Here is a 60,948-nt window from a genome sequence, read left to right as displayed (position 1 = left end):
CAATGATGACAAAAAATATAATAAAAGAATACTTATCTCAAACCGCTCAAATATGCTGCTATAACATTACAACAACTATGCAACAACATTACAACATTACAGCATTACAACATAATAGTTGTGCATCACAAGTTCCGCCACTGCCTCCTTAAATGCATAGCTATGTCTACGTATTTCACTATATAGCTCCTACTGTAATCGTATACAATTACACTGAGCACCGCTTTCGTGCATCGCAATGTTTTGATCACAGGCTCTATTAATGCCAAACATGAAACAGGCTACCACCTTTGGGAGTCGACGCTGCCTTGTTCCAAGACGTTGTAGCATGTGTGAGCCCCATTGACCAGCATTAGACCGATAAAACGAGTGCCGCGATACATTTGGGTTGTAGGTCGGCAGTCGCATTAGCATCGTTCGCATACGTGCTACGATTGTAAACGGTCAACAAAGCAAGCGCGATTGCCTGTCGAAAGCACACGATAATGTGATTGGTGGCATGCTATATCAAGGGTACTACCAAGCGTTACAGGTCCCAAGAGACAGTATTTTACACAATAACTGGCGTGATTATAGACGCAGTTACAGTTAACGATGTTGTCAGACGCTAGCTACTGGAATTAACTATACGACTAACGCGTTATGATTTGGGGAAATCTTTCGAACAATGCCACCTTCGGATCGGAGCCACAAATAAGGTACAGTCCACAGCAGAAGTAATGTGTGGTTTTAGTCATGGGTATGTTCTGCTTCTGAAGCCTAGGAACGATTAGCCAGACTGCAACGAAACTTTAAATGTAGCTTACATGTATCTTCACCCTTGCAGCTACAACTTTATCTATTGACGTCTTCTTTTCAATCAATCCGCATTTAAAAATCGTCGGTCAAAGCCATCCGTTGAGATTGGTAAAACCACACATTACTTTAGCGGTGGGCTATACCTTAGGGATATAGGAAAATGCAATGGCCCAAAGTCATGTAACATGACGTTCTTTATACATTTCATAACACACATTTTAAAGCACACTTGATTACATAGATAGACATGAATATTTTTGCAACTTATGTACATTGATTACCATTTGTGTACTGTCCACTGACGAACGGTCTGCAGATATCAAAACAAACGTATATACATGTTCGTTAACGGGCTAGCGCCGGACAGCGGCGAGACGGTCCTCCGAACAGCCGCGCCGCCGCCCGGGGCGGCCCCGCCGGCGGCGCGGCCCTCTCGGACGGGACGGGAGGGGACGGGAGACGCTTCCCCAGTGCGTGGGCGCTCGGTGCGCGCGGCGGAGGTGCGCTCCCGCGCGCCGAGAGGAGCGTCCGTCGGGTTCGATTTTTTCTTTCTTTTTCAGCTCGTCGACCGTCCCTCTCACATCGCGTAAGGAATGGAGGAATGGACATAACGTGAGAGGGACGGCCGGCCGATCATCAGCCAATGTAACGTTCGAGCAGAGTCTGTGCGGCGCTATAGTTAACGGAAGATAACGTTGTTATCAATCATTAATTCGAACACCGACGTCGAAAAAGACCATGTGTTCATTCCGGCACCCTGCTGTTCGTTCCAATAACTCGACCACTACCAACGCCCCCATTGACAAAGCTGACTGGTGCACGGGCCAGCCTCCTCTCCGCCCGGCCCCGCTCTGCCGTGGGGCCGGTACCGACCGCGTTTTGACGGCAGTATTCATCAGGGCTCAGTGGGCGCAGTCGGCGCCGCTAGTCATTTGAATACAATACACTGCATCGGGCGGGCGCCGTGCCGGGAGGCAATTTTGTCGCTGTCCTGCCGCGCAACGCGACCGATCGGAATATTTAGGGTAATCTCGGCAGCCTCATCTGATGGATGGCGGGCCAATAAGCCGCTGGGGGTGGGGGGGGGGGGTTGGCGTGCCCCCCTCGTCTCGCGGGTGGCCGGTGATGGCCGGATGGGTACCGTCACCGCCTTATCTGCTCGGCGGCTGCTGCTCGTCAGTGGCCGCCGGTGGCGCGGCCGGCCGGCGCTCAGCGGCTTCAGCCGTCCCCGTCCAGCACTCTGTTTGTCCAACGCGATAAACTCCGGCTCAAATCAGCGCCAATAAAGAAACGGAGCCGGGGCGGGCGGCGCGACAGCGCGTGCTGCCCGGCGCCACCGGTCGACAGGCCATTTTTCGCCGCTTTAATCGACGGCGCTAGTCTGACCGGCCTGTTGGGTTATTTCTCTCCAACTACCAATTACTGGCGCCCGAGGGAAGCCGAGCCGTCGCCGACAGTCACGCCAGGCCCCGCCCACGACCGCGTGTGACGGCTGGTCGTGTGACGCTGCGACACACCGCCTCGTGTCGTGACGCTACGACACCTCATGCAGCCGCCCGTGTGACAATGGCAGCGGCACATCGCTAATCACGCCTGCTAATCCGACCGGTTACCAGACCGACCATTCGTCCCGGCAGCCTGCACCGCGCCGCCCGACAATTACTACATCAGCGGGCTCCGTCGCAACCGACGGCCGTCGGCGCCGACACGACGCGCGCGGCCGTCGACTCGCGGCCGGCACGCGACGGCGCTGCACGGGAGGCTAATGAAGCGATTAGCGCCGCTCCCACGGTCCCCCTGTCATGATTGACACCTGGTTCGCACGGCAAACTCCCCGTGGACGTTAACGTTTGTCCCGCTCGACACCCCCGGGCCGTCAGAGGTATTATGTTGTGCGAAAGCTGTTAATCGAATGTTATCGCTTATGGAGATTTTGCACGAAGCGCTAGTTCGCTGAGATTTTGATTAGGTTTGCTAATTGGAATGATTATAGATGACGCGAGCATATGACATACAAAAGCAAACAAGCAGCAAACAGCAGAGACCAATAACAGTGCGTATTTATTTACGCTGGCAAGACTCTCCAATTTGTGAGAGCACGAGCTTTGAAGCATCTTTCTGCACTGCGCTGAAGTCAGCCTTGAACGGCTGCCCGGGGCGGTAGCGGCTGTAGCGGCGGTGGCGGTAGTGGCGGCGGTAGTGGCGGCGGTGTTTCGCTGCAGGGCGGCACGAGGCACGGTCCGACTCCAGCCTCCGGTCACCCTCCTCTCCTCTGCAGCCGTGCCGCCCTGCAGCCGGCAAGCAATTCATTCTGCCGTCATGTTCGCTCACTCGGCTGGGTGTCGAGCTCGCCCCTGCGGCAGCCGGGAGTGAGGTGTACCTACCGACGGGGCCCCATCATGGCTCTATTACGGCCCCGCCGCCGGCCGGCTGCATACCCCGCGCCGCCGTAAACACAGTCAGAAAATACCGGTCAAACGCTGAGTTACGGCCGCTCCATCACCGCCCACGTTATTGGCCGCTGTCATGTGATGGTGTAATTTTCACAAATTTACTGCGACATCAAAACACGTCTAAAGTAACGGCGGCAGTTCACGCAATATCATGTTTCAAACCAGATGCCCAATTGAAAATTAATATTACTTAATTAAACCGTAACCTGAACAAACGGCTCTCGGGCGTTCCTTAATTCGTCCTAATTGCAGAAAATTAAACGCTCCGGCGGCGTCGGCGTCGGCCTTGTGTGTTTTCCATCCCACGGCGGCGGCCGCGGACGGCGCGATCAAATGCAGCACCGTGCCGGCACCGCCACCTAAAGCATGTCCAGCGGTGGCTTCACTGCAGCCGCGCCGCCCACTAATTGCACGCCCCCCGGCCGCGGGCCACCGCTGGCCACAGGAAGGCGTCACCGCCCAACCACCCCCGGCCCGCTGGCCACAGGAAGGCGTCGCAGCCCAGCCGCCCCGGCCCGCTACCCCTACAGCCCATAAGAGTCTGTATCGCAGGCCAGCGGCCTTCCAGCCAATACTGCTGCACCCAGTACAGAGCCCTGAATGACCCCGGTGTAGGTGATATGTGTATTCACCATCGACTGCAGTGCGAGGTCTGGAGGTATTGGAACATACATTGCAAACATACACGTAAGTGGCAAAATTCAGCCCCTTGAAACCGATGACCTGAAAAAGCGGCCACATTATTTTGGAATTCGATGTAAGGGCTAATTGCAGATTCAGCCTCCATCAGTATGAGGCACGAGTGTTGGAATTAAAGTATCACATCCTGGCTGGCGATGCATGCGTCGAAACTTGCCATGAATATATTTTGGTTCAAGGCAGAGGAGGAGGACACATATTTGTGTCACCTTTGAGATACGAGATTTGCAGTCAAGTGTCCACATGCATCAAAACACTCGTTGCCTGTCGTGCTCGTTCGAAATCAATGAACGAAAATTATCCCTCGAATATGTATATGTTGCGACACGAATGTGACCAGAGTAAATAATGCTAAGAATGCTTATGTAACGATGGTGCAAATTACATATCCTGTATCATGTAGTCACATGACCATTCTATCCATGAAAATGTTGCGCACCGATACCAGCAGACCACACAAACACAGCAATAACATTAATCACAACCGCAGTGCCCATCCATCAGTATCCAGTTTAACGTCAGGCACATGTGCTTCTGCATACTTGCGCATTTTGCATGCACCTAAAGATAAGTTGATTCGACAGAAAAATATTATGTAACGGTGTGATCCTTACAATTTTGAAGAGAATGAAAATCAAACAAACATTATGATTTGTTCTGCCCTCGGTAATCCATATCTTTATTGCGCGAGTTATTATCATCATTGAAATCAGACATGTGCATGGATTCGAGTGATGGATCTATATGATCTCAGTGGATCTCGGAGGAAATTGCAGGTTAGGATCCATGATCCCGCCGGATCCGGAGTGAAAAATTATCCTGGATCTATGATCTTATAGAATCTGACGATAAACCAAGAACGTGGATCTATGATCGAGTGGATCCCGCCATGCACATCATTTGAAGCCAGGTTTCCAAGTGTTTCTAAGTCAATAAGTGCCACAAAGTGACAAAACTATACATTATGACGTGCAATCACATAAATCATATAAAAACAATCACATAAAAACAGAACTTTGTGAGGTGCAAGTTGCAACGAGTGATTTTTGGGGATTTCTGTGTTGACAAAAAATAAATGAGGATCTATGTCTCAATGGATCTCAAGCAAAAGAAAAAAATAATAAGACTCGCATATACATATGATCTCTACGGATCTCTCGATAAATTAAAGAGCTAGATCTATGATCTCGTCGGATCCGAGACCAGGATCCGTGGGATCAGATTCGAGATCCATTTTGTATGTAGGTATGTATGTATTACAATCATGGACAATCCACACGCGGCGTGGCGATTACAGTCCAGAGTCTGAGTCGGGTTACTCGGATCCATGCACATGTCTGATTAAAATAGTAATTTTCATCGCCATTGTATCAATAAACATGCTTAAACGTTTCTAGTACTAGAAATTTTAATTTTAGTACCTACTAGAAATTCATTACTTATTACTTAATGAATATGTATTATACATGCACACTGGTCCTACATTGGCATTCGTGTGCCTACAATTTACCATCCATGAAGCTTTATGTTGCACAGGTCCTGGGAGACAACTGAGAAGGCTCTTGCCTCTTCGACAGTTCCCGAGGGCAGCCGTTTGTGATTGGTTCGCCGCAGCGAGCAGCTCTGATACCCACCGCGTTCAACCGTTGACCAATCATCACAGAGCACACCTGTGGGCGGGCCAGGGGCGCCCACACCGCGAGCCCTCCATTGTGCAACTGTCCAGTTCCACCAGTCATCAGACACTGAACGACGGCCCTTTGTGTGGCCAACCGGTGATCAGGGTACATAACCGTCACTGGCCGCTCAGCCGGCCCGATTGCTTTGTTGAATGTCACTCTCTGCTCAGTAGCACATTAGGAGTGTTGGGCAAACAGAGGTTAATCACAGCTGAGCTACGCCCACAACTGTCAAATTAAACTACAATATTGCACTATAACAGGTATGAGATAGGAGAACGACAAAGAAATATCAACATTCACCAGCGCTCGTAAAGTGGTGCCGACGATCTCATTAGGCGCAATGTGAGTGGTCTCATTTTTTAAATGGCCAAAAAGGGATTAATTAGGTGCTTAGAAAGATTGCTTATTACGGACTTCAGGAAGCATGCTCCTAGTTACCTATAATCGACATCAAACTATCATATTGTGCATAAAATATGCCAGTTAATGGGTTTGGCTTATGCCTGAAATGGACCCGTTTTGCATTGCTTAAAATAACCAGCGTTGGAGATAGGATAACACAAAACATACACGGTACATGACGGAATACATCAGCTTTAATGCATTGTATGTAGAAACGGGAGTCATTGGATGTTTGTTGAACGGTCTCGACTTCGATATCCACACTAATATTAGTCGCATCAGCATCAGCAGCAGCGCCACAAGGCTCGACCTATTCTGAGAACCGTGACCCTAGGTCCAGATGCCAAGACGTAATCCATTCCTGCTTGAGCCTCATGTGAGGATCAGATGGCGTATGAAGAGGCAAACCTGATCCCCGAGTATGCTTTAATATCCTCAGGCGCTAGATATCAGAGAAATGCGCCGCCGACTTTCACAATTGACCGATTTATCAAATAATCGTCTATTCATTAGCGTCATTTTCATGTTTTGGTGTGGGTAATTTGGGCTATGTATCCGGCGCCCGGGGCGGGCCGGCCGGGCCGTGAACGGTATAATAACGGCCGTCCGACCGTCCGGCGGCTTGTGATTGATCTGAAACGAATGAACTCCCGCTCTTTATAACTAATAATTGAATGATAGCCGTGAAAAATATTCTGAATCGCTAAGGATTTAATGACGGGATGGCTGTACCAGCTTCGCTGCGCTGTGGACGGAATGAAAAATGACTCGTCCGGCGGGCGGGGCGAGCCGAGGTGGGACGGACGGCCGTCGGCCCGCCGACACCAGCGCTATTATTGCGCCGTGCACCGCTCTGACGGTGGTATTGTGTCCAGTAATGACCGTCGGCCATCGGCCATTAGCGCAGTCCGGCGCCATCACCCAGCTGCTGATGAAGGGCCGCCGTGAGCGCTGACCTGACCCCGAGCCGGCCTCCCACAGCTGAGCAAACACCATCCATTGCGCCGCGTGTCACAACGCCGGCCGGTGTAATGGGCTGAGACGCTGTCGACCGGAGACAGGCAGGCATCCTGAGACTGAGGACAAACCTCCTGGGAGTGAGGGCTGATCGGACTCCTGAGGGCCTCTAGACACCCTAAGGGTCGCCGGGCCTCTGAGCGTGAGGACCGACCGACGACCAATATTCTGCGGCTTGGCGGGCCTCGCAAGAATCGTGGGGCCTCCTGAGGGTATCTGGGCCTCCGAAGGATCGCTGAGATACACTAGGGTCGCCAGGCCTCCTGATTCCTAGCGGTCGCCGGCCCTTTGATGATCGCTGCAGGCCTTCTGGTGGTTGGAGGGCAGGGTCACCGGGCCTCCTGAGGGTTGCCGGACCCTCTGATGGTCAAAAGGCCTACTAAGGGTCGCTGGGCCTCCAGAGGGTCAATGAGCACCCTGACGGTCACTGATATGATCGCCAAATCAAACTGGCAACCAGCGAGACGCGAACTAGGCACTAGGCAGTGCTGGTCTGCAGCGCCGTGCGCTGTTGTATTGTCAGAGAGAACTTCACTTCCTTTCTCATATAAGAGCCGGTCATGACCCATTATCAACAAGGTCAGCCTGCGTCATCATGCTTCTATAGCGGGCCTACGTATCGCAATAAAAGATATTACGCCAACGCTATTTGGTGCTGCACGTTTTGATCGCATGCTTTGCGGTTCACAACCGCTGTTCAATGCTTGGGTTGCCCATCCTGCATCTATCCAATGAATATGCTAGCCTTATACTGATAAGTTGATTGCCATAAATTCACCGATAATTAAAGTCACTTCGCAGGATGATTGTTTGATGACTTCTAATACCATTTCATTGTCGGTTATCTATGCACACTTGTATGATATCAACAGTCGAGTGGTACTTGGATCTGTTTACTGGCACTATTACAGTCTTCAAGTAGTGAGCTACCGTAATGAATAAATCACACCGACTTTTAAACAAGCATCGGCAATAAATTAACCGTTTATTTTCGTATATAAATTATATAACATCAACTCGCCACACCGCAGTATGTACAGCATGTCTTCAGAAGAGACTAACGACCGATGAAGGCCCGCGTTCGGTCACACACGCGGCACGCGTAACGAATTCGACGGGCACCTCCTCAGGGCCGTCGACGCCGATGATGTAAGCACGCAGAACCACACGACGGTCGGGTGATCGCGGGGCGGATTCCGGAAATCAGAGGCGCAGCAGTAACGACGGGGTGGCGACGGCAGAAATGTTCGTATAGCAGCAACAGCGGTGGTAGTAGCCCTCGCAACGACGGCGGCGGCGGTGGTGGCAACAAATAACAGACAGTCGGCCAAACCGGCAAATGTCCCCGCACTATCAGAACCCTGGGCACACGGTGGCCTAATGCAGAGTTCAACGAAGGATCATGAACCTCATGATACCCGAGGAACTTTTCATAGGCCCAAAGAGTTCATGCAGACAAGGCGGCATGTGATGACTAGAAACTAGTGTGGCCAGACCCAGCCGGACGCCGGAGGTGGCCGTGGGGTCAGCCCTCCGCGGCCCGAAGCAGGTCAGCTCCAGGTCAGGTCACCGAGGGTTAGCTCAGCGGGAGGCATCTTCAAACACGCAGTCAAACCGGCGGCGAACAGCGAACTCTGCGAAAGAAAGAACGTTGTGTCAACGAGAGGTAACAGAGTGCATATTTTCGCCGTCAATCGGCAAACCCAAGTCATACTCGTCAGCACACACAGCTGGATGAAGGATTCTTATGAAATTATGTACTTCATCTGAAACGGACAGCCACAGTTCTCATTGCATTGTCAGCAGTACAGCACTATAGTCATCCGTTACCACCAGAACACCCAGGGGTCTAGTCACCACCCTCAAACACCCCAGAGCTCTGTTCGTCCGGACCCGTCTGCCAGTCAGCTCCCGTCGTGAACACGCTCTGCGTCAGCATAAAACAATCTCCAAACAATAGACGATCCAATCACGATATGCCAGTCATTAAATCACGCCCCGCGCCAGCCTGGTTATCAATGATCGCCTGTCCCGGTAGCTGAATAGATGACGTCACACCGGCGGCGCGATGACGTCACAGGGGTGACTCTCAGGGCTGTTTGTCAGGGAGGCGCGGCGGACCGGACTGCCGACCACTACCGTGAGAGTTCCTCCGCGATCGCAGGGTTATCGGCCCTGAGAGCGACTGTAGAGGGCCGACATTCCCATCAAACTGCCCAGTTGGTAGTTTGAAAGTAATTGGCTAGCGCCACAAGCGCGATAATATAGCCATTTGCTTGTTGGGAGCGACCTTGACTTGCATGATCAAATTCTCCCAGACCCTACAGGCCTACAACGCCAGCCTTCCAGTCACAACCACAGCGACCAATGGCAGCCTCCCGTACAAATCGTCAGCAGCTGTCAGCAGCACCTCATGAACAGACCACGTCCGCCGGCAGCGCCTGGCCTTCGTGCATCGAGCTCCCTCACAGCTACAGGCCAGCAAATTGATTAAAATGCCCCAGAAATTAACAGCAAATTACCGGCGTGGCATTTAGTGCCTAGCGCCGGTGTCCATCATGATAAGGTGTCTGGAATGCGGCGCTGAAATACGGGCCCATTACGAGGCTATGGCCGGCCGACACGCCACGTAGCACTGAGGCAGCTCGACAGAGAGTGGAGAGTGTGGTGGGGCCGTACCTGCCGATATCGGATGGCCGAGGAAGAAAGGATGGGAGAGGGTAGCCGAGACGACGACAGTGTCAGGGCCGGAAGGGGTAGAAGAGGACAACAGAGGACTACAGAAGACGGTAGACGATGTCAAGAGACGGCAGAAGGCGGTAGAGGACGACAAAAGACGGAGAAGATGTTGGAAATGATAGTGTGTGTCAGCGGACAGGCATGTGAGCGGCACAGGATATAAAACGTGAGTTGTTTAGATTAGAAGTGAGATATTTCGTTCTAGTCTTAGGCATCAATAAAAGAGTCTGAAAAGTTCATTTTTTATAAGGATTTTTTAAGACCATTGGATTTTTGAGTTCCTTCGGTACTGTCAACGCTCATGGAGCATGCATGTAAGAAAACAAACTACCACGTTTTAAGGCTGAAACAGACTCTTTCCGCGTTCAGGAAATCGCAGGCGAGAGCCTATTCAAATACATTATAATTTTCCCGCATCAATCGCATCCGGGAGGTGCGTGCGATTGATGTGAGCGTGCTTCCATGTATTTGAATAGGCTCTCGCATGCGATTTCCTGACTGGGAAAGAGTCTGTTTCAGGCATTAATCTGTAGGATTAAAATAGCGGTAAGTAACAGACACATGTAGAAACACTTAATCCCCCCCAAAAAACGCATGCGTAGCTTTGGGTTTAGGACTTATTGTTGGATTGTAACCGGCTGTTAAAGTAATTCAAATGCTATTTATGGCTGGCTGGCAATAAATCACATTCAGCCTTTATGTCTCTATGTTCAGCGTGCCTGGCATGCGGCCCGTCCCGCCCCGCTCGGTACCGGCAGCCCCGCTCCATCGATCTGCCCCGTTACCGCCGGAGACCGTGCACGCGAATACTCACTAACCGTGAGGCGCGGCCCGAGAATGACTTAGTTACGGCGTGTTAAATAACGGTAACAGCCGGACGGAGTGCAGAGGGCAGGCGCCAATTCATTGGTGTCAAGATTGGCTGACTGGACGCTGATGGAGCCGGGTCACACGACGGGCCCGCGTCATAAACGGTCACGACGAATGGCGACGGTTGAAATCGGTCCAACGGAGCAGGAAAGATAAATGCTATAAGTTTTGGTAATGTTGGCATTCAGAAGCTTGTCAGGGAATTCAGAAAATAGCTTATGGGTTATAAAAAGACTTAAGCTGATGCAATTATACACGATCATTTTATGATCAAGCTTAAAAATCTACGCCCCAGCCGGCGTAATTTAGTGTGTGAGCCCCCTCTCCCCCTCTACTTCAGGCAATTGTTCAACAAAGGTGTGCAATGTGCATGCCAGGAAGCTTAAATCGTCAAACAGCCGGGCTCTGAGGAGCGAACACATACTCAGGGTGATTGATCTGAGTTGGATGATGTATTGCAGCGTCAATACGCGCCTGAAACATGCAGCTAAGTTTTAGTAGAGCATGGAGCCTCTCAGGAAATAGGCTCAGGGATAGAGCCGTCAGGACACCTCAACGCCGTTTAGTTATATTTGAATGTCATTCGGAAAATTACCTGCATATTTTGTTGTCGTATGAATGAGTTATTCATCACAAGCAAGGTGACGTAGAATGACATAGGTTAGGTACCTTTGGCAAATAGTATATTGGATTCACGATTTGAGCCGTGAGAGGTTAAGCATTACCACATTTTTGGACAAAGCTGGTGATACAGCCTAGCCTTTGATGGCACCTGTTCTGACAGCCACCCCCTGCTGTTTCTAAACGATGTCTCTGACAAAATGTGAGCCCTTTTTATGACGTCGGACCTCCATCGGCAGGCCAATTGGAATCTAGTTTAAAAACGCTGATGGATCAGATAGGTCCGATATTAATTAAAACATAGCGTTACATAGATCGAGATTTAGTTACCGACGAGCATTATAACTGACAGGAATGCCTTAAATTATTTGTTTTTCTGAGTCCCAGCTATTCGAATCATGTCTATTTGGACGTTTGTCTAAATTGATGCCGCAGTTTTGAAATGAAGACGTCTGAGCGAGCCGCAACGATCGGCAGCTGGCGGTTCCACCCTCCCATCTCAGGGACCTATGTACTTCAAACTATGTAGTCACGGCTAATGGAGGTGATCATTCACGACCCAGGTAACTGGATTGGATTTGAAAAAAAAAAACGTTGGGTAGGTGGCCCGTAAGGATGACCACTGACCACCCGTGCTGTGTTGGTGAAAGATAAAACGGTTCTTCGGCCCTTGATCCCCACGATTCAGGAATCACTGATCAACTTAGCTCGAGCTTCACTGTTTGCAACGACTTAGAACCGTCCGGAGACCTTTGGTCGTTAGCTGGACTCGCCCATCCACTCACCATGCCCGTCCAGGTAGGTCAGCGATCGGCCGGTCAGCGATCGGTCGGTCTGCCGATCGGCCGGTCGGCCGGCCTGGACAGAGCGATGCCGTCGATACGGCCGTGTCAAACAAATTGTGGCCGGCGTGTCAGGCGTCGGCGGCCGATACGAGAGATAGCCGGCCACTGGAGGCGGACCACAGCGGCGCACTGCCCGCTGCGCCTGCCGGGATGCTGCTCACAGCTCGCCTTAATTGGTGGTCGCCCCGCCACAGGACTCTCAGATAGGAGCGTCATCGCCTCCCGCCGACCAGCGACGGAGACCGAGCTCTCAGCGGGCCGACCGCCGGCGAAAATAATGAAGAAAAATGGGACGGAAACGCGGCGAGCATGAACGATTATGTTAACGAGGGTTTGCCTGTGTGCATACCCGGGTGGTGGTGTGCGCGCTGTGGTAATTGGTTCGTTACGTGGCCGGCGTGACTGGGCCGGGAGCTGGAGGCTGTAACTATTAATAACCGCTGCTGAGGCGATGACGGATCGGCCCTCCACGACGACCCAGCGCCGCTCTGTCGACGGCGGAGGCAGCGCGGCCACGGGCATTTGTCTCCCGACATCAGATAGCAGCTGATGTCGAACAGCGTCACCCCGTCACCGTCCGGCGCCGGGCGTATCGAGCCGGCGGCGCTGACATCGCCTCTCCGTTACAGCTCGAATGAACACCGCAATCATTTGTTTGAGCAATGGCCACTCACGTATCCATGAATAATAATTTTAGGGGTCATGGCCCGCAGAGCTCTCAAATCGGCGCTCAACAGTGAAACTTTAACCTGATTCGCTTTTTTAGCGAAGGACTACTTACCGTTTGATCAAACGCCTAACCTAATTCAACACCGTCAAGTGCTTGAAATTGGAGGCTCTTTTGGACCTGCCTGCCCTGCAATGCGATCCATATGTTTACAGTAGTTACAAATGGCTTCGTCTTCCTGTGTAGATCCGCAGTTGATAGCGAACTGATGACAGAATAATTGATAAACACAGCAAAAACCGACATCTGACCACCCATGTCGCTCGTCAGATTGATCACATAAATTCAACTTCCATATCGAACCATCTAGGCTGTCAACGTATGTGTTGATTTACAAGATGACTTTCTAGCCTCCATCAAATGGGCGCATTTTTCTTACCCTCACTCACTCGCCATGAATCAAATCGACATCCAAAATTGATTAAAACTTCCTCTGATATTAACGCTACTTCAAACTAATCGGTGTAGAAAGCTAGCATTGCGGTGCTTAAGAGAAAAAATTGTTTTGTATCCACCCTAAATACTGCAAAAAACACATTTGAGTTTCGATATCACCTCATTCTATCACAGATGCCAACATGGTATGGCGAGTGGCACAAAAACCGTACCGGCGGCCCATTCGACTGGACAGCGGGGTGTCCATGGAGCCCAGCCCGGGACGACCGACATCAGTCCACCTAATGACCAGATTATCGGCCTAATTTATGCACGATTGTCATGCACGGCTCGGTGCCTTGATAACAGAGAAAGGCAGCCTGACGAGGCATGATCTGAGTTGAACCGTCGCCCATTATGCCCGGCAAACAGTGGCGCCGCTGTTCAGTACCCCAATGACGTCATCAAAACGGCTTCGGACGGCGCCCATCGCGGCGGCTGGAGCATTCATCGCGCAAATTTGCAACGTGGAATAATGATAATAGATGCCATTAGAGAAGTTTGTGAGGAGGCAAATGGTGTACCACCAGTGAGACCAGAGGAAAATGGTGTACCTACTGCTGCATGAATTATGGTCAAATTTAGGGAGACTGTATCCATAGCAACTGAGATAATGTAAGTTCTGGGAGACGATTTACAAACTAAACCTCAGCCAGGAAAAACATCGGCTAAATTCAATAATAGGTGCTAGTGATAAACAAATCTCGCGAATAAATTCACGACCTCAGAATAACTCTATGACACCTTTTTGAACTTTCGACTATTTCAGCATTATTTTCAGAAAATCTTACATGACATCGCTATCATACCTTCCTGCGAGGTTCCCTTGTGTTCTCACAAGCCGTGAAATATCACAGATGTCTATCTGTTCAACCATGCGCCTACCGCTATGGCCGACCGCCCACCCTCTGCCCCCCTCCCCCCTCCCAGGGCCAGCCGCGATGTCTTCATAATGAGCTCCTAATAGGCGGCGGCGCCGTATAATTGTTTTACGGCAGTACCGCCTGGCGTGGCTGGCATGCAACCGAGCAGCGCGCCTGTTTTGTTAATCATGCCGCCATATCCGAGCTAAGGAATCACCGTCATTGTGGCCACAGCGTGGTGGGCGGAAGACGGGCGGACGGGGCGGAAGACGGGCGGAGGAGGCGGGACAGGAACGGCAGCACGCCTGACTAGACACGCGACTAGCCGCCGGCACCGACGGAGAGAGAGAGAGAGAGAGAGAGAGAGAGAGAGAGAGAGAGAGAGAGAGAGAGAGAGAGAGAGAGAGAGAGAGAGAGAGAGAGAGAGAGAGAGAGAGAGAGAGAGAGAGAGAGAGAGAGAAAGAGAGAGAAAGAGAGATAGAGACCCCATTCTCCCTGCCGCGACCGCCACCGCCTCAAACACATCGACAAAGACACTCAGAGACAGTCGTCGTTCAAGAAAAGACGCTTCTCTTCAGCGGATTCAGGTGTTGCCTAAACTGCGCAAATACGACGGCCATAACATTATCTGCGAGTCATGAGAAATGGTTGATGGGTATCTTTAGAGGCTTCCACTGCTAAGGACGATTTTCACAAGCCGGCTAACCAATTTATCACCAGTTGCTGCCTGTATCTATCGCCGCTCGCTTGCTTGTTCCAATCAGCACTAAGCACCGGTAGCTAACGGTAAGGAAGGCTATCGTTCATTACGTCACTACGGTCATCACAAGATGGCGTGCGAACGATGCTGCGAAAACAACACCGTCGATTTGTTACCAGGGCTTATAAGACAAAGGATGAAGTGATGACGGCGTTGGGGTTCAGCCTTGATTCTAAAAGTATTGGAATGTGTTACTTTTGCTCACTGGTAATGGTATGGCAAGCTCAAGGATTATTTGCCCAGCGATACGAGTAAGTGGCCAGCTGTACGAACACTGACCTGTTCACTAGCTCAGTAGCAGCCGTGGTTGCAATTACATTGGCTAGCAGAAGTGACTGCCGTTGAGACATGACTAGACGGTAGATCTCAACCAGGTCAAGTCTCAACGCCAAAGTTTATACCATTGCAATGTTTTGCGTTGCAGGTGGCGACTAGTCTGTCTCTGTACCGAAGCCCATGATTGCAGTATGTACTGTTATGGATCGAAATAAAGACAAGTACCTAACCCGCAACGAGCGAAGCTTCGGAGTCGCTTCATGGCAAACTTACCTGTAACAAATAAGGCCATGAGGCCTTAAACAGCTGAAAATTTAACGGAATAAGCTGCGGAAGATCAGGGCATTTGAGAGACAAAATAATAGCCATCCGAAGTATGACTGACGGGTCAAACTATGAAGACTAAGAAAGACTAGCCGGCAAGTCAGCTGTTCGGCGAGACCCACCCTGAGCATCGGAACGCCATGCGAACGCCGTTCCGCCGCGCGCCGCTTTCCTCACCATATCAGCGCTATCAATCTAATTCAGTGGCGGCAGCCGTGATCCATCGGCCGCCGCCAAACTATTTGATTGGTCTCAATTGGCGCAGCTCACCGTAATCACCTTTCTGTGGGTCCGCGTCGACCACCGTCGACCGCCGGCTGACCTCGGCTGACCTGGGCTGACCTCCGGGCTCGTCGGCGGCTGGCCTGCGCGTCGGGCGGCTATCACAGAGACGGGGTGATGGTGAGGACCAGCCGGCCGGCTAGCTGGACGGGGGCGGCTGAGCCTGCGAGTACGCCGAGGACAGCAGGAACGGCATCGGCCTCTGGAACGACGGCACTCCCAGACCCGCCGCCGCCGCCGAGAACATGCTGGCTCCGGTCGGCAGCATGCCAAACGTGGGCAGCAGCGGTCGAGACGCCATCCGCAGCTTCTCCAGCTCGGCCTCCTGCAGCCGCTTTGACTTGGCGCGCCGGTTCTGGAACCAGATCTTCACCTGGGTCTCGGTGAGGCTCAGCTGGGCCGAAAACTCGGCCCGCTCCGCGATCGAGAGGTACTGTTTCTGTCGGAACTTCTTTTCCAACGAGAGTAGCTGCTGGGTGGTGAAGGGCGTGCGCGGCTTGCGGTTCGGCTTGTGCTTCCGCAGGTGCATGGTGCCCGTGATCTTGGGCGGCTCTGGAGGCTCTGAAATGAAGAATACAGATTTGTTAGGGTAGCTACTGTTACGTCATACTGAGTTTGCTTTAGTTGTGTGTAACGAGCAACAGGATCGGAGGCTATTGCTTGATGCTCTGCCTGCGTCCTACCTCTAAGAGGACAACGAACTTGTTGCCTATTTTGGCTTCCTGACCTGATGAGGATTTTCATCGACCTTCTGTTACCTGCAATTTCATAAGCTTTGCTCAGTGTTGAAATGAGCTGTCCCTCTGCACCACATCTCACGCAGTTTTAATTAATGTTAAAAGATAAGCAAGTAATAGCCTTTGGCTCATTGTATAATAGACACAATAAATGGAAAAGAATATATGTGCGATATTTCGTGTTCGACACTTTTTCATGCACTGATGTTTAAAAAATATTTTTGTTGACAAGCAAACACACAAAACGAGCACAGTTGAATATCCCTCCTCTGATAACGAAACATTGGATTACATAATAATTTCAGAACTGTCGACAAAATCATTCAAAGTCCAACAAGTACAGAGTTATACGGGCATAAATGATACCTCATGCCCAGCATGCCCACCACAAAACACACATATCCCCTAAAACATTCCCTAAATACATTGCATGAGTGAGGCAGGCCAAAATATTTTCTACACACATTGCGCGAGTGAGAGAGGCAGAAAGAAAAGTAAGGCAGGCAGGAAGGAGGCGGCGTTGGAGAACGGCGGGCACCAGACCGGTCTGCATCAGCTTCAAGTGTAAAAAACAACGTTGGACAGGACTGCAAGAAGGTGAATAAAATGACACACAAAAAGGGTAGACAGGGTAGGCAAGACTTTTACTGGTGGGTCTGTCCTGGATGAGACGTGCTCTATCTTGTCATTGAGTTATACTGTATTTGCATGGGAGCAATCAGTTTCCAGGATGTGGCATTTTTATTTATTGATGGTTTACGGTTTCTGATCTCTAAAGACTCTGTGATTTTCATCTGTGCTGCATCCTTTAAGTTTGTGTGCAGTAGTTTGAGTTTGAGCATGTCGTTTGTTATCTCAGTGTCTGGGTGAGCATCTCTCATGTGTTCCCCGAAATGTGTGCCAGGTCGTTTGTGTCTAGCGTCCCCTAAATGTTCCATAAATCTGGTTCTGATACGTCTTCGTGTTTCTCCAATGTAGATGGCTGAACATAATGTGCATGTGATGTGGTATACTACGTTTTTAAGGTGACATTTCCCAACTGCACCTGCTTGACAAGCGTGACAGGTTGTACGATTTCCCCTTGGGCATGGTGGTTGATCCAATCCTGATCTAATGAGCGTGTTGGCTAGTGTTTTGCCCCCCTTCCATGCTATTTTGACATTTAGTTCAGATTTCTTTGTTATGTTGTTGATTTTTCTCGATAGGTCTTCGTCAATGTATGGAAGGGATATGTAATTTACTTTCGGTTTGGTCCGTGGGTGCTGTGTTTGGTTTCGAGTTTTCCTTTGGATGTTAGTGATCATTTTCTCTGGATATCCATTCGAGAGGAAAATATCTTTTATTTTCTTGATGCCTCTGTTCTTTGCTGACGTGTTTGAACCCAAACGTAGGGCTCGAATGGTTTGTGAGTGGATAACTGCGCGTTTAGTTTGCATGGGATGTGCTGACTTGAAGTGAACGATAATAGGAGCGGCCATGGGCTTGACATAAAGCTCTGTTGTGAAGTTCCCAGCTCCGTCTAAGGTAAGTAGCGTATCCAGAAAAGGAATGTGTTGCTCTGGTGATTGATCAGATCTTTCAATGCTGAATTTCAGGGAGGGGTGAAAATCGTTGATGAATTCAAAATAATCGTCAAGAGCCTTTGGTCCGTGAGTCCATATGCCTAATATATCATCTATATAACGCATGTACATGACTGGCTGTGGTCTGTTTACTGATAACATTGCAGTTTCTACTGAATGCATAAATAATATAGCTAAGGGTGGAGCCATTCTATTGCCCATGGCTATGCCTGGATACGCTACTTACCTTAGACGGAGCTGGGAACTTCACAACAGAGCTTTATGTCAAGCCCATGGCCGCTCCTATTATCGTTCACTTCAAGTCAGCACATCCCATGCAAACTAAACGCGCAGTTATCCACTCACAAACCATTCGAGCCCTACGTTTGGGTTCAAACACGTCAGCAAAGAACAGAGGCATCAAGAAAATAAAAGATATTTTCCTCTCGAATGGATATCCAGAGAAAATGATCACTAACATCCAAAGGAAAACTCGAAACCAAACACAGCACCCACGGACCAAACCGAAAGTAAATTACATATCCCTTCCATACATTGACGAAGACCTATCGAGAAAAATCAACAACATAACAAAGAAATCTGAACTAAATGTCAAAATAGCATGGAAGGGGGGCAAAACACTAGCCAACACGCTCATTAGATCAGGATTGGATCAACCACCATGCCCAAGGGGAAATCGTACAACCTGTCACGCTTGTCAAGCAGGTGCAGTTGGGAAATGTCACCTTAAAAACGTAGTATACCACATCACATGCACATTATGTTCAGCCATCTACATTGGAGAAACACGAAGACGTATCAGAACCAGATTTATGGAACATTTAGGGGACGCTAGACACAAACGACCTGGCACACATTTCGGGGAACACATGAGAGATGCTCACCCAGACACTGAGATAACAAACGACATGCTCAAACTCAAACTACTGCACACAAACTTAAAGGATGCAGCACAGATGAAAATCACAGAGTCTTTAGAGATCAGAAACCGTAAACCATCAATAAATAAAAATGCCACATCCTGGAAACTGATTGCTCCCATGCAAATACAGTATAACTCAATGACAAGATAGAGCACGTCTCATCCAGGACAGACCCACCAGTAAAAGTCTTGCCTACCCTGTCTACCCTTTTTGTGTGTCATTTTATTCACCTTCTTGCAGTCCTGTCCAACGTTGTTTTTTACACTTGAAGCTGATGCAGACCGGTCTGGTGCCCGCCGTTCTCCAACGCCGCCTCCTTCCTGCCTGCCTTACTTTTCTTTCTGCCTCTCTCACTCGCGCAATGTGTGTAGAAAATATTTTGGCCTGCCTCACTCATGCAATGTATTTAGGGAATGTTTTAGGGGATATGTGTGTTTTGTGGTGGGCATGCTGGGCATGAGGTATCATTTATGCCCGTATAACTCTGTACTTGTTGGACTTTGAATGATTTTGTCGACATTTCTGAAATTATTATGTAATCCAATGTTTCGTTATCAGAGGAGGGATATTCAACTGTGCTCGTTTTGTGTGTTTGCTTGTCAACAAAAATATTTTTTAAACATCAGTGCATGAAAAAGTGTCGAACACGAAATATCGCACATATATTCTTTTCCATTTATTGTGTCTATTATACAATGAGCCAAAGGCTATTACTTGCTTATCTTTTAATAATAATGGGGCTCATTTTCAAAGAAACCCTCAACATCATTCAACGTTTTAATTAATGAGTCCCATTCATCAAACGCCGATAAATTCGGCGTTCATCTGCGCACGACGCTCAATTGAACACCATCGCATACTTTCCACGTCATTTAGCCACCAGGTCAGCAGTTTTCCGAGCCCCCCATCTGCTCTATTGTATTACGTCACCACCGCCGCTCTGCGATTGGCTGATTCTGCCCCCACGCTCAGCCGACAGGGAAGCGAACAGCGACGGTGACGGTGCAGAAGAGCCCGCGGTACCACTCGGCGGCCACTGCCAGTTGGCACACTCGACGACCAGAGCAAACACACGCTCTTGTCGCCGCCGCTGATTTGCCAGTAATGCTAATTAGATGTTTCTTCGGAACCTGACCCGACCGACGTCTCCGTCGATAAGCCCGGCGAAGACGGGAAGAGATGTCGAGAGGCGCAGTTACTGTGGCTTGTTACGTACTGGTGATGGGATAGCTCCAATAGCCAAATCGCTATATCGATAACAGATAAACGAAAAGCATAAAAAATCAAGTTAAGATACAATTCTTCTTTTTTCGGTGGATACATTGTATGATGGTATCGCATAAAATACGAGCGAAAACATGATGCAAACTGCAATTAAAACGTCCATGTGATACTGCTGCGTATTTAAGTTGGTTTGAAAAAAAAGCTTTTGAACAGTGCATTAGTGACCAGTATTCAGAAGTCGCAGTGGCAATTCCAGTAACATATTTGATTTATATCCTCCTCCATGGCATTCGATTAATTCTATTTCATCATGCAAGTAAGTCAATCAGGTGAATTCAAAGCCACATTAACATGGCACGAACTTGCAGATCGTATTCAGAAACGGATACATGACCATTGACCAAATGTCAAAGCTTTACATGGCTTTACGCTATCATCATATCGAACAATTTTCGGAAAAGTCTTCGTTGTAAATTTGCTGTTCCTTCCCCTAATCTGAGAAAGAGAGAGAGAGAGAGAGAGAGAGAGAGAGAGAGAGAGATAGAGAGAGAGAGAGAGAGAGAGAGAGAGAGAGAGAGATTTGGTATAAAGAGAAAGGGAGGAAATAGGACTGAGATATAGAGATACAGACTACAGAGACACGGGGAGAGGAGAGAGTAACTGCAAAGAGGTCAAGACCAAGAACCCGTAAAAGAAAAGATACTGGTGGATCCAGAAAAGCATCGGGGATTACTTTTGCTCATGCAGTGTCATATCCACATGAAAATATGACGCTTTGCTTGCAGCAAATATAAAAAATACCTAAAAGAATAAACAGTTTTCTTTAAAATACTATGCAACACACAAGGAAGCGACATTAATGAGCAGCTAGAATTTAGTAACACGCTTCGGAGAGCATGCTTCCCACAACGTCTATTGCATCATGTGTGGACTCACCAATTAAATTTAATTAAAATAAGATATTTACAACGACTAGAGGTACAGGTTTACGCGATAAGTGTATGTTTTGATATGTATGATCAACGGATGCATTAGTTTGGGTGTAGAAACTTGCATTTTTATTGGTACCTATTATTTGTTTAGAACTGGGTAACTGCTTTTAATTGAACTGTAAAGAATGATGGTGATGCATGCGAGTTTTTCGAGCCCTTTGTAACTTAGGATGTTACTCAATTCAACCCTACCCTACCCTACCCTACCCTACCCTACCCTATCCTACCCCTACCCTACCCTACCATACCCTACCCTACTCTACCCTACCCTACCCTACCCTTCCCTACCCTACCCTACCCTACTCTACTACCCTAACCTACCCTACTACCCTACCCTACCCTACCCTACCCTACCTAACTCTACCCTACCCTACCCTACCATACCCTACTACCCTACCCTAACCTACCTTACCCTACCCTACCCTACCCTACCCTACTACCCTACCCTACCCTACCCTACCCTACCCTACCCTTACCCTACCCTACCCTACCCTTACCCTACCCTACCCTACCCTACCCTACCCTACCCTACCCTACCTTACCCTACCCTACCCTACCCTACCCTACCATACCCTAACCTACCCTACTACCCTACCCTACCCTACCTAACTCTACCCTACCTAACTCTACCCTACCCTACCATACCCTACTACCCTACCCTAACCTACCTTACCCTACCCTACCCTACCCTAGTCCCTACCCTACCCTACCCTACTACCCTACCCTACCCTACCCTACCTTACCCTACCCTACCCTACCCTACCCTACCCTTACACTACCCTACCCTACCCTACCCTACCTTACCCTACCCTAACCTACCCTACCCTACCCTACCATACCCTACCCTACTCCTACACTACCCTATCCTATACCCTATAACCCTACCCCTACACTACCCTATCCTATACCCTATAACTCTACCCCTACACTACCCTACCCTACCTTACCCTACCCTACCCTACCCTACCCTACCCAACCCTACACTACACTACCACCGACAGTCCAAGTTTCAGCTAAATCGGCCCAGAAACGGCCGAGATATTGCAAAAACAAATTAATTGTATTTACTGGCGAATCCCCTTGGCGAGCGGTGCCCTGTGTCGGCCTTCGTTGTCAAAGGTCAATGACCTGCCGGCTCTGATGCTTTTCACTCAGTTTTTTAAGCGAACAACTGAGCCTAAAGCACGTGCCCTCTGCTCGGCGCCGGTCGCGATTCTAATGCTAACCCTATGGCGCAGATGAGCACGCGCCACGGGCGCACCCCCGGCCGAATCGAGCCCAAAATTTAATACGACCTGTTGAATTACGTGACTCACGAGTCGTGAAAATTTCACCCCCCTGCGTCAATCGACGGCTTTGCAATAGCCGTTTTTGGGAGTAACGCCGACTGCGTAACCCCGACGGCGGCGGACTTTTTAAGATTTATAATAGTAGATGGGGTCAATTTCCGACAGCAAATTAGCGAACAATTAGGCGCCTAAACTTAAAACATGCAAATTGTGGGAGAAGTGATGCATGCATACAGTTATATTTTCTTCAGCATGTGCAAAATTAATTAGCAGTGCACCAACTGTATGGATATTGTAAGCAGAAAGAACGCACAAATGAGTACACACATTATCATCGCCAGTCCCCAAGGGAATATTTTCGCTATTCGATAACAACGAATCGCTGGGTAAGCTAAATTGATCGTAGTTATCTCTATGTAGATGAATCTTAGTTCCTAACTATCGCAACATGGCAGATTAATTTGATATTTTATCAGATCGCAGAACACTGGCATGGATTAAGGCCATTGGGCACAATCCTGCATATCAGGATGCATCCGTTTGATACAAGTTTGCCCCCTCTGTTAGCTGTAGCATTTACGTCTTGTTCTCAAATGAATTATGGGAGGATGGTGACGGGCAAGGGGCAAGTGACGGAATGAAGATTGATAATCATTTATGAAACCTGCGACACATTTACCAAAAGTACCTACATTAAGTCACCTCTTAAAACCACAGTTGAGAAGAAGGAAATAGAAAGAAGACGGAAAAGGAGGACAAACGGAAAGAAAATCATAACTGCCGATGTTTATAAGCGATACCTAATTCTAACAAACTAGCGTTTTACGTTAATAAATCCGAGAAAACGTCGAGATCAGCGAGTACAGTTCACTCGGCGGGGGTAGGTCGCCCTGCTGGCTGCTATCATAGGCGAAATGAAGGAGACTGTTTCACCCTTTATTACGTTTAAGCTTATTCATAAGGTGTTTGACCCCAAAAAAGGTGGTTTGAAGTTGGTTGAACATTCTTTTGATTTCCCATGTATGTAATTTGAATTAAAGGGACTATCCCACCTTCTAAAATGTTGTTAAAACCAGTTAAATTGTGCCCGACTTTATAGATTGGATGACCAGGAACACGGTTCTGGCATTTATTTTTCATTAAACATCTTAGGCTTCCCATATTCCAAACACAAACTTTCAAATATGTGACGTCACAGCCCAAAATTACCGCCTTCCCCAGGCCACATTACTGTCATAAAGCTGATTCTTTTTACTCTGTAGGCACCACAACAAAGTTCAGACCAAGTTTTAAGCGATTTTTCAACGAACAAACCCATTTAAATCAGAATGACTAAACGAGGTGACGTCACACTAACGGTCGCTCCATGTTGAAGATAGGGCCTTGTACAAGGCCCATTTTCAAATGAAGGGAACGAATATCTTCACACCAAGAGGCCGCGGGGGTTGCAACCTAGATAGATAGTGGTTTCTGAACCTCGCCGCAAACTTGGCTATCTCAACTCAAACCCCATGTTAAAGGTGGGATAGTCCCTTTAAGTATTTCTTATCGTGGATACATCATATTTCAATCATGATAAGCATGGGAATACCCGCTATATATATCATTGGGCACTCAGGAAAAGGCCAGAGGGAATTTGAAAAGTGGTCACTAGATTCTTTTACTCTCCTTCACTTCATAGATATCAATCGAACTTCATTCAAGCCTAATAACATGATTGAGACTGCACAGTTTACCACCTAATGACTCTTTACACCGTAAATGATGGATCGGAATCCAATGAGCACGGCATCTGTTCAGAGTCGAACCCTCCCACAACATCTCGGAGGCAGCAGCTGGTGTTGTGGTAAGGTCAAAGGAGCAGCATTCCTGTAGTGTGTTCCCCCGGGAGGTCAGGCTCTCCAGGACAGGCGGCTCGGACAAAAGACACCTCAGGACTGGGAGGGACGGGAGGGAGATGGGGACGGAGACGGGAGGGGAGGGGATAGGACGGACGGAGGGGAGGGACAGGAGGTTAACTGTCGTGGAAGGAGCACACTGAAATGATACAGTTGATCGACTCACCCCGGTAAATAGCCCTGGTGTAGATCTGTTGGTACTGCATTCAATCGTGAAAGGAAAAAAATGAGCTAGCGAGCGAGCACACTTGATCGTTTTCGGACTAACACGTGGAGAGAAAATGCACGTTGACATTCGCAGACATGTTGCAAATTTACGCACATTGTAAGAGGTGTTTGAGGCATGTTAATTTATTTACCTCCCGAACAGCCATAAAACGTGGAAGTTCCGTTTTACTACACACTTTTATCTCGCTTGATCAGTGATTACTGATCAGTCGATCAGACTGCTCAGTTGCTGGCTGCTGCTCACTTAGGAAGCGCATTTTACTTTAGCATTAGTAGCATTCACGCTAAATCTAACAAAGAATTAAAGCCCGCCAATCTCACGTAAGTAAAGTAGTCATCCACCCACAACCAAATGACATGCATGCACCATCTAACTAATTAGGTGATAAAATGAACATCTCCCCTCATGACCCCACCCCTCGGCTTACTTTGCAGGCTGGGCGGCAGCGCTCCACCGCCGAAGAACGGATACCCCTGCAGCGCGGGCGGCCACAGGCCTGTGTGCAGGCCCGGGTAGAGGCCAAACGGAGGCCGCTGGCCCACCAGGCCGTTAGGCACCACCAGCGGCGGCGGTTTGGCCGGGCCCGGGCTGAACCGCTGCTGGGCCAGCCGCTCCGACAGCGGACTGGCGCCGGCTGGCGGCCGCTCCCCGTCCCGCCCCGGGTCCGGCTCCGGCTCCGGGTCCGGGTCCTCCTCGCCGCCGGAGACGACGTTCAGGGGTGAGTCGGAGGAGCGCTCGCTCACCGCCACCTCCTCGTCGTCGTCGACTCCGTCGCGGGCGGCGTCGGCCACCGACTCCGCGAGCCGCGGCGCCGCGTCCGGCCGCAGCAGCGCGTCCATGCTGAACGACAGCGGCGGCCGGCCGGCAGAGGCCACGCGCGTAAACGCCGACCCGCCGCCGCTACCGGGGCCGCCGGGGCCGGGCGGCGCGGCCATGGCGCCGCCGGTGGGCAGATCACGGGCCGCCGTCACGGCCGGCCCAGTCACGGAGCGGCCCAGTCACGACTACAGCGATCACGAAGCGACGCGGAGTCACGATGCGGCGGTGGCGGCGGCGGCGCAGCGGGGCGGTCAGACAGCCGGGTGGTCCGGGTGGTGTCCTGAGCAGCGGTCGCTCGGCAGGTCGACTGGCCGGTGGTGGTGACGATCTAAGCTCTGCTCCACGATGTGTGCAGTGTTCGATGCAGGTCAGCTGTCCGCCCGTGCCGGTCCTCGTGGCCAGGTGCCGATCCGATGTACCGTACCGGGACCGGCCGGCCGACACTGGGCCCGGCCGCCGCCGCTGCCGCTGGGGGCGGGGGCCGACGATCCGGGGGCGGAGTCACCGGCCGGCGCCAGCCAATCAGAGCGGCCGGCACAAGCGCTCCGCCGGGCCGACAATGATTGGTGATAGCGATGAGTTTGGATGAGATTTTACACGGCGATCATTGAATTAAGGAGAAAAACTTGAGTAAATACGACATAATGACAGGAAAAACGGGATTGATTGGCGGTGTCGTGTCTGCCGAGGCGATGCGCCCGGTGCAGGGTGAGGAGAACGCACTAGTTTCGAGAAGTGGGGGGGGGGGGGGGGAATGGTAGGGTAAAGGAAGGTTCAAAGGAAGGATTTGAATAAGTAGGTACCATTGAGGGATAAGGAACCCCGTTGAAAAAGTTGGTTGATTGGGGAGAGGGGGGAATTTTTGTCATTTGATTTTTAATGCTAGTGAATGGGGGAACTGCTCACCTACAGGCTACATAATTGCATTAGAGTTTGTCAAAATATATATTTCATGCAAAAATATATACAAAATCGTGATAGCATTCCTCATAAGAAGTCGCAGCTGCAAACGCAAGATTATAATCGCATAAGTTAAGCCTAAGCTACACTAGCATGAATTCCGACGTTTTTTCGGTTTCTGCAGGATTTCGGTTCGCGTCGTCAAGTTCGCCTCATAGCGAATGCATTGCGCAAGCTACACTGCCAGTCTGGCGTCCCGTGGAACGAAAACCCGCAAAAACCGACGAGTCGGAACCGAAAAAAGTTCAGAGCTGTGAACTTTTTCTCGGTTTCTGCGGGATTTCGTTTTAGTGATGAATGATTAGAAGTGATTGTTGCTGATAATACCTATTGTGACGATGGAACAGTTTCAAAAGTAAATGATGAAAATGGTGTAATTCATGATTAAAGAAGACAAGATATGTTTCAAAACTCTTCATTCTACTTCAAATATGATTATACAGAAAATTGTATCTAAGCTGACAAATGATTATGATCGAAAATATATTTTGGTTAGTTGTAAAATCTTTAAAACAATTATTCAATTATAATTTTGTTAAAATACAATAATATTTAACATGAATAATTAATTAATTCGATCACTTATCCATCACTATGCTACAAACAACAGCGTCCACTCGGCGGCCGCCCGGAACGAAAAAACGCAGAAACCGTAAAAACGCGGAAACCGAAATCACGCAGAAACCGAAAAAACGCTGACAGTGTAGCCTGAGCTTTACACGTCAATTACGAACATAGGTGAAAAGACACGTGTTTTGTGCATTTTGGCACCGGTACCTTCAGGTTCAGTCGCGGTACCCATGGTTTTAGGGCTATACGATTACGAAGCGCCCCTTGACTATTTATAGCTTTCAGCATGGGCGCCGCCACCGGGGGGGACGGGGGGGACGCGTCCCCCCCACTCTCAGAATGGAAGGGGGACGTCCCCCCCAAACTCATTACGGAGCGAGCGAAGCGAGCGTAGTCTTTCGGGAAATTTCTGAGTATGAGCGGCCGGCCGGCCGTGGTCACGCTTTTGCGAGACTGTCTCAGGAACCACTTGACTGATTTACATGCAGTAATTTTTGTAGGGTAGCTTCATTCCTTCTAACCATTATTGAACTATTCTCGATGCATGTGGGTGACCCATTATGCACCCGCCACGTGAAAAACGAAGAGGTGTCAGTTTTGTAACCATTGCAACGGTAACATACTGGGCCGATTGTGCTGAAAGTTGGCATGTAGGTAGGTATGGCACCCACCAGGCAATGCATATCCATGACCATGTGCCACAGTTGGGGTGCTGCTGCACGTGCGCACGTGCAGGGGTCGATTCCAGATCTCGAGAACGGCTGAACCGATTGTGCTGAAAGTTGACACATGGTTAGGGACCGGTTATAAGGGTGCCGTGCAAAAGTCATTTGGGACCCATTTTGCACGTGCGCACGTTCAGGGTGCCGCTTACAGATCTCGAGAACGGCTTGGCTGATTGCGCTCAAATTTGGCACATCGTTAGAAACCGGTTAGTAGGGTGCAGTGCACAAGTCAAGTTGGTTGGAGGTACCCCCTCGCAATTTCGTACGTGCAAGGCCCACCCCCTCGCTCGCTCCGTTGGCGCCCCAAAAGGCGTTTTACTGGTTGTTTTCCTACTCGAAATTTGATTAGGCCCTTCGGTCCAATGAGACCATTTCAGAGCCAGAAGGATGAAAGAATTAGTGGGAGAAATTGGTCTGGGCAGCCACCCCAGTGAGCCACTTGGGCTGAACTCGACTTGCGACCAATTGAACAGGCAGCCCAGCCCACTGGCACTCACTGTACCCGGCAACGGACTCTAGCTCCAGTGGAGTCATTCTCGCATGGGATAGAGTTGCCCGTCCAGCCTGGAGCAGGGGATCGCGGCGTGGAGGAGAAGGATTTGACTGTCCTGAGGATGGAAGCGATGGAACGGTGCCGACTCTGAGAGGGTCCAGGAGGTTTAGATACTCAGTATGTGGGATATGGGCCTACATGCATTGGTCTGACCCCTGCCACCTCGGTCAACAAAATCTCCAGCTCTTATCCGACCTGTCATCGCGGAACTGCCGATTTTTGATATCGTGATCAACGTGTGTCGTATAACACGACTGGCCGAAAACGGGCATAATATATTTCGTCTAACCAGCCAAGAGCATGACTTTAAACCAATCCGACCTCGGAGTCAAAATCTGAACAATTTCGAAGACTTCAACTCCGACTCTGGCAAAAACTGTCAACTCCGACTGATTCCGGCTCCGACCCCACAGTTCTGCAGTCACACTACACTAAATTTTCAGCTTCTAAGAAATAAGCTATACCGTTGACAGGACCACAAAACTTTGAGGCGACTTGACTACTTGACTTGGTGACCTGATCTAAGGTTTTCTGGTATCAAGCTTGCTAAGCGGGCTGCAAAATTCGTATTTTAGAGCAGTTTTGCCTGATGTTTTTTGCCAATTTTCGCGGCGCTTCGCGCCGATTCATCCACAAGCCAGACAGACAGATTGTAACTATACAACGCCTCCTCCCCCACGCGGATATGCAATATGCATTACCTATGCAATAGGTATGCATTACCGATCAGATTAGTGGCATACATCAGCAATTATACCCTGATGATGAGGCACTAGAGGCTTTGCCATGTCAAAACTGAATCGGACATCAGATGTGTATATGTATAGGTAGGTACTCTGTGGGAATTCGGTCTACAGCCATTACTTATAGGAAATACTTAAACTACTTCCCTCAAACCAGTTGTTTTGCCACAGGTTTATGAGTGTTTATGCTTAAAATGGCCAGGAAATAACATAATGAATATTTGCAAAATGATTTTTTATTTTTTCATAAGAATCAATTTCCGTCTTTCGTAGAGGCCTTACCTATATTGCAGCGGAAGCTGATTACGCGTTGACCAATCAGATTACGTAGTTCAAACCAGCTGAATGCTGATTGGCTGGCATTTTTCCGTAAGGGAATGGATTTCTCGGTAAGGGAATGACAAAGTGTAATTATGGGAATGACTTCAGTGTTCAAACCTAAAATCGATACCGATATCTTTGGTTAGGGTGATCGTTGAGCCATAAAAGCTCCTGATTTGTTCTCGTCTCAGCTCAGGCTACAAAACTATTACTTCAGTTCAAAACCCAATGTTAAGAGTGGCATATTTGCTTTAAACTTTGAATGCATCGGACCGAAAAAGCCACGGTAAGAATGCCTACTTTTGGGTTTTCAGTCGGTCAGTCCGTCCCCCCCAGTCAAAAATCCGTGGCGGCGCCCCTGGCTTTCAGCATTGCCTGCGATATGCAATGGAAGTGTTGTAGGTAGTAGTTCGCATCGTTCCAAAGTCAGCCACATTACATGGAACTTATACCTGTGCTTTATTCACCGTTCCCCGACTATGGCCTCGTTTCATAAAGCGAGTCCGTAACTTACGCCGGTTTTTGGTCTTGTATTGCAAGTGCATGTGAAGTGATTACGATAGTTTGAATCGTTAAATTTATTTATCTTGCAAGCAAGAACAGAAGGGAGAAGGGGAAATAAATTTATCGCTTCACATGCGCTTGCAATACAAGCCTAAAAACTGGCGTAAGTTACGGACTCGCTTTATGAAACGAGGCCTATGACACAGTGATTTCGTTTCCAAGAAATTATTCCGTTACGGCTAAGTAGGGGAGGAACAGTCAGTGCCAAACAGAATAGCCAGCGTGTGTTCAAATGCTGCGAAATGCCACGATAAGTGGAACATTTTTGATTTAGTGCTTCCTCTATCAAATAACGTTTCCGATTGCTGCCATTGACATTACGCTTATGGTTGGGTACCTGGAAAACGTTACCTTCGAGGTAATTTCAACATTGAATGCTCATCTGAAGTGCAGCTGTGGCAATGCTAAGAGGGCTAAATCGCCCTTGAACAAGGCTATATGATAGATTAATGCCACAAGGCACCGCTTGGCCAAATGCAGCACCGGCTATTGGATCTTAATGCTCCACTTAATGGATATTGTCTGGCCCAGTTTTAATGAGAATGCCGTGCTTCCATTTGAACAATGCCCCTTCAATGAGGTCTAGCACATTAAAGCACAGAACACAGCGGGAAACTTTTCTGGCTCGCTTAGAGGGAATGCGCGACAAGATTGTATTTATAATGCAGTTTCGTAAGGTCTTTGTAATGCTTCCGGTGCTTATTTTCCTTTTAATGTGCATAGCTTACTGCCAGTGTCGTCATCAATAACTGCAGGCATCCATATCACCGCCGAAGAACCGTGAGGTGTGACGTCCCACAATCGTAATTCCGAAATAATTTTGATTTTTGACCATAAGGTGAAAACAGATACATTCCTACTCTTTGAGCGAAACACTGGCGAAAATAGGTAAGCTCGATATATTTTGCCGATTGTGTGTCAGGTAACGTGATTTTAAGCAAATTCATAATCAAGGTGTCTGGTCGATATAAACTTAGTTTAACTATTCCATTTTGTTTACATATTTGTTAAGCGGTTTTGGGCCTCAGCGGTAAACACGAAGAATGCTTACCTCACCGACAGCACTGTGAATTTAGCGACCCACTCGACTTGCATTTGTAAGCATCGTAAGAACTGGGCATGGGTGAGACAGTTCTGAAAAGATGCCTCGGCAATTCGTGTCTAAGACGCCCACGCTAAGACGTCTTGCCTTACATGAAATGTCAGGCATTCCTGCAATTCGAATTGTTGCCCGGTTAGGTGAGTAGCTTCAAGCACAATTGATCGACTCACGCTGTAAAAAAATCTTAGCCTGAGCGTGCCACCAGCCGCCCCAGTCCGTCCTGTAGACCATTTCCTCGTCTGGCAGCCCGTCGGGTGTTCGCTTCGAAGTCCGATGCCCGGCATGCCCTCCCTAACGAGTCACAAATGGTCAGCGGCGCAGCGGCGGCGGACGGCGCAGAGTGCGCCATCGATCGCCACCCGCGCCACTATCGGCGCGGCGGCGGCCGACGCGGCGCGCCTGACGAACGCCAGCTGCTTTGATATGGAGATGCCGCCGCCGTCACAGCAATGTGCCATTGGCTTTCATCGCCGGGCACTGACTGCGACTTAGCACTGATCCGGTGCGTGCGAGGGCGTGGGGGAGGGGGCGACGGACGCTCAGCAGACCCTGCAAGGCCCACAGCGCTACTGGATACTAGACCCACAACTGGTGCTGAAAGTAGGAAGAGATAAGGAAACAATACGTAATTTCAAAAAGCAGACTGCAAAAGTGAAGGGCCATCCCGAGCTCAATACGTGGCCGCCCTCTTCACACTGCGCACATATTCGGCTTTGTGACCGCGTGCCTGGGCACACGGCTCACTCTGTGAGGCGGCGGTGGCAGTCCTGTGAGGCCGTGTCGGGTTTCGCCGGTCCTCCAGTGTGTTTTCTCGGCTCCTGTCCTGGTCGGAGGACTCTGTTGACCGGTGGAGCCGGGCCGACGAGCAGACGGCGCCAGTCCCCGTCCCACCGGCTACCGGCGCCACCTCCTGTTGGTCCGACCGTTTTACAGAGGAAACGGACCGTGTAAGTACACACACAGACACACAAACACGTGGAGACAGTCCACACACGCGCACACACACGCATAAATACATCAGAGAGGCTGGGATAAGCGCAGCCAGCCGCGGTCCGAGATGCCATGACGCGAGGGAGTCAAAGGTTTACCAGTGAAATTCAATTTATGTAGCTGTTGACCATATCATATTGATCTATTGATCTATTGATCATGTAGGCAAAAGTATCATAGCAACTGTCGCTGAGCTGCCGGGACTTAAGTCAGGAAAAATGCAACTTTTTTGGGGGTGGGAGGAGGGATTGTTCGCTTCACCATTTCGTTGCTGAAAGATAATCACTGGCGACTGGCGTAGATATTCATATTTTGTAGATAGGTGCTGACAAGGCTCCGTGAGCGGGATCTCTAAAAGATCGTCCATCATATGAGAAGACTCACAAAAAGTTCGACTTATGAATACAAAATGCTCATCGACACGAGACAAAGAGACTTAAATCTGAAAATTGAATGCCTTATCTCAGTCTAGTTAACTCCGACGAGGTTCAGTCAATAGGGCATGTTGTTTATGCACGATACTTTTAGGGTTTCAAATCGACTGCATTGAGATCGGGAAGCAAAGCTGATTCAAATTTCCAGCTGCAGAAAATTGCAGTCCGTCATTACCTTGCATACATTATACACTTATACAGGTTTCGTCGAAAAGTGACTAAGTTGCCTTGTGAAAGTGAAACTGATACCACAAGACAATTCTTGAAACTTTTCGATGATATTTTTTATGGATATTCAGACGCAAGGCCGCAAAATGATGTCAGCGTTTGGCGGCTTGTAATTGAGAGTTGGCAAGAAGCTGTAAGTACACCCTCCTCAAGATGACTAGTTCCTGCTTGACAATATTTCATAGGAAGATACACAATCCTATAAATGGCCTTGTGCACAATGCACATATGCTAAAAGACTACCGCCTGTACGCATGTTATGTATGCCTATAACGTGATGCCTAAAGGGTTCATCCGTCAGCCAATCGAGGTAGCCCTGAGGCAGATCCAAAATATCTAAACATCGCACCGTCTCCCCCAAACCACCGACTCACCGACTCAACTCACTACCTCACCGACTCACCGACTCAGCTCACCAGCTCACCATTTTATCCAGGGACAGGTGTCCAGAAGAACGGAACAGACACCGGTCCACTGTCCCCCGGTTCATTGAAGGCGCATCAGTAGCATCCGACCCCATCCCGACATCTGACGCCGAGCCCCGAACTGCTCCCCAGTACGTCCATGGCCGACCCGGGCCGCACAATACAGCCTCCATTATACCCATTCAGACCTGTGTATGGGTCGTTGGACACTTGTATGCACATTATCCAAAAAGTCATCTGGAGAAGATTTATTTATTTGGAGCATGAGTAGTCCGAAGCGCATTCCGCGCGCGGCTGTCGCGGGTTCCAACTGTCGCGGGCTTTGGACGGGCTTATGGAGGGCCCACAGACAGACAGACAGACTCGCAGGCGAGCCGTCCCCGCCAATCGCAGTCACTACCCTGAATTAGGCCACGTGTCTGGCGACAATAAAGACGGCTCGGCGGCGAGTGTGGCGCGGATCAGCCGGCCAGCTCGGTGGCGCGGCCGTCAATACCTGGGCAAACACTCGGCCATTGTGCGCGCACCTATTTACATTGACTTTCAATTATGTCCGTGTGTGCGCGCGGCTGAGCGCTGCGTCGGCATGCAGCGTGCGCCGGCGTCGACAATGCGCCGGCGCGCCGCTACCGTCGCCGCCGCGCCGTAATCTGTGTGTTTTCGCCGCGCCGGTATCGCCGTAATGGAGCGGCGTGAAAAGTTAATCGCTGTGAGAAAAGCTGCGCGTTCGGCTCCCCTCTGCCGGCAGGGAGCACGCCGGCGATATGCCACCGTGGCACGAAACGACAGGGGAGCCGAGAGGGGAGCAGCCGTGCTAATCAGACACCGCGCGACCCGCCGCCGCCGCCGACAGGACCGCCGCCGGTCCGCTGATCCGCGCCGGTTGTGATCAGCGACGGTGGTTGGCGGATGAATGCATCACGCTGCTATGAATTCCGCCGGCGGTCGGCTCGGATTAGTTGGAGGTGATTGACCGTAAACTGATGAGGCACAATGGAGCGCGGCAGATACCAGCGGCTTACACACTAAAACGGTGCCTGATACATGCGAGCGACACACATGTTTTACAAAACAGTTTCAACTAAAAAGAGATAAAAATGCAGAGAGCAGAATATTTTCTTTCACGCGGCTGTGGGGCGTCAAGACTGCCAATTCATCTTTGATTTGTTTTTGTTTTAATAACTAAGTTTTTCAGCAAAATTAGGTGCAGTAAAATGCCATAAAATATATGAAAATTTTATTTTTGAATATGCGAATTGAGAACAATAATCGGAAACCGCTATCAACCCAGTGGTCAGACCGCTTTCCCAAGCCTGAACCCACCGCGGACCGTATAACAAGGACCATTCCAGTATTTTGTTTAAAAAATGCAGCCTTATTGCAGGACAGTGGCAGCACCCGTCCATTACACCAAATTTGGCCATTACGTTAATCCGACCCATTACACTAGGCGGGACGATCGCACCCTGAACAACCCCAGTTCCCCGCCCCTGGCCGGAAATGTGACGCCCACACACGAGGGAATGGAACAAATGCCACAATATGTTGCCGTTTTGTCTTCTTTCATTACTCGAAAGTATGATTGAATCCCATTTAGCCACTTTGCGTGAACGTTTTTGCGATTGGCTTTTATTATAATACATATATAGCATAAACTCATTTTATAATGCTATGCTTTGTACCGAAAACTAGCGACATTGGATTATATATGTGCGGTCAATAAAAAATGATCCAATTGCGTTCCATAAACTCATGTAACAGACGGTGCACGCGTCTCCGTGGTAATGGAAACAGCTCTCCTTGGAGCTTAATCCTGACCTGTTCAGTAGTCTGTATTACTAAGAATGACCAAACAATACAATGTCTAGTGTAAAACAAAGCTAAAGCAAACAAATTCTGTGCAAATGATGGGACTAAATCTATTCTATATGAAGCGGGAAAGTATTTTCCAATAAAATGACACAGTAAAATTTTAACTTTCTTTCTTTCCCCCCCCTCTCTCTCTCTCTCTCCAATCCACTCCACTCCTCTCGACCACGATCACCAATCAGAGTCTTGCACGGCCCGTTCAGCCACTCACAGACGACCCCACATGTTCCACCCACAAAAACTCGTGCGTCTCATCTAACGCATCTCCACACAGCGGGCTACGCGCACGCACGCCGCTCTATATCCCATTTACGATCTGAAAAATCCGGCCGACGAGCACGACACGCATGCGCAGAGCGCTCCAATTTTTCATCATTATTTTGGCCATTTGTTATTTTGATTCGTGGAGCACGCTTCTCATTACGGGCGGCCATCAGGTCGCGGCGGGGGCGGTCGCGGCCGACCGACACCGCGCAGCGCCCGGCCGGCGCCGATCCGGGGTGGTCTGAGCGCCGGCCTGCGTAAATCGCTCTATTATGGTAATTAATCCATTACCGGCGTGCTGGCGGCCGGGTAGCCGACTCGGAGACGGCCCGCGCCGGCAGCCGACGTAATTGTCTCACCGTTTTATGTTCATACTGTGAATAGTGATGGCGCGGTATGCTAATTCAGGCCAACTGCCCACTGAGAGCGTAACGAGAAAGCTAAGTGACATGCGGCGCCGAGCGCGCGTGGGCCGACCACCAACACGGTCCGCCGGGGAGCCCAGGCAGTGTGGGATGATGTGGACTGATGTGAGATGACGTGGACTGATGGCCTGATGTGAGCTGGTGTGAATCAAATAAGTCAGGTAGACAGCAGGTAGCACGAATTGGGCCAGTGCGTACTTTATGATTGTACTTGATGATAAAATGTTTCATAATAAGGAACAGGGTAGATATACTCGTATGTATAGCTTTCTCGAGTGTGTGCCAATCTCATTAACACTAATAAACGATAGAACGAGAGCGTGACAAAGGAGACAGCGAACTGAGGAAACCTGTATCAAGACTGAGAGGCGAGAGAGCTGGAGGAGTCACTTGTATTGGAGTCGGTGGGAGAAATATTCAACGGAAGAGAAATGCGTCAGAAGGCTTATGTCCCACACTATGTGGATCTGAAAGCGGACTGATTTTACACCACGCACTTACAGTGCCTTATGAGCCCTCAACTTTTGGTAATTGGTACCGCTATCACAGCACCTACATAAACCCTGCGTGAGTCAGTCCGCCGTAAACCTGCCTGCCAAAGAAATACATGGGGTTATTCAATGAAACGCCCCGCTATGTTTACATCTCCGGCGAATCATTTCCTTTCAGACCGGGAGAATGGCCGCCGGCAGTGTGGGCGCCTCGCTCGCCGGCTGTGTGTATGGGCTCCGCCCTGTGGTTGGAAGGTGAAGCCTTCCCGGACCTCCCGGCTCTCACAACAGCGCTGCCCCAGCCTGTGGACCTCCCTGGCCGAGTGGGGCGGTGGGATGACCCGGAGGGGCGTTGGGATGACCCGGAGGGGGCGGTGGGACGACTCGGAGGTGCTCTCCAGACCGGGGAGGTGTCGGACGAGCCTCGGCCAGCCGAGCCGCGCGGCCCACACTAACGCAGACCAAACGTATAATTGAAGCTAATACATTTAACCACTGAACGATGCCCACATAATGGATTCCGCATGCGTGTGTAATTACTTAATTGTGTCGGCTCACATGAAAAGGGGAGAGCGGTCGGAGCTGGCTGGCTGCGGTTTTTCTGCGGCCGTCAGGTACGACCGCGGCATGGCATTTCCATAATTCTCTTTATGCCGGCGCTCTAATTTGTCCTTGAAACGGCTAATGACACGGCGGCTGACCGGAGGTACACTCGGGGGCAGATTGATGTTCCACAACTCTTTATCCACCGGGTTCCTATGGCTCAGCATTGGCAGCAGCCGCCTGGTACCGGTAGACTGTGCCGCTTCACTTACTTGTCAAGCGGCACAGCCTACCCACCTGTATGACACCGGTCTGGGTCGGTGGCTGGAAGGCGATGTGGGCCGCCTGTGACGTCAGCGCAGCGGCGAGGGCCGAGCCCGGAGGCATGGCTCGGGTCGGCGCGGCGCGGCGGCTGGCGAGGACTGGGGAGTGAGGTGGGGTGGGAGCACGGACATCGCGTGGCTGGGCGAGTGTAGTTAACTTTCGCATCTCAAGGCGCCAATTATTCTACCTAACAATTGTGCTAAAGCAGTTGTTAAAATGTCCTATCCCCAAGACAGCGCCTATCATCATACTTGCAATGCACATTACGACACACTTAAGCGTGGCAATGGGACAGCCGATCGAACTTATGTCACTCGTGCATCGAGGTGCGGAGCTATATTTTGTATAACATATTAGTATTAAGGCTTTGATTGAGCAGATTGGTGTCTATTGTTTCGCACGGCAATCGTCCAGAGACGTGGGAACTGGGGGTTATGAGTAGTGCCGCAGCCAACGCTCCAATTTAAAGCGATTATTACTGTTGCTCTAATATGTGGTCGCAGCCTCCAATAGCAAACCGTTCCAACTAGGAGCCAAAAAGTCGGCCACTCAGGGGGGTTCGAACCGGGCTTCTCCCACCGGCCAATTCACGACACGAGCGTTCATCCACTGAGCTACCGAGAATGGTCCTCGTCCGCACAAAACAAAATGACATTCACCCGCTGACCGCCAATGACAGTATTGTGACATTTGATCGCGTTTGACCGCGGCGGGTGGTCGCTGGTTTCGGCAGCTCAGTGGATACAGGCTAGCGTCGTGGGGTGACCGGTTGGAGAAACCCGGTTCGAACCGTCCCAGGTGCGCGGCTTATTTGTTCCTAGATGGAACGGTTTGCTATTGGTGGCTGCGACCACACATTAGAGGAACATAAGAGTTGGGACGCCGCGCTATCCAAAAACCCCAGTTCCCACGTCTCTGGACGATTGCTGTGCGAAATAATAGACACCAATGAGCTCAATCAAGGCCTTAATACATATCTGTTAAAAACAATGTAGCTCCGCAACTCGATGCACGTGTGATATAAATTCTATCGGCTGTCCCAATGTCACGTTTAAGTGTGTCGTAATGTGCATGGCAAGTATGATGATAGGCGCTGTCTTGGGGATAGGACATTTTAACAACTGCTTTAGCACAATTGTTAGGTAGAATAATTGGCGCCTTGAGACGCGAAAGTTAACTACACTCGCTCAGCCGCGCGATGGTCCGTGCTCCCACCCCACATCACTCCCCAGCCCTCGCCAGCCGCCGCGCCGCGCCGACCCGAGCCATGCCTCCGGGCTCGTCCCTCACCGCTGCGCTGACGTCACAGGCGGCCCACATCGCCTTCCAGCCACCGACCCAGACCGGTGTCATACAGGTGGGTAGGCTGTGCCGCTTGACAAGTAAGTGAAGCGGCACAGTCTACCGGTACCAGGCGGCTGCTGCCAATGCTGAGCCATAGGAACCCGGTGGATAAAGAGTTGTGGAACATCAATCTGCCCCCGAGTGTACGCCAGTGATCGCCGTTTCTGCGCCAGTGATCGGCGCCTCTGCGCCGATCGGCGGCGCTCTCAGCCCGTCGGCCGGCGCCGGTAGCTCACCCTGGTCACCACGTGTGTCCGGGCGCCGCGGCGGTCCTGGACAGCGGCAGAGGACGACACAGGGCGCCGGGGCGGCGCAGGGCGCCGGACCATGGCCTTGTCGGGCGCACAAAGCGGCTCTGTAAATCAGCCGCCGCCGGTCCGGCCGGGCCGGATCGTCGTGCAGGGCGGCGCGCGCGACAATCAGCCGGTCGGCGATAAATCGCGCCGCGCCGGCCGGCTGTTGTGACGGGCTCCACGCGCGCCGAGCGCCGCGACGCCGACCCCGGATGTTTGGGTCGCCGCTGGCTGTCGACGCGGCGCCGACGCCGACGCCAATTATGGTGCGGCGCGTCGCCACCGACGCCGGCAGGAAGCCGGAGAGGAGCGCTGCGTTAGCCGCCGGCGCGCCACTTCCGTCGGTGGACCGCTGAGCAGTTCTGACAGGTGATGGACAGCGAGTCGTGATTGAGGCACACTGTATGGAAAGGTTGGTTAGTGTGATCAGCGAGACCTCTAACAACTCAGTTTGATGAATATGGACCACGGCAGCGTCGCCATAGCCTGGCAACAGCACTGGACCTACCTATCGACATCCTTGGAGAAGATCTCGCTACTGGCACGGCACTTTTCCCAATAAGCAGCACCTTTGTGAAGTCATTGAATACAGAGTGTCCTTACCACTGAAGCCACTAGTTCAATAGTTAGCGCAGAGCACTTATGGTGCTGAGCTCATCGACCCGTGGGGAGCTCATCTACCGGTTCTCGACCCAAAAGAATGACCACAGAGACCCTCGCTAACCCGGCTGACCTGAGAACTGATGCGACTCACTACCGTTCCGGTTAATCTGACCCAATACACCACTCATGACCTGAAAAGCAATCACACAGCCTAACTGACCTAGGAGGGGTCACAAAAAGTTCCCTTGGTTCGTCTGAATGGGCGGAGAACTGCTGTTTTCTCTTGCTCCGTTTCAACTCGACCGAAACGGTCGTCTGATGTATGCAGCGACTTTCAAACGAGCTCCATTCTCGGCGCCACTTTCGGCCGAATGCAGTCAATTTACACTTCAGTTGTTAATGTAACAAAAGTCCCCGGGTCCGGAATGGCGCCTTCAAAGCCTATGAGAATCTCCAGGTTGTTTTGAATGTTGACGATTTGAATATTTCGACTATTTGTTATTCAAATGGCGTCGCCAGGCTCCATTTTGGCCCATTTAACCACCGATTGACACATCTCTCCCAATCAGGATATTGGAAAGCGAATTTACGGCCGTTGCAACATCGGATAAGAATTCCATTTTCGCCGCGCGTTCTGACGTAGTTTGTGGACTGATACCGATATTGGTGGCGGTGCGGGGCGCGGTACCTACCGCTGCCGCTCCAGACCTACCCCCGCCCGCCGTTCGGCCGACCCCCCGCCTCTCGGACCGACCACAGCCCGGTGCCCCCGCCGACAGGCGCACGCCACCGGCCCACAACTCGACCACTCATTAATAACTCTGTTATTGCTAACCAAACTGCCGATAGTCATCCATTCCCACTGATAGAATTTGTCGACAAGTCGGCGCGTCGACCTGGCTGGCGCGGCGGGGCGCTGCCCACGCCTGGCTCGAGCCCGCCTAAAAGGGGTTCATTACTACCAATTATTCGAGGTTATCAGTTGGCCGGCATCAGCAGCGGCGGCTCCCCGTGGCGGCCAGGATTGATTCAGATTCCAGCCGCCCCACGCCGCCGTCCGGGAGACCGCCGATGACGGACAGGCCACTTGATTTCGTATCACAGCGCGATTTATCCTTTTTAATTCGGCAGACGTCTGCGCGGCCGACTAACGAAGCCGCCCGCCGGCCGCGCACGGGTCGCAGCTACTGGGCACTGGTCTACATACAGCAGCACTGCGTGGGCGGAGATGGGGCGAACCGGTGAGTCTGACGGACAGTGCTGAGTTAGAGGGGCATGCAACAATCTAGTTAGGAAGATAAGTGACCCAGATAGGAGGGGAGAGGGATCGAAAAGGGAGTGACATTCCAAATCGACGCAACTGGGAGCCGTGTTGTGCTCGCCAGCCTCTACCGCCTCTTTTTTCACCCACATCCGATTATCTCCCTAGCGCGCAGCTGCCGTGAAACCCCTCACCGAAGTCCGACATGCCTGTGTGTGTCAGGGCCTAAAGAGGTGCATGTCCGAGTGTCGGGGGTCGTCGGGTCCATTTCCTCCCCTCGCGGCGCCGCCGAGGTCCGGCCGCTGATTTGTGGGCCTCGCTCGTTACCAGCCGACCCGACTGACCGTGCCATTTGTTGGTGAGCCGTGCCGCCGACTGGCCTTCTGGCCCCTGGTGGGTGAGCCGCGTAAATCACGGCCCGTCCCGGCCCGGCAGCTCGAACGGTCACATGTGTGGCGCAGCCGGCCGGCCGGAGTGGGACAGCCGGACGGAGAGGATGAGCACTAGAGCAGTCAGCGACGACCGGCCAGTGCTCTGGACGCCGTCCCTGGAGGTGTCCACGCCTCCGCCGCCGCGCCCAGTCCACTCGCCTGGCGACTGGTCAGCAGGCCAGTCTGTTGAGTGGCAGCCGGTCGGGGCGACAGGAAATGCCAGCTCGGACACGCGCCGCCACCAGCCGCCGACCCCTGACGGACGCACGGCGGGGGCGGCGGCGGGGGCGGCGGCGGGAGGCCACACCAGGTCTGCCGGCATTCGAGGATGAGGCGGAACAGCGCCTGAGGAGACTGCAGCGCTAATGCCAGCGGCGCCAGCGGCAGGCGGAAGTGGGCTGTCCGGGGGCACACCTCAGCAGTGGTCACGCCGGATGACGCAGCTTACATAGCTGGAGAGCCGGCTGACACTGAGGACAAATGTGGACCCAAATGAGGAGCGTCGCCCGTAGAAGGAGTGGCCGAAGTAACTGAGCCCTATCGCCGGTTTGGAGAAACTGATTAGCAGAAAATAACTACCTATTGGGTAAGAGATTGACGGGTTTGAACAAAGACACAAATGCTGATTAGCTGATTGCTTCAGCAATCAGCTAAGCCGTTAAAGGCTAATTGGTCGATGTACAGGACGTCATGCAATCATTAATTGCAAAGATACATAGCATAAGCTGATGGAACACATTGCATACTGCACAGCTCACTACCGATAAGCCGAGCAACCCTCGCCTTCACTATCCCCCTCTCACTGTCACCAGTATCGTTAATCGGCGGCGTGCGCGCGTGCCTCTGCGCCCTGCTCGGTCTCTCTGGGGAGGTCTCCGTACCGGGTCGATCGGCCTGCTGTCAGCGGGAGACCCCCGGCGCCCCGTCCGGCATCCCGTCCGGCGCCCGACACTGGCACCGCGGGCGCCCCCGATAAACGCTTCACACAGGCATCACCGGCGACCTCACTTGTCGGCAAGATGGCGGACGGCGACGCTGCATTAATCGCCGACTATCTCCAACTTAGCGCCGCCGCAATGAAGACAAATGTGGTGCTTATGATACAATTTATTCGAGTTGCCAGATGAGTGCAGCAGGAGGCGATTTCTATGCGGCCGACTGTGTGGTCCACCGGCGATTTATCGGTAGAATCTCGGCACGACCGAAGACAGAGAGGGATAGAGGGAGAGCGGGAGAGAGAGAGGGAGAGAGGGAGGCGGGAAAGGGAGCAGGGAGAACGTAACGTCGAGTAGGATCCATGTAGGAAGGAAAGAAGAAAGGAATAAAGGAAAGAGAGAGAGAGAGAGAGGGAGAGGGAGAGGGAGAGGGAGAGGGAGAGGGAGAGGGAGAGAGAGAGGAGAGAGGAGAGAGGAGAGAGGAGAGAGGAGAGAGGAGGGAGGAGAGAGGAGAGAGGAGAGAGGAGAGAGGAGAGAGGAGAGAGGAGAGTGGAGAGAGGAGAGAGAGAGAGAGAGAGAGAGAGAGAGAGAGAGAGAGAGAGAGAGAGAGAGAGAGAGAGAGAGAGAGAGAGAGAGAGAGAGAGAGAGAGAGAGAGAGAGAGAGAGAGAGAGACTGGAGGGATTATGTATAATGAGAGGAAAGTAAGGAGATGGAGACTGTTACGTAAAGTAAATTGTGACTATCGAGCATTTAATGAGTACATGAGTAATGAGCAAATGAGTAAATGAGTAATGAGCAAATGAGTAAATGAGTAATGATTCAGCAAGTCGCTCTTTCATACGCCCAGTACCCATGTATGTATTGGGTCATACAAAGATATATCCGCTTTTCCTATGCGACACATCTCACATCCATTGAAACTGAGTTCAACCCCTCTAGTCAGGGTTCCCTCGCATACCAACACATCGTACAGGACTGTGCTCCGCAGGACTACTGTGAAAGACTGTGACCTGCATCTCTGTCCGCATACCAACACCCTGTGCAGGGGAGCTGCTGTTATCTGCTCGACACTGGGCAATGAGCCTCTGTTGTCCGACCGGTCCCGGGGGAATGAGTTGACACGCCACACTGACAGGTTTATACTACATCAGCAGCCCAGATGCTTCCAGAGGAGGCCGCTGGTCAGCACAGACCTGCTACCGGTCAATTACAGCAGGGGCGCTGGGAACAATTAACGACGCCCATGGCCAGATACGGCGTCAGACATACCACGGGTGCGCTGCTTAATTGGGTTAGTAGCTTAATTGGTATTTGGCGAGTGGTGATTTATAATCGACGCGCGGTTATGAGCTAGGTAGGTTTGAACATAAACATCAAACATGACTAATGTCAGCCAGATAAGACGCAGATGACAATACAACTGAACTGATTTGTACCTATGGCATCCATTCAGCCTAATGATATTGCATAATGCATTCCAATAATGTGTTATCAATGCTTACCAACGAACACCACGCATGATACAGATGCATATCAAGGGTTATGACTATTTGATGGAACGTTTGTGCTGAACGTAAATTCAATGTTGTTGAATGGAATAGGTACAGATACTAGTCAAAATTCCCACAGTCACAGCACACCTTTTCTTAAAAAATGCATATTTCATTGATATACTTTTGCAACTCTCTCAACTCTCTCAACTATTGCATGTAACTACTTTTACGCAGTAGAAAGCCGATAGTATAGCTTAAAGAAAGTGTTAATTAAAAACAAGTGAAATTGAGATACATGATAGGTACTGCATTGATTTTTGTGGAAGGGGCCTAATTGAATAATTCAAACAACAACAAATAATCACACTTATAGTCATTAAATCACTCAGTTATCACTGTGTTTGTTCAATTCACGTTCCCACGCTACTGTAGACACCGCGCCGGGCCGGCCTTCTCAACCGTCAGCCCCACTTAGGAAGCATCACCGATGTACAGCCACTTATACCATCTGTCAGCACCGGCCATTGAATATATTACCGATTTGTCGGGGAGCCTAACAAGGTCATAGTTTTGCCCGGTGGACCGTACATTACAGTGCCGTGCCATGGTTTACGTCCTCGCTGCCGCCGGCCGTGCCGTTCCCACGCTGCCGGCTCGCCGTGCGGTCACTCCGACCGGCCCGCGGAATGTGCACAGTGCACAGGTACCGTGCACAGGTACCGTGCACAGGGACCGTGCACAGGTACCGTGCACTGCCCGGCGCCGGCCCGTGTGCAGCGTCGGCGCCGGGCCGTCCGCGGCGCGGTGCGCCATGCTGTTTTACCCGTGTCCGGACCGGCACCGGCGGCGGCCGCGGCGTGCCGTAAAATTTGCACCCGCGTCGGCCGACGTCGCGGCAGAATGTCTTCATCGCCGCCCCGGTCGGCTGGGGCCGGGTAACCCGGTCAGCGCACGGCTTTTATCGGCACACGGTCGGCCTTAATCGGAGCAGTTTTATGCTCGCCACTCGTCCGGCGCTGGTTATCATGTGGATAAGGTATGGCTGTAATGTTATTCTTATGGTCAGCAGTGCTGTCGTGCTCTCAGGCCACCGCTGCTGGCGCTGAAAGAATCTCGCTCGACCGAGAGGTGTTATATGGCTGTTCTGGGCAGTAAATAGGTCAATACAGCGGGAGGTCGAGACCTGGTGGCCATCAGGGAATTTATATGGTCAGGATGCCATCGTTATCAGTGAGTTAATGAAATTTACTTGATAAGACACCACACAAACGAGCTTAATGAAGACACGTCGTGATTCACGCCAGCTCTCTCCTACTGGCTTCGGGCATCACTGGTCTGGGGTCCGCTACGCCCAGGGGAGAATGGGCAGACCCCAGAGCCGAACTATACACACTGACGAGCCACACGACCGGTGGCGTCAGATAGGCGCGAGCGGCGGCGCGTTCGGCGCCACCTGCGGCACATTTGGCGCACCATTAGCGGCCGACGACCGTCGGCGATATCTCACGTTACCGTCGGTAATCCGCGTCGAGCCCGGCTCAGGCGCCGGCCGCAATTTCGGCCTGGGCCGCGGCGCCAGCCGCTTTTTACCCCCACCGCCGGAGCCGCAGGCAGTAATGCAGTTCCGTGGTTCGCGGTGGTGCGCGCGCCCGGCCGCCCGGTGTCGCCTAAGCCGCGATCAGAGCTAATTGCAGTTGATTGGCGTCCGCCCGCCGTCCCAGAGGCGTCTTTTGGAGTTCTAAGTTTCCTGCAGCTCCCCCCGGCCCCGGCCCCGCCCCTCGCCGGCGCGGCGCACGCGGCCGCTTATTCCAGGCCGTCTCGGCGGAGCTGTTTATTCTCGAGTGCTGATGTGCCGTCAGCGGTGGCGGCGAGCAAACCGCCTCGTGCCGCTGCGATACGGGCCGACGAAATTGAATAACCATATTGTTCCGATCGGCGGCCGATAAAATTCTCAAGCGGGTGTCAAACTTGCCAATAAATTCCGCAGGCAATATCCGCATGTAAATGGAGTCATTCAGCCGGGCGGACGCCCCGGGATTGCCAATAAAGATATTCAAATTTAAGTTATCGCCGGGGGGAATTTTCGAAGTTTGGCCGTCGCCGTCTGTGATGGCCGTAATATGGCTCCGGCAGATCTGCCCGGCTGAGTCGGCACGCCGGCTGCCCGTTGGCGATGACGCTCCGCGCAATATATGCCGCCGTCCGACGAGCCGGCCTTTCAGCGGTCCGGGAGCGATTGCCGTTCGTTCGTATTCGCCTGCATAGCCCGAATGCAGCGCTTCCGTCCGTGGAAGTTTGGCGCCGCCCGTCGCGGCAGCAAATTGTGTCGCTCGCTGAAAATGTCACCATCGGTACTGAACGAACGAGGTCGCCCACCAGCGCAGCGCAGGAGGGCGCCGGAGCGAGACGATCCGGCCGCCCTGGTAGCTGAATAACGGCAGGGCGCTCGACATTGTGATGAGAGTGCAGGGCAGTCCTCTGTCGCGTCTGTTGACGCCAGGCATCGCTCGTTTGGTGCCTAACATCTGGAACTGGATGAGGTCGCTGACAGGTCGGCATCCATCGGACGTTATGTATAGCGAAAGTTGGAACGGCTCGACGGTTCCATAGCATAGATTATGACCCAAACTTGTGAGAATATATTGATGTTTTCCTCCAGATAAATAAAAATTCATCCTCTTAAGTTTAGCGGGTAAAACTTTGTGCAAAGAGATCATCCACCCATACATACCTAAAACACATTTAAATATAAGTAATTATAACCAAGCGCTGTATCTCCGGAAATGCAGATCGTTACAGTACCACATACGTATGTACATATATTGAAAGTTTCGTGTTCCCTGTTACCTCAACATGTGGTCACTACTTCTCGGATAGGTTCACGGGCTTCTGGTTAGGGTATCTGAACTGGTTCCTAGTGGGTGGTCTCTTGGACCACCCATGGATGTGGTGGTTCTCGCATGTCTTTGGTCCTTAGCTGCCACGGGAGAGCAGGATGTCAACTCATTGACGTTGTTACCACATATCCGATGATACCACATATGTGGTAACGGATCCATTCATCGTTACCACAGAAAGTTCTGTCACGTGATGAGGGCTCAAAGGGTCATCAGGTAGTGGACACAGGACCATCGGCCACAGCGACGAGACAAAACTTAGCATCAGCTTTTCAGCTTCGCCGGCAGTGGTGACAACCATTGTCATCGTCCATCCCGCAACAGTCCTTCAGCTGGACCAGTTGCTAGCTTCTGCCGCTGCCCCCACCAAAGAACACTTTATCCCATGGAACTGGACTCCGCCCTAGAGGCCGTGTCTTGTCTTCAAAAGCCTTGCTACTCAGTACTCCTGCACAGAAGCCACGTCCTTCCTATAACATGTCACAGGAGTCAAGCCACCAGCAACCTCCACTTTCTCAACGTGTGTTATGCCTCCACAACACTGCACTCCCATCAGAATCTCATGGAAGCTGCCTTTTCAGAAACTCCCTGAAACCGACGGTCCCTGAAGCTATGCTGCAGCTCCCTGCAGATCCATGTCCTCGCCACTGCAGTGGTGGCCGTGCCGATACAGCCGTTGACTGCTGGAGTCACACCACCGAGCCCAGATTACAGCCGCCGCTTCGAGAGGCTGCGCGGAGAGGCGGCCTTTCATCGGCCGTAATGACGGCCGATCTCGGCACCGACTGCCGATGGCGTATCGGTCTCTAATGAGCCCATCGCATGCGATTCTCTCGTTAGACACGTCGCAGTGATTGCGATTTATCCGCGAGACCTGCGAGACGCGCTCGGCCGACCACAATGGCCCGCTAAGACTGAGGCATTGCACATTCAATTAGCGCCAATTCATTCGCAATTTGTGTTGGTCGGCGGGAGATTTATGCAGTGTTGCAGCCTGCAGCCGGCCTGCACGTCATGCTGGGTGCTGGGGAGACGGGCGGCCACCGCGCCCCACGGGAGGCGATCGGGCTGGGGACGGGCGAGGTAAGGGAGGTGATCGGGCTGGGGACGGACAGGGAAGAGAGGCGATCGGGCTGGGGACGGGCGAGTGAAGGGAGGTAGATCGGGCTGGGGACGGGTGAGTGAGGAAGGCGATCGGGCTGGGGACGGGCGAAGTGATCGGGCTGGGGACGGACAGGGATGGGAGGTGATGGGGGCTGGGGACAGACGAGGTAAGGGAGGTGGTCGGACTAGGGATCTGGACAGGGATGGGAGGCGATCGGAATGGGGATGTGTACTGTGTACGGAATGTGAACATGTCGGGGAGGGGGATTAGGGTGACGTGATGATTCTACAAAATTGATTGAGCATTCATATTTGAGTAAGCATGCAATTTTGCGCGTGTTCTTACATCTCTGGTTCAAGTGAGCATTCAAGTGTTCAAAAATACAGAGCATTCAAGTCACTACAGCTAGCCTGTGTTTTTGCACTTCTAGCTGTCTCTTCTAGTCAATGCCTTTACCCCTTCACCAACACACATCTGGTCGCCGGATCGAAGCCTGTTAATCCGGAACACCCTAGCTGCACCGCTAACTCAGTCCAGACCGGCACCTGAGCAGTTGCAGACCGCACTGTCGGACCGCCTGCAGGGCCCCTCGTCCTCCGTCGCTGTCCCGCCGTCAGCGCGTCTCTCTGCGGTCGTCAGCGGCAGATGCAGATGCAGTGTCGCTGTCCGGATCGATTCTCCGCAGCAGGTCAGACAGCAGCTCCGGCAGCAGCTGATCGGAGCGGCCCTGACAGCTGACAGCCTCCGAGCGCCGTAAAAACAGCAGCGCGGTAGCCAGGCCGACGTCCGGAGCGATTACCATCACCGTGCAACGAACGAGGAGCGTTCTACCGTCAGCCAGGAGCCCTCAGCCGGCAGCGCGAGCCGTCACCGCGTGATGAGAAATCGCTGATCTCGTCTGAAGCATATCGCCAGCATCTCGGATGGTTTAACGATGCCCGGAGTGGGCCGCGCGGCGGCGCGCGAGCCGTGGCCCGGCTCCGGCAGGGCATTGTTACGGCTCAGCGGTCGGCGAGTAGGTACCGATCACCGAGCCATCAGTCTATCATTACACCCGTGCGCTTCATGTTAAATTCCCATAAAGATAAGTATTGGAGCGCCGGGGCAAACAGATAATGATGCACCGGGCTGGCCATTAGTGAGCCATGCGACCGAGAACCGCAGAACGTGGTGTGAAGTGCCCGGTCAGAGCGGTGTGAAGGAATGGCAGTAATGATGTGAGGTGGTGAGAAGAAACGGTGAGGCCGGCAGGAGGTGGTGAGAAGAGTTGTGGAAACTGTGAACACTAATGGAGCGTTGAATGATGGATTAGGAAGATGATGTGCAATGGTTAGTAAGTGTGACTTACGAGATAATTTCGGTTCTGCGTTGCAAGACGAATGAGCTGAATTTCTTGTCACATGGTAAAAGCTTATCGTTCGGCATGATCTGTTATAAACATTCACCGCCATTCCCCCCTGAGACTGCAGTGGGGTGATCTGTTACTGTCTACACTGATCAGTTACCGTCCGTAGTCTGCTGTGAACCTGTGATCTGTAACACTCTGCTCACTCTGCTATGCTTTGTTACTCTGTGGTTTGATCTGTTATAGTCCACTCTAATATGTTTAGTCTGTAGTAATCAGCTACACTAAAGGGATTATTTAGGCTGTGATCAGTCAGGCAGGTGCACTCTTCTATGGCCCTTTTACACTGCTGTCGTTCGTCGAACTTCTTACTCTTTGCTGTGAGATCAGTTACAGTCTGCTGCTATCAGCTACATTACTGCGATCGGTTGCATTGTAATTTGTTACACTCTTCTATGATCGTTTGCACTCTACGCTAATTTGTTACACTCTGCTATGATCGCTTGCACTTTACTCTAATTTCATTTGTTACACTCTGCTGTGATCGGCTGCGCTCCACTCTAATTTGCTACACTCTGCTGTGACCAGCTCGTCCCCCGGGCCCTGCGGCAGTGCGGCGCCTCTCTGTGATGTGACGCCGACATCGGCGGCACCACGCCGTCCGTCCTGTTTGTATCATCTCTCGGCCGATCGGACGGGCCGGCTGGACCGTCATGGGAACGACTTTCCGCCGCAGTGAGCCCGCGCGGCACGTGAATGGCGCTCCGAGTCACGGAACGGCGCACACCCGCCATCTGCCCGCCTAATGGCGGCGAAAACGATCCCGTAATTGATGAGCGTATTTAGCTTTCTATTAATTTTCCATCTTGCTGGTGCCGGCGCGCTATTCAGTCGGCCATCCCTCATCGGGCACAAAGCCGGCGCGTCGGGGTTGGCCGCGCGCGCGTCGCGACTGGCGCGCCGCGCAGAATGGCGCGTCGTTGACGTGCAGCGGCGCGGTGGCGGCCAATGGCGGCGCGTGTTGCAGCGGTGGCTGCAGATGGCCGGCCAGATAGGCGCGTGTCGCCGCCGGCGGTGGAGCGGCTATTGTGTCCACGCCGCGCTGACCGCCGCCGCCGCCCGGTGGCTCGCCTCGCCTCCTGCACCGCTGATCTCTGAGATTAGCGGACACTGGACAGCGGACACAGCACACCGGTGTCGGCCGTAATTGGGGATATTCGCCGACAAAGGACGACGCGTGCTCCTATTTGCAACATTCACGGTTCATGCACACTGCACACGGTAATCAGAGCCTAGCTAAAACGCGGAAGCAAATGTAAAAAATAACATTATATTTAGCTACCGATAAGATAGAAGAGAGAAAAAGAGGACGCGTGGAAGAGAGCTGAAGAACAGTAGCTGAAGCTGCATTCAATCGATGCAGACAGCAGAATATACTTATATCATATAATAGCAGCCCTATGATGTCTTGGTTGTACGTGCATGTGGTTTATGTGTCAGCGGCTCAGCATCATCATCATTATCATCATTTATTTCGTTTGGAACTCCATATTCACGGCTATTCTGTCCAAGTGTCAATACATAAATACATATACGCTGAATGGTAAAGATGTTAAAGGAAAAAAAGTACAGCACGTATGACATGGTATCACACAATATAAGAGCCTGAAGCGCCTTCCTAAAGCGCCTGCGACACCCAGCAGACGTTTTACTGTCACGCACATCCAGGGCTGCAGTGAGTTCCAGCGTGCAACGGCGCGGTACCGGAAGAACCGCCGCGCCTGCTCGGTGCGGGGTTTCGGCAGCTGGAGCAGGTCGCTCTCAGTGGCACGAGTCTCCCTACTAGAGACGTCACTGCGGCGCTCGAGCCGCTCCGAGAGACACCTCGGCTCACTGGTATTGTTAACCAAGTAGTGAACAACACCGCAGTCACTCTCCACCACAAGCTCGTCTATCTGGGGCCACCCGAGCTCCTCCAACAGCGGAGTCACGTGAGCTGAGCGGCGCGCTCCCATAACCACCTGTGCGCAGTGATTAATAAATAATAACTCGCTGCACGCGGCGACGCTGAACAACGCCACAGCCCGACCAGACCGACAAACAGTAGCGGATGTGGGGGAAGATCAGCATCTCAACGATCAGTTTCTTCACTTCTTTCGGTAAGCATCGCGAAGATTTACACAGTCCTCCTAGTGTGGCGTAGCATCGGCGAATCACCGCCGTCACATGTGACTCAAAGGTCAAACCAGAGTCGACAATTACACCCAATACCTTAATGCTAGCGGAAGTTTGAATAACATCATCTCCAAACAGTACATTAAAATCAAAGTCAAGCTGCCTCCTACGTGATTTTACAACTAACAGTTCGGTCTTTTTGGGGTTGATTTTTAGGCAGTTTTGAACAAACCAATGACTCGCAATGTCTAAAGTACATTCGGTATCTGTCTTGAGCTCTAAAATTCGCTTCGGTGATGCTAGATGTAAAAACTGAAGTCTGAACGTCATCGGCGTACATCACTATTTGGGAGTCGACATAGGACGCAAGATCGTTTGAAAATAGCAAAAATAAGATCGGTCCCAAAAGTGATCCCTGTATCACGCCGTGGGTGGTTGGCTTCACCTCCTCACCACCCCGCACCATCTGGCACCTGTCACTCAACCAGTCACGGAACCAGTGTGCGCTAATACCGTACCAGCCCAGCTTTTCCAGGAGCCGGGGATGCTGGACACTGTCAAAAGCCTTGCTAGTGTCGGCGGTCGTGAGAGAACCGATGAGACCGTCATCCAGACCATCCATGAGAAAACTGACAGTATCCAGCATCGCCGACTCCGTGGATCGGCCGGGCCGGAAGCCGTGCTGCACCTCGGAGAGAATATTGTGCGTGAGCAGGTAAGTCAGCGCCAATGAGCAGAGGCACACCTTTTATGTTGTTGAGCGCTTGCACCAGGGACACTGAGATATGCGGCCTTTAGGTATATTTATGATCTTCCCTCGAAAAATACAAATTACCATCAAAAGATATATTGATATTAATAATTCGATCACATATCTTCGACGGAATGGATAACAAAAGACAATTTGTTGTCTTTTGTTATCCATTCTGATGAACTAAATGTCTATAGACAAAGATGGCCAAATAAAAATGACAATCATGTGTCCATCTACTTTTTGACCATTCATTCTTCATTTTCACCATTCGGGAATACCATATCTCCTGTAGGTATTTACCGCAACCCAACATAGGTTCCTCAATTATAAATCATTTAAGCACTGTAACAAACCACCGGCACTTTGGTAAAAATACGAGCCTCATCTCGGAACCACACGGGCAGATGAGGCGTTAGTCTTTTTCAGGTCAGGTGATCCTGCATTATGGCTAATAACTATAGCTTTTGAAAACGGTACCTTCAAAAGGGTTTATTTAAAAATGGATCGATAGTTGAAACGCTTATTTGAATTCGCAGACGGATCACCTAAATAAGGCGTGTCGAAATCCATTTATATAAATTGGTTACAGATCGACTCGCTAAGTAGCCAGCAGCATCACTAAAAATGCCGGCCAGCCACCCCGGCCGCCTCAGTTCGGGCGCGCTCAAACGAGGGGGCCATCTGCTTCCCATCGACCAATGGGCGGTCTCCGCGCGGCACCTCGAGCGGCACGAGCGCGCGCCAGAGGGCGGCGGCCCGCGACGCGCCAAAATAGCCCGGATGCTCGCGCGGCGCCCGCGCAAAAACAGGCCCGGATGCGCTTCGCGAGAATAAATCACCCCTATCGTCCCCCTCTATCGCGACGGCAGCCGGCCGTTGGGCTAACTCGAAAACGCTCCTCCGCCGGCTCGACGCAGAGGCATTTTGGTGACGCGCGTCGCGACGCTCGCGACAGCGGCGGTCGGGACGGTCGGTCGCGGCGGCGCCGGGCCCACAAATGGGTCGGCCTCGGCGCCGCCTCTGTTTGCGCGCCGGCCTGTCTCGCCGTGTTTGACGTGGCCCGTGCGATACCGGGCATTCCTGTTTGAGCAAACATTTGTGAAGAGGAGCACTTCATTAGCTGTTGTAGGCCATTAACGAGCGCTTGGCCGGCGGGAGGTGCGCCAAGAGGGGAGGGGAGGGGAGGGGAGCGGTCGGCCCGCGACGGAGTGGTGGGCGGACAGGACTCGCAGGACTGATAGATTTGTCGGGAATACATTATCGGTACCAGATTGGTCGATTGGCACAGTGTTCACCAAAACGAGTGCTTGCTAGAGGCAAATTTGGAAATGCTAATGGGCAATGAATGGGCGATTTGAATGAGGGAGGGAGAGAGAAATGAATCAGGGAGAGAGAGAGAGAGAGAGAGAGAGAGAGAGAGAGAGAGAGAGAGAGAGAGAGAGAGAGAGAGAGAGAGAGAGAGAGAGAGAGAGAGAGAGAGAGAGAGAGAGAGAGAGAGAGAGAGAGAGAGAGAGAGAGAGAGAGAGAGACCAACCACGCTTCACCATGTGCAATATGCACCAAAGCTATCCCATGCACCTTGCAATGCAACACTGTTCGAGCAAAACACTCCTTCGCGATGCACATGCAGGCGACTCCCGTGATGCAGATTGCCGGTCTGTCCGTCTGCGGGTGGCCTGTCACGTGCACGGGGCCGTTTTCACGGCGGGTGGCGACTGGGAGAGGAGCGGCAAGATGTCTCCGTTAGACAGGCCTGCCGGGAGGTCATTGAAGCTGCCCCGGGCCGAGCGGCCGACCCACGTCCCAGCCCATTACACCGCCGCCTGATTGAGAGATCGGCGCGGCCGGCCAGATGGCGTTTACGGGACCCAGCTCGACGGAGGGTGGCCGCCGAGACTGTGCGCGTCACCGACCGGCACCTGGTCAGTCGGTAATTGAAAGCCATGTACCCTAAATGCGAGCGGACGCTTATCTGGAGCGCACGCGGCGCCCGCCACCGCGGCACCCAGCGGGCCCACCGGCCGACACGAGAAATGGCTTAGCGTTTATGGGCGCCGATGAGGATTAGAGGGCCGATATTAGAGCTCAGTCGGACACATACGTGTTTATTGCCTTTATTGGCCGTATCGCAGCGGGGGCGCGCCGCTGCTATGATTGAAATGAATATGAAGCCTGATATAAACAAACGGCGATTTGGCCGCGGCGATGCCGGCGCGCCGGCCGGTAAATTTTCATCAGCTGCCGGTGGGGGCGGTCGGTGGACGGACGGGCTCGGTGCGGCCGTCACCGCGCCGCACCGGCCGTAACTCTGCCGAGCAGTGGACGTGCTTCTGTCGGCGATCAGCAGCCAGATATGGCCGGCAGCGACATCCGTTTTAGCGGCCACAACGAGCCCGGCCACAGGTGGCCCGCATCGATCGGCCTTCACGCGTGATAGACGAACAAATCAACAGCTCTGGTAATTAACGCGCAGGTCTAGTCAGACAGCGCATTTGTGTTTTTGTGGCTTATACATTCAGCAAAATATTGTTTATTTGGTTTGAAGCCGGTCAATCATTTTAAAAAAAAGGTACACCGAGCCAAATTAAGTTATTGGGCCGTTGTCGATACTCCATTAGTCGGTTTCGATGTAATATAATCTGGAATTCAATGGACGCGGTCAATATTTAACATGTGAGAGAAATCACACGGTGAATAAAGGCTTTGTTGATGAATGTTGGGGGACGTAATTGCGTTTCATTCATAACTTTCAAAAAATAAATTTTCTTCTCCCAAGCAGAAAATCCTATCTCTTGACATTTTATTTCCCATTGTTAAATAATGCATTATCCTCATTTCAGTCAATTCGTCTCCCACAAATGTCACGATTCTGTCATCTTTGCAAAACAATTTCCGAGGTTAGTTTTATCGCAACTTTTCTGGATCATCACTAATTCGTTAATTTCCGCTCCGCTCTCAGAAAGCTAATCTCACTCACGCCAAATTTGGTACGTAATATCCGGTCGAGAAACGAGACCAATCATATTTTTCAGAGATATAACTGGGGAACTGTCTCCTTTGTCCGTCTGGCCGGTCGTATTTCCAGCGGCCGTCGGTGAAAAGCGGGGCTGTTGTGGAGATGGACGACCAAGATGAAGACCTCAGAGGCGGCCGGGACAGTCGGACGGTTGGGCGGCGCCTACTGCGGGGCGACGGAGGTGCGGCGGTAGGTATGTCGTATTTAAACAAAACATGCAATATATGCAAATTAACGAGAAAACAAAATGTGTCAGGAAAGGTTTACGTATTTTGATTTAAAAATCTATTTTTTGTAGTAAGAAAATAGTCGAATCGGCACTCGCAGGCTTTCACGATCGCTGAAAAAGAAAAGTCACCAGAGCAGTAGCACCAAACAATAGCAACAACGAACATAATAAACAAACAAATTTCCGTTAAAATGAAAATTAGGAAAAACAGACGGTTGAAAAAATGAGCCTCGACCAAGCGTATGAGCGGGCTCATACGCTTACATCACGGCTATTCCTCGAGCCACTCTGTGCGTACAGTCTCCTGTCGACACTCTCGCACTGTGGCCGGATCAGTCTCCTCCCGTGGACCGCAGGGAGTACGGGCACGCGGAGAGGCGGTCGGCCCATCACGAGTGATCGCTCCCCGGACGATAATGCCATGAATAACGACACCGTCGGCGCCGCGGGCCGCGCGGCACGTGCCACAGCGCCGCTCCCCGCTACACAGATTTAGCGTAATAGATTTACGTGCAAATAATATGATAAACTTATTGTTCCGATCGTATCGCAACATTCAATTTACCGCACAAAGGGGAGCCGAGCGGCGATCGGCGCGCAGATAGGCCGCCGAGGGGCGCGTCGGAACCGACCCCGGCCGTCGGAGTCGACGCGCCGCCGCGCCGCCGATGGAGACATCCCTGATGGGCACATTATGGCGCGGATATTGAATGGGCGGCATATGCTTTATCGCCAATCTAATGGCCGCGCGGGAGCGCCGGCCGCCGTCGGTGAGCAAACAAAACACCCCAGTTATGTAAAATTAATGCGATGAAGTTTTTGTGGGATTGACTGTAAGCGCGTGTATTTATTTCCCTGACAAAGATTGGCTTTATTGTTGACTACCAACGCGCCCTAAACGAGGATTCCTCCCTGGGCGCTCTTTTCATCAGCGCAACTTCTTTGTCCCTCCAAACTGCTGGCGCCCTGATCTTTACTGCCAGTTCAGCCCAGAAAGTCGTCTGTTTTAACAATTTAGCCTGCTCTTTCAGTGCTGACAAATGAAGTCGTTTTTATCCCGGTCTCGTCGGCCTGAGCTCCATCCAATTTTCTTCCAATTCCGGCCGAAGACGTCGCGATGCCTCTCGTCCGCCATTTCTTGGGCATTTCGCGCCATTTCTGGGCGCTATCATCTGTTCGAGCTAACTTTGTAGCGCCATAATAGATGATGGGCCTTATCAGAAAATGAGTCATTGGTAGCGATTTATAAAAGCAGAATAGAAATTCATTATTGGCTGATGGGCCTCGGGGGGCGCGGCGGCGCGGAATAACGGGGGCGGATCGCTCCTTGCAGCAGATAAGGGGTCGTCCCGACGGGGTAATGGCTGGCCGATGATGATGGCAGTGTCACTGACGACGGAGGCCACTGGCGGGTCATCGGCACCGGCCGCCATCAGCGACGGGGAGGGGTACCTCCCCCTCCCCCAGTCGGTTATGGTACGGACCGATATAGGCGCGGATCTGGGGGGGAGGGGGAGGAGTTACAAGGATCCAGTACGGAAAGATAAAGGCTCAGGCTTACGGACCCAATACCCGACTTACACAGTACGTGCAGGAGTTCGTATGCAGGCAAAGATACGGATACGGGTGCAGATGGAAAGAAGGATACAGCCCAGGCTTCCTTAGGGATCAAGAATGCACACTGCACAGTCATCATCATCTCACTCATCCAAAGTCGACGACAGAAACCAGAAGCTAAGCTCACTCGCAACCCAAAACCAGCTTGCTCTTTCGCTCTCAGCCTATCCTCTAGGGGGCGGTACCTCACCACTCACCCAAGGGCACCACCCACCCTATCACGTCCTCCAGACCGACCCTCCTGCACGGGAGGAGGCCCTCGGGCCGTCACGACAGACCTCCAGCACACCCGATAATGAGCGCCACACACAGACACCCAAACAGGCCGCCGGCGTTTGACACCCATTGTGGCCCAATTACGGGGCCGGCCAGGTGTCAGGCGGGCCACCGGACGCGCCAGCCGACGCAAAAAGCCGCGCCGGATTCGCCCAGAGTCGCCGGCCGGGCTCATTTACCGCCCAGCTACCATTAATTAATTCAACATTATCACCAGTTAGTATTATTATTGCATTAGGTTTCTATCTCCTAATTAGGGATAGTAAAAGCCGTCGACTACTGCTGTTTTCGGAATTAATTACGTCAGGAGCGGCGGGTGTGGGCAAAAAGCTGCGTCGGGGTGGTCCCGGTGTATCGCCGCCAGTGCGCCATCGCCGCCGCCGGTGCGCCATCAGTGCCGAGCTCCGTCTGACTGGTACTAATGAAACGCGGCACGTACATACTGACCACCGCGATGAACGGGTTCTGCTGGCTGCTCAGTGCCGAAGTGAGGGCTGTGGGGGCGCGGAGCAGCGGTCCGCCCTGGATGGAGGGGGTGAATCGGGTGGGGGAGGATCACCCGGCCAGCGATCAGCCGATCAAGGATCACCCACGTGAGGGAGACTCACCCGTTCGCAGGCCCTCGCACTACGCTGTCATCGAGTGGAACGGCAACTGAGGATGGAATCTGTGGAGACACACAGGAGAGGGAACATCTGAAATATGGAACGCGATAATGGGGAACAGTGTGATCGAAAGTAATGAGGTAGACCGCATAGCTCAGCATTTTCCAGCAATTATGCGACCTTGCATGGTAAAAACGTAGGTAAGACATAAAATAAGATGCGTAGAACGTTAACATCATGTAACGTTCTACGCTCGTTCACTGAGCGCTCAAACATTAATGTGGGGCACTGCTGCACACCACAGACAAGGGAAAAACAACGATAGAAAAGCATGTAAATATAAGATAGAAAAGCATATCATGCATAGCATCAATATCATGACTAACTCTTTTATGAATCAAATGTCAAAATATCATTCTATTCATTCTCGGTACATTCAAAAAAGGCTATCAATTAAGCACGTTAGTGACAGACATGCATCCATAACCCATCTGTCAACAAACAATATAAATGCCGTGCTATCAATCACAGTCACAATGGTATTTCATTCTAAAGTGCTCGAGTTATGTCACATTGGAAGTTGACAGATGGCCCACTGGGTTGACATTAATTAACTATGACTATTGACCACCTTATTGCCAATACAACTAAAGCAAGCGTCACACTACTGTAACAACGCTCGTTCAACGCTCACTCATAGTTTGGTGTTTTTACTCATCACTTCAATAACCAATATGCCTGTAGTGTAATTAATACCAACACATAAAAAATAGCGCATCAGATGCCTGGCGTCCCTTTCACCATAAGTACCATGCACCGTGAGTAAAAGTTCAAAGTGCTCGGTCCACTCCGGCCCTACCCTTCCCTCTGTCCCAGTAAATACGACTGAGGTCGGACCGATGCCCGGCGCTCGCCCATCGGCCCCATCTCCGAACGCGGCCCACAAAGACTACGTAGGTGTCCTGCATAAACCCGGCTCCTTGACAAAACAAAAGCCAGGAATGGCAAACACTTGCGATGGTCGTGGGATAAAATGTCTGCCGGCAAAAACGGTAAGAAAAAGGCGGCGCGCTACAGAGGGCCGTCGCAGCGGGACCTCCGCGCGGGGACTACCTCCTGTCAGAAATTAAAGGGGTTCATTAGTGGCAATTATTCGTCGGAGCAGCACGCGTCTCGTGGCTGTCGACTGCCTGCTGGTGAGTCGGATCGGCCCGCCCAGCCGCCGAGAGACGGACAGACATTCCTGGCTGGGCGGTGGAGACTGGCTGGGCGGTGGAGAGAGACCAGGGAAGTGGGTGGACGCTTACAGTGGGCGGTGGGCGCAGACAGCCCGGTGGGCCCACCAAAGAAGGCCCAGTGCAGTGGGTGTGGTAGACAGACACCCACATGGCTACATAAGACAGCCGAATAGCGTAACTGACGAAGGCATGTAGGACGTGCCCTTGTTTAGGAATGACTGATCGACTGACTGCTTGTGATCATCCGACATAGCTCAAGGCATGAATTTCAAGATGCATTTTCCTAATTATTCTGCGGTTCATTTCTGAGTCTGTCCCGACTCCCCACTGGCTCCTCTTTGACTCCTATCTGACAATTCTCCGACTCGCCACTGACTACTCTCTCAGTAGATCTGCGCTCGTCCAAATGCGGCCATCGTGACGCGATGGCGGCCATCTCGGGTGGCGCCGCCGCCTCCAAATTTGTATTCTCAGCGTTTTCAACCGAAACTGCTGCAATTTACTTATCTTAATTGAGAGAACGAGCAATATCCCGGGTGTCTGCCGGCTTTGAGACGCTGCCTCTCCGCGCCGCCGGCGGCTGCAATTTTCCCGGGAGTAATTACGACGGCCGATGGCGAGACATTTGGCCGTAATTTGGAAGGAAGATGGAGGCGCCGATTAACGCCCGGCCGGAACGGCGGCGGCATCATTCTAATTAGGTGCGCCGGACGGACAAACTGGTCGGCCCCAGTGCACCCACGGCACGCATTCCTGTGCGCGAGACGGCACCGGCATCCGTGACGGAAGGTGACCGGCGAGCCAGGGAAGAAAGACGCGCAGAGACGCACAGAGACAGATGAGACAGAGAGGGTCTCTACTTTCTGGTTCGTATTTAGTTTGACATGCTTCCGTCGGCCACGCCAGTGTCGAGTAGGTATGAGGGTTAAAATGATTTTATGATGGATTGTACCATAGATAACATGAATCATGTTATATATGATTGTACTGATCGCCACAACTTTGCCGTGAGAGCAGCTTTATATTTAGTGGTTTTGCTATTTTGCTCTTTTCACAAGTTTTTTTTTTCACTGATCACTCAGTCCCGGCATAAAACAAGTGCAATTTATTTTCAAACATACACGCAAATAAAACGTTTCTGTTCACTATCAAATGTGCATAAAGTAAGTACAAGACATGATAAAAAGAGTACCTATCCAGTCCACTTTTTCGCATATGACACACCGAACCACCGTCACCCGCGCGCGATGACACCCACGCCGTTCTGGTGTGTTTACACCGCTCAGTGTCCAGATGCGACCTGCAGCGATGACCAGCCGGGTGGTCGGGGCACAGCCGTCATCGCACAGAAGGCCCCGGCAGACGCGGCCGGAAGTTTGGATGATGGATAGATTATACAGCGGAGATACGCAGAGCGCACCCACAGCGGCGCTGTGGAGATAGAGTGGGTGGAGGACGGGTCGGCAGCGCGTGTGCTGGATCAGTAGGGAATGGATGATATTCGTTCAGATGGTATCATTTACATGCAAGGTAAATAAATAATCGATAATGTAACTAGTAACCAAAAATGGAAGCTTACCTACCGTAAGCTTACAGGGCTTGGAAGTTGGACAGTCTAAATTAGCATGAAACCGGTATTGGTGATTCGTCCATTGTATGAGAAATTGTTTCAGCGCGACTGCCTGTAATCAGGTGACCTCACCATGTGAATATGGCCCTATGTGTGACTTGAGGTGACAGGCCAGACCCGTGACGGCCAGACCCGTGACGGTGACCCGCGATCTGTCGTTTGGCATACATCAAACACCTCTCCGGCCCCTGCAATATATGGCATAACGCAAGTCTCCCCTCCCTAAAACACTATGTGACGCCCCTGTGTGCAGTGACGCTATGTGACTCCTCTTCGGTCCCGGCGCTAGCTAGCACGGTCGCGTCGACCGCGATACCCACCACCGACCGTCGTCGGCCGGTGGTCCGATGTCAGCGCCTCCGCGGGACGTCGACGGCCACCAAAACAAAACCAGCCACGACCGCCCGCATTATTACAGACCGCCTATAAAGAATTATGGAAATGCGCCCGCCGCAGCGCGACTATGTGAAAATTGTGAGGAATGCGTGGCCACAGTGATTCTGAGTATGATAATGTTTGGTGATAGGCGCACGGGCGCCGAGCTGCGAGACAGGTTTGTGGAAATGTCTCGTCACCTCCAGCGTCCAGGGAGCTCTGATGCCTCTGATACTGACTGATATCGCTCCTGAAGCGAGTGCTAAGTTACATGTTGCGTCAAGGGCTGTCATTTAAAGGGATTATC

General features: G+C 51.6%; 1 protein-coding gene across 2 annotated transcripts; it reads right to left on the bottom strand.

The window, feature by feature from the left end:
* Positions 1-8,019: 8,019 nt before the first annotated feature.
* On the bottom strand, positions 8,020-25,916 carry LOC122383554 (homeobox protein MSX-3-like). Of its 2 annotated transcripts, none has more exons than XM_043370075.1 (3): positions 25,096-25,916; positions 15,782-16,354; positions 8,020-8,685 (listed from the first exon to the last, which is right to left on the bottom strand). In XM_043370075.1, the coding sequence occupies exons 1-2, from the start codon at positions 25,601-25,603 to the stop codon at positions 15,933-15,935; spliced, it is 930 nt and encodes a 309-aa protein (XP_043226010.1). In that variant the 5' UTR covers positions 25,604-25,916; the 3' UTR covers positions 8,020-8,685; positions 15,782-15,932. The 2 variants fall into 2 exon arrangements, with proteins under 2 accessions (XP_043226010.1, XP_043226009.1); XM_043370074.1 differs by having other exon boundaries at positions 15,791-16,354.
* Positions 25,917-60,948: the final 35,032 nt, after the last annotated feature.

The sequence above is a fragment of the Amphibalanus amphitrite genome, unplaced genomic scaffold (genome assembly GCF_019059575.1).
Source record: "Amphibalanus amphitrite isolate SeventyFive unplaced genomic scaffold, NRLGWU_Aamphi_draft 000167F_arrow, whole genome shotgun sequence".
NCBI classification, from domain to species: Eukaryota; Metazoa; Arthropoda; class Thecostraca; order Balanomorpha; family Balanidae; genus Amphibalanus; species Amphibalanus amphitrite.
This window is presented reverse-complemented; position numbering and strand designations above follow the sequence as displayed.

Excerpts from the sequence above, each read along its gene's own strand:
- LOC122383554 (XM_043370075.1), bottom strand. The coding sequence starts at position 25,603 with ATGGCCGCGCCGCCCGGCCCCGGCGGCCCCGGTAGCGGCGGCGGGTCG. Across the intron at positions 16,355-25,095 it reads GCTGCCGCCCAGCCTGCAAA|AGCCTCCAGAGCCGCCCAAG; the intron begins GTAAGCCGAGGG and ends TCTTCATTTCAG.